At 42.6% G+C, this 72,089-nt stretch overlaps 1 protein-coding gene across 1 annotated transcript; it reads right to left on the minus strand.

Annotated features, from left to right (window-relative positions):
- Window positions 1-3,508: 3,508 nt before the first annotated feature.
- On the minus strand, window positions 3,509-28,088 carry PXDC1 (PX domain containing 1; the record flags this gene model as incomplete). The annotated part of the gene is made up of 5 exons (XM_080340425.1): window positions 27,813-28,088; window positions 14,547-14,638; window positions 14,145-14,262; window positions 10,576-10,687; window positions 3,509-3,626 (listed from the first exon to the last, which is right to left on the minus strand). The coding sequence occupies exons 1-5, from the start codon at window positions 28,066-28,068 to the stop codon at window positions 3,509-3,511; spliced, it is 696 nt and encodes a 231-aa protein (XP_080196551.1). The 5' UTR covers window positions 28,069-28,088.
- Between the last annotated feature and the right edge of the window lie 44,001 nt (window positions 28,089-72,089).

Raw genomic sequence — 72,089 nt, forward strand, 5'->3', positions numbered from 1 at the left:
TGTGCTAGTTCAGCCCCACAGAATAATTCAGAGTATTATAAAATGTGAGCTGGAGAATCGCTGGCCCAGAAGAGAGACAATACCAGGGCATGGCAAGAGTGAACATTTCAGCTGGAGCCTTCCTTTTCTCAGCAGAATGAGAAATGCTCATACTAGCTCTCTGCTCCCCAAAAATTTTCCAAGAGGGCCAGGTCCACTGTCTCATCACTAACACAAAAGCTTAGAGCTATTTTATCTTGAATGAGTAATAGGTTACATCTTAGTACGCTATTCACAACTCATGCATTTGTTAGCCTTTTGATTGAGGAATATCTTTACTCTTCAGCACTGGCCTAACCAATGACATTTTTAACAATAAGTTTTACACCACTGCCTTATTCTGCCTTGACAGCAAAACATTCTTTTCTGACAGCAGATTTTTCAAAACTACCTACCTTTAAACTGCTACACGACAGGCCTATCCTCTGGATTCAACAACCATTCCACACCTAAAGTGTTCGGAATTACTATATTAACCCATGTGCTGTTGTAAGCATTGGTGTCTTTATAACATTGCTACAACATGCTACCAAACAGAATGGAAACTGAAGCACAGTTGGAAAAGTTGAGCATTCTGCTACATCAAAAGGTGAAACTTAACAGAATGATATCTGGATGATGAGTTTAGACTATCTTCTTGCAAGATGTCATTAGTCTATAATTAAAGCTGTTTCAAAAGAAAAAAAAATCTCTGTGTTCCTTTTCAGTCATGTTAAAACTAGGATTTTTTTTTTGATCAACAGTAAGGTATCTGTACATATGAGTCGGCCATATGCATAATTCATATTCTGAATCTTTTCCAGTTGTAGGGACCTGATCCACATGAGAAAGTTGCAGTGATTTAACCAAATAAGGTTGTTTTCTTTTTTTTTAATTGGGACTATAGACAAAGGAATATACATGATCATTTGCATTACTTTGGTTCATCAAATAAACATATTTCAGCTAAGAGAAATAGATCACATGACATCATCCCTGAAAAATACTTGATCAAAATGGCTTTTGAAAAATCCAAGTTAAATGAGTGTAACTTCTGTTTGCAGATCAGTTCCTCTGGATTATACCTTCATTCCCTGAAGACTTTGCTGTGCATGCAGCTTAGCTGGTTTTCATATGAGGCATATGGTTATACATTTTAAAAATTAACAATACTTCTCCGTTGTTTGTTTTTGTTTGTTCGTTTGTTTGTTTTTAATACAGATATTTTAAAGTGCTTTATAAAAGATAAGTAGTTATCATGTGGTTAAAAATTCATAGGAAAATTCAAATGAAATAGGGCACAATATTGCATCAAAAGCCAATGACTCTTGATGCTTTTCAAAGTATTACTCAAGAAAAACTCAGGGATAGGGAGATGAAGTGGAATTACTCGAAGCAACATGGTAGACTGACAGAAGGGCCAGGAATTGAAATCAAACATCCCAACTCCTAATCCAATACACATACTTACTAGATGTTATTTCTACCCCATAATGGTAAACTGAAAGCACTGACAGAAGAGTTAGAACTAATGAGAGTAAAACAAATAAACAAAAATCCCTCCTAGTTGTAATTCAAGAGGCTTCTCAGAAAGCCTTTGCATGAGTGAGAACATATCGCTTTCTGTTCCAGAAATGTAACATATAAGAATCTGCTTTATCTTCAAAAATAATAACTGCCAGATTTGATTTCACTTATGATCCTGAAAATGCAGAATTCCTCCAATAAACTCAGTGGTATTAAACCACATAGAGCTAGACACAAGATCAGAAGTTAGATGATGAGGTTTCACACGGGTGGACACCATAGCTACAGTAGGGGCAATGCATGGAGCACAGAAAGAATTTCCAAAACTCAGCATGTTTCCAAAACTACTAGAAAAAGAAAGAGGAAAGTGCCCACAAAATTAAAAAAAAAAAAAAAAAAGGAAAAGGAAGCCACTATTTTAAGCTGCAGAATTATACTGAAGTTGAGTTATATTTTATTTCATTAAAATATATTTTAAAAACATACCATGTAAAAGAATCAGGATTCTCAATAATTTATTATTTACATTAGCAAATTCTGTTTGACAGTTATTCTATAGTTATAAATCAAAAGTCTGCAGAAGGGGATTGTGTCAACTTCTTCAGGACCAAGCAAGCCCTTTTACCAAGAAACCAGTCCAAAATGCATTCCTTCCCATTTTGATCCCTTCAAACCCATGTTTGCAATCAGATGACAAAAACCTCAACAAAAGTTCGTGTTATTGACTGTTGAGCCCTCCCAGTGAGAGCCGAGATTTCAGGACGCTCCACAAGAGAGACCCCAAGGAGATTTTCACGTGTCACTCCTCAGTAGTCAGGAGGCTGCAGGGTCCAACCCCGCTCTTGCTCCCACTGTCCTACCTCTGCTGAAATCCATGGCATTACAGGACAAGAAAGCCTGTACCCGGCCCCGCAGACAGATCTTGGAAAGCCAGACAGACTCCTTGAGCCAGGCTGGCAGGGGAGAGAGCTTTTTTCCTGCCACTGTAGACATACTGTAGCTTATCGTTCTTTTTCCAGTCCAAACACAGTGACGTAAATCTCATTGTCTTCCTCCCCATCCTCTGGGGAGAAATATGCATAGGGAATTATTTCTCTGATGTAAACAACTGTAAGCACCATTCACATTGGCTGGTCCACATGAAAAAAAAATCATATCCAAGTGCTTGTCATAACCTTGATCGTTCTTAGCAGGGGGCCTCTCAGCTTTCCCATCAGCTTTCCAGATCTCTGAAATCACATGGGTACCCAAACATCATGCAGAGTCCACTGCAATGCCAGCTGCTGTCTGCTTTACTCTTCCAGGAAAAAGTAGTTGCCTCTTCTGTGAATATATAAAACCCCATGATTAAAAGAAGTAAAGCAGTCAGCTCATGTGCTCTGTTTCCTGGAGGCACTCAATGGTGTTTCTGACATCTCGTGTAAGGCACGAGTCGTCTGGTAGCTGCGTAAAAAGTGACCCACGAGACCTCAATTAAGCAACCATGGAGGGAACTGACAAAATTCAGCTGGTTTGCTTGCCTTGTCGCTTATGTAGCATAAAAAGTGTGGTCACGCCATCTGGGGAAGTTTCTGGTGGTATTCTAAAAGAGGAAGCCTCAACCAAGCCAAGGAGCATGGGTGAGAGCGCAGTACAGCACAAGTTTCCCATGGCTGTGTCAAAGTGGCAGCTCCCACAGACGTCGCAGAGATTTCCTTGAGCCCCAAGAGTCCTCTGCTGCCTTGCTTTCACAGAAAATGAGTTTGTTGTCAACAGTGAAGCAGTTATCTCCTTACAAGATGTCTCCACAAGACACAACGGGAGGGCCAGACTACAAAACCAGCTTTGTGGCGTACTTGCTGCAACTTCTCTGCTGTTGGTCTTGCCTGCACAGCCTCATTCACAGAGATGCAACGCCAGAGATAGCAGAGCCTGTGGACGAAGAGATCGGCTGGATAACGGCTGACTGAGTCACGGAGCAGCCTCAGTCCAGAATATCAGTCTCAAATGGGACCAGGTGGTAGTATGTCAAATTGGTGACATAAGCTGTTGGATCATCACTGTCTTCTAGCTCTGAAGTAAAGTCACTAACACTTTCAAACCTAAGGAGAAAAAACAAACAAAATCAAACAAAAAGAATAACAACAACAAAAGGCATTAAGTCAGTCATGTTCTTTTAGAAAATCAAAGTCGAAGGAATTGAAAGTACTGAGGGAGAGGGAAAAGGCTAGGATATCTGAAGACTGACACCTGCAAATTTTGAGAAAAGACATTTGTGAGGGGACTACTTGGAAAAAGGGCTTCAGGTAAGAATGCTTCTGCTGGCACTGCAAGTTAAATTTCTGAGTAAATGTAACTTGTGGACTTGAGCAGTGTTGCAGAAGAAGTATTTCTAATGCTGGTTTGCAGCTTCAGGTTTGTGAAGCTTGGTTTGAAAGACAAAGATCTAGAGTTCCAATGCTTTCTTCCAAAGCTTGAGTATCTCACCCCCTCTCCTGGTAGCCTGAAACTTGAATTAATACTAGAAGTTGTCAAGGAAGGTCCATGCAGATCAACTATGAATCATGAAGCTATAGCTTCTCTGGCATCAGTCTACGTGTCATTATGCTAGTGTAATCTACTGGAGGCATCAGCAATGGCATCTACTGTCACTTTCGTAAAACAAGATTCAACGCTTCCTAGAGAGAGATGAGTAGTAAATGGAAACCACCACTCTCCATGTCCTTAAATAAACTGAAAGCCTGCTTCTTTATAACCTATGGAAATCAATGGACTGAAGAATTTGCTCTCAGTAAAATAGGATGGCTCTCTCCCTTTAAAACTGTACTGGCACACAGCTGTGCAGCAGACAAGGAGAGCAAGCTCTCATCGCTCTAGATAGTCTTCAGTAAAAGGGATTTCTATGGCTTCTCTCTAGTATGACTCTGACTCTTCACAGCACTTGTCATTGTAATACCTGAACTCCATATCCCACAACACCTGGTTATCACATTGCATTTAAGGTGAGATGGGTCAAAAACATTAATTTGTTTTCATGTCCCAGGGTTCCCCTCCTGTGAAGGAATGAATAATGTCCTGGGACATATAATTTCTTGTCAGGCAATTCTGGATACATCTATGATGTGATTTTTATGAGTCTAGAAGAGCTTTCATTGTGGTGTGGAAAAATTTTCACAAAAGTACTCAGACCTGATCCCATGTACACCCCCACCTTCCCACACCCATGTGTATTTGAATAAACCATAGGTCAATGAGAACCATGGTGCATGCAAGCAAATCATCTTGTCACCCCTGACTTTCAAAGCTACTAGTGAGGAAGGAAGGAAGCAGCAAGTGAGCTCTGGAAGAGTGAATCATGTAGCTGAGATCTACATCCTTCCATTTTGTTCTCACAGCATGTGGCAGAGACATAAAATGCCTCAGTTCCCACACAAGAATGGAAAGGAAACTGCCTTTGTTTCCCATCTGAACTTGGACTCTCACCCTTTCACTTCACAAGTACCTTCTCTGGGTTTGGTTTTTATATGAGGCCAAATCTCTAACACAAATAGGAAACAATGACTACAGTGTCCTTCCTCCAGATGCCTGCTGTCCTCCCCATGGCACGAGACTTAGGCTTTGACAAGAAGAGAACATCCAAGTATACAGAGATTCCCAAATTTAGTTTCACTGATTGGTATTTTCCTTTCCACTTCTTGACTCCTGTGTTAAAACCTGAACTTCCGCAAGGATTACCCACTGTCTCACACCTGCTCTCAGAGTCAGAAGGCATCAGCTCATTAAAACCCACACTTTACTCAGTCACACATGTTCCCATTCCAAGGAGGCTTGAATTTATGCAGTAAGAAAACATTTTGCTTCTTCCAGACAACCTAGAAGTTAAAGGCAGTCACTGCAGGCCAAGGATTAAATCTCATCTCTGTTTAAGCAAAGGACTTGCAGAACCGTCAGGTTTCTTTTTCTCATACACTCTCTTTAATATTTTGAAAGAACTTGCATTCATTCTGATAGAGTGAGAAAAAAAAAGAAATAGAAACTGAAAAATTACACAAGATGGAAAAAGAAATCCTAACCTAGTTCTGACTACAGGACAAATCTCTAACACCTTTTCAGGCTGGCATACTTCAGCTCTCTGAATAGCAGATAAACAGCTGAAGTTTTGAGTTAAAACTGCATCTCACCTACACATGAACCAGTTGGACTAACGAGGCTACTGCAGACATCACTCTAACCTCACCCTAAAGAGCCCAAAGAATCAGGCATTTCACAGGACCTAAAGAAGAGTGGGAGGGTAAACAAGCAGATAAATCTCCCACTCCCATCGCTCCCCAAAACTTCCTCTAGAAGCACCACAGGTTATTGGATAGCATGGTCTATACATCCTGCAATGTATGGACACTGTTCTGTCTTTTCCACACTCCTATGTGGTCCTTCTCACCTCTTCATCAATGATGAGGACCATAATTCTTTTGAACAGAAACTCGTGGATTTTCTCCTGCAGTGCTGTTGCTATGCTCTTTACTTAGAATGAAACCAAAATGAGACTGAACTTTGAATGTTTATTACCCTCGTTCCCCTACTCCCTCTGGGCTGTTTTCTTGTCTGTATGTGTGGGAACATGTGCAGAAGGGAGTTGACTTGGTATCTTGCGAACACTTCGCAGATCACGTTGTGCTGTCTTACGGACTGTTAGTGATCCAGAAACAACAGATTATGAAATACCAGTGGGACAGACAGAATGAACAAAGCAGAAGAGGAATCAAAGAGGTTATCCAGATTCTGCTCTCCTTCTCTTGTCAATTGTATTAAACTAGATTACTACAAGTGGAAGGCCCCACAGATGTTGTGGTTCTTCACTCTCACTAATAGGCTACTACAAGCAGTATGTGACTAGTGGGATTCATATGCTGTGGTTATGCAGAAAGCTTTCCTGGCCACCAAAAAGGAAGTGTGGGCACAGGTTTGCAAAGCATGGCTCTAGAATGCTCATATGAAACCAAACCAAATAAACCAGGACTGTTTAACTACAGCTAGCAGCTGTATAGGACACCCAACAGCTAAAATGCTCTTGTGCTGTTACCAACAGGCCTTTTTCCCCAAATAAACTCTTCAAGCTACTATGGACATGCAGATGCCTAAACGCCCAAACTGCTGCCCTTGCTATTTTTTCCCCAAAGTACATTGACAGACACATGGCTCTTCACAAAGTCCTACTTCTTGTGCTGTAAGACAATCTTCTTGACCATTTTAGCCTCAGTTAATGCATTAAAGTTGCTACTAACATTCTCCAGGAAGAAAAAGAATCAAGGTACATAGAAGTTAATGGCTTGGATGGGTGTACTCTTCACTAGGTAAAAAAAATGGCTGGATTGCTGGGCCCAGAGGGTTGTGGTCAATGGAGTTAAATCCATCTGGCAGCCAGTCAGAAGTGGTGTTCCCCAGGGCTCAGTATTGGGGCGAGTTCTGTTTAATCTCTTTATCAATGATCTGGATGAGAGGATTGAGTGTACCTGCAACAAGTTTGCAGACGACACCAAGTTGGACAGGAGCCTTGATCTGCTGGAGGGTAAGGAAGTCTTTGCAGAGGGATCTGGACCAGCTGGATTGATGGCCTGAGGCCAATGGTATGAGGTTCAACAAGGCCAAGTGCCAGGTCCTGCACTTGGGTCGCAACAACCCCAGGCAGCGCTACAGGCTTGGGGAAGAGTCGCTGGAAAGCTGCCTGGTGGAAGAGGACCTGAGGGTGTTGGTTGACAGCCAACTGAACATGAGCCAGCAGTGTGCCTAGGTGGCCAAAAAGGCCAACAGCATCCTGGCTTGTATCAGCAATAGTGTGGCCAGCAGGACTAGGGAAGTGATCGTTCCCCTGTACTCGGCGCTGGTGAGGCCACACCTTGAATCCTGTGTTCAGTTTTGGACCCCTCAAGACAAGAAAGACATTGAGGTGCTGGAGAGAGTGCAGAGAAGGGCAACAAAGCTGGTGAGAGGTCTGGAGTACAAGTCTGATGAGGAGCAGCTGAGGGAACTGGGGCTGTTTAGCCTGGAGAAAAGGAGGCTGAGGGGAGACCCAATTGCTCTCTACAACTACCTGAAAGGAGGTTGTAGCATGGAGGGTGTTGGTCTCTTCTCTCAAGTAGCAAATGATAGGATGAGAGGAAATGGCCTCAGGTTGTCCCAGGGGAGTTTTAGATTGGATATTAGGAAAAATTTCTTAATGTAAATGGTTGTCAGGCATTGGAACAGGCTGCCCAGGGAAGTGGTTGAGTCACCAACCCCGGAGGTGATTAAAAGATGTGTAGACGTGGCTCTTAGTGACATGGTTTAGTGGTAGACTTAGCAGCATTAGGTTTACTTGATGTTAGGTTGGACTCAATGATCTTAAGGGTCTTTTCCAACCTTAATGATTCTATGAGTCTATGATGCTTCTCATTAACTCACAGGAGTAACCTCAATGTAAACATGGTGTGAGACAACAGTCTAGCTCTTCTCATCACCTTATGTACAAACAGTACCTGAACAGATCTCTGACTATCTAAGAGTAAAAAGCACAGGGGAAGTATTTGTTTTTCCTGTCAAGAGTAGGATTTCATTTTCTCAGAAAAATTCTGTATCTAATTTCACTATCTCTGTGCTGCTTTTGCATCACCACACATGAAAGTCTGTTCCATTGGCTGCAAGATGCTTCTGACAGTAGTAGCACCATCCTGAAAAATGCACATCTAGTACTGGAGTGAATGTGCCAAAAGGGCAGCATATCCAATGCCTAGCCTCTGCTGCCAGCCTAAAATACAGAAGTGCAAAAAGTCCTGGCAGGGACAAGCCCTTCTGTAACAAAAACAAAGCATAATTTTGAGTGCATTTATTGACAAACTTTCCTTTCAAAAGGACTGCAGTGTATTCCAAGATCCATGCATAAAAGGACTATGCCACCGGCTTCATCACATTTTGCAAAAGTATGGTGTACTGCCAAATAAATTATGGAGAAAACAAAGGAAGAAGCAAGCAACTACTTCAGAACAACAGAGTAAGCAAGTCCAACTCGAAAAAATGCTGTAGTTTCTTCTGAAACAAGTGTGCGACACTTCAGCTGGTGGATCGCTGGGTAGGTAACACTGCTGGCTATAACAGCTAACCAGTGCAGCAGGACCTCGGGGAATGAATGTTACCTGCTGAAGCTCCAAGTGCTTCTCTCCAAAAAGTACAGATTTGCTTTGCAAAATGTCTGATTCAAGTACATCAGCAGCCAAAACACAGAAGTCATATAGACTTTAATGTCGCTAAAAGAAAAAACGTCCAATCAAAGATATAAAAGTCCACAAGGAATTAATTCTGATTTCAGAACAGAAAACACAAATCCCAAAACACAAGTCCAATTTTACAGAGACCAAAAAGGAACTGCAAGGGCTTTTGAAAGATTTGAAACCTTCCTTTCTGGGCTACTAACCTGCATTTGAAGCAACAGTATAGAAAACTTCTGCTTTTAAAAAAAGTTCAATTCTTACAAAACAGTTGTGCTACACAAGTGCTATTATCTCATAGCTATTACTTCTCAGCTATAGAATACAGCTACAGGATGGGCAAATTTAGGGCACCATGTAAAATAGGCATTTAAAATGTATTAACTTTTTGACTCTTGATTTAACTTCCTCCAGGGAAGTTAAAATACAAATGCACAAAGCCAGGCTGTTATCCTGGATTTGTTTATTCCACAACAGTTCCTGGGAAATGATGCATATCATACAGTTTATATTATCTTTGTATTTTCAGGCCTTAATAGTCTCCAACTTCAATGAGATGACAAATGATGACAGTTTCTGATCCCAGATCAGTAAGTTTTGCTTGGGCTGCAGCAGATTTTTAAAATCAAAACTATATATATATTTTTTAAATCAACATTTTTTTTAAAATCATCAAAATAAGGCAGGAAAAGGCTTTCTTTGGTTATTTGCTCCTATTATTTGTCACTCCGGCTACTGAAGAGTGATATACTATGACTATGAGCACCCTAATTTCCAGACATTTGCCTTACAGAATTACCTCCAGTGTGTCTCTTTACTCTCATTAATACAATCTTATAAGCCTAAATGCTGTTAGCAAGGTCAAGGTTCAAAACACTAAGTGATAAGTGAATAGAAAGACGTCAAGAAATCAGATGAGAGCCAGAGATACACTCCAACACCTGACAAAAGTCTTGTCAGCCTCTAAACCATTCCACTGACTGGCAATGATCACATTTCAGATGTGGCAAGACAGCGCTGCATTCAAATATAAAGCCTCCATAAGGCTTTTTGTATTCTGTTTCCATCATCTTCATTGCTTTAATGAAAAAGTAGGTCAATGTATCTCATTAAAAATATTTAAATGCTTCACTACCTGAAGCTCATTGAGAAATCAATCACCTGCTATGACATAAATCTGTAGGAAAAGATTTCTGTCAACACCCATCTATCAATACAGTTACTGGCCTAAGACCTGCATGAAAGCTCTTCTGGTTACAGGTCTCTGACCCCGAATCTTACATGCATTAGGAGGTAGAATTTATAAATAACACTAGTCTAACTTCCCTCTCCCCTAATGAAATCCATGTGCTTCACCAAGTCCCAGCATGCTGCAGCACCAGAGGGATGTGTTCCTCTCCTCTGGGGATGGTGTTTTGCTTCTCAAATAAAGCATACCCTTCCTAGCAGGATATTCCATTTGTAAGGATGTTTGGGTTTCCAAGTTTGGGCTCTAATCAGCTCTCATCACTGTCATGAGAGAAAGAAAACTCCTCTATTCTCAGCTGGCAGGACCCCATGACAACTACAGCTTTTTTTCATACACAGGGGGCTAAGCTCCTTGGGGTCAATCATTCTCACTGACAGCCATTTTATCCATTTTAATAGAAAGAGCTGTGAAGCGTTTGAAATCACACTCAGTAATGTTTAACCAGTCAGAATGACAACTGTATCAGCCTTGCTCCTAGGCAGAGGATAACATTTTGGTAAGGGGAAAAAGAAGCTACAGTTTATCCAAAGCTGACAGCATTACTCCTGCACAAAGTGCACTTACAAGTGTTCTGCTGAATCTACATCCAGGTGCTTCTCTTTTCCGTTGGGTATACTGTGGTCAATGACTATTGTTTCGGTGTTGGCTAAACAAAATCCATTTGATCGCATGATTTCTGTCAGGAAAAGAAAGAAAAACAAGATGAAAACACACACACACAAAAAAATCTGGAAAACAACTGCATATCATATGGAATTGATATAGTTACGAACTGGGATGTGTGTGTGACATTGAAAATCTGTCCAAGAAAGAAGGAATGAAGAGTTGGTTTCGCAGCTTCTTACCTCTGCAAACCGCCAGTGGTTAAACACTTTTATTCACATAATCTGTTCATGATATGCAGTGTGTGAGGTAAGGCCCAATTTCAGCCCGGTTATTACCAGTGGTAAAATCCTTGTCACCCTTAAGCAGAACGGCAGCACATCTATCTGTTGCAACCTACCACTACCAAAACATAACTGTATTTTGCCTAGATAATCCCAGTCTTAAGCAAGTTAAGCAAAACCCAAAAAGACAAGAAAAAGGAAATTAAAAGTGACCTTATAAGTTAATTCAACTAACATCTTTAAGGAGAGTAAAACAATACCATCTTCTGCGCTGCCCTCAGCTCTCCAGAGACAAGAGAAAGAAGAGGGGGAATTTTATGATGTGTACATTTACATGTTCCTACATTAAGGAAAAGCCAAACCTCAGATATTTTTTATTGAAAAAGTAATCTTTGACTTTCAGACTATATTTTACTGTAACAGACTTTAGCAGAATTTGTTTAGGGGTGTTAAAAACACTGAATCCCTGCAGAATCACACTTCACTCATGACTTACCTTGAACCAACATGGTACTGCAGAATAAGATTTACATCATAAATTCAAATTTGATTTTCATCTAAGAGGGCAGCCCTTTGTTTCTTCCCTATCACCTACCACTCTGGACAGGACCACATGGGGACAGTTTGCTTTTTTTCATAGAATACAAACCACTTTTGCCTGCTTTTCTAAGTCTGCAAGCCATGTAGAAACCTGCATTATGACTGACTTGAATGCCGCAGAGTTCTCCCAGTGTCCTTGACATGACCAAAGAGTTACAGCATCTCACTGCCGTGTGAACTGCTTTAAATGTTAGCCTTTACTGCCACCTACTGACAATACTGCCAGACACTGAAACCAGTTCCAGTGTGCAACATTCTGATGAGGCAAATATCAATTATAATCAAATCTCCACCTATGTTCTTAGACTCTTTGCAGCAATCAATTAAATGATAAATCTAATTACCACAAGATGCTTTCTAATAGCTGCACAGGTAGGAAAAACCTTTTTCCAATTAATTAAGTATTACTCATCTCTACCACAATTAATTTTGAATTAAAACCAAACTTTATTCAGCTAACACGGTTTCCACAGCTCCTTTACAGAGAGGCTGGCAGGAGGGTTCCCTTTGCTGCTGGCCTCTGCCCATCAGCCAGGCATTCCTGCTCTGAATTTAGATTCATCCTGATCATCTTCTTCTCTCTGTTGTACCCACCATGTGACACACTGAGTCACGCACACACAGAGTAAGTGTGTCCTAAGGGGGTACACACCCTCATAAAAATTATATGAAACCCTTCCAAACAGCAAAAAGCCCCAACCTAAAGCAATGCTACAGTTTCTAACCAATGCAATTCCAAATGCATTTATTCTTGATATTTGCCTTTTTGCAAAAAGAACAAGCTATCACTGACAGCAGCCACCCTTTGAAACATTTTCACAGCACATACTTTGGGGATCCTTCACTTCATAATGAGCAGGTGCTAGGACCCATTTTGCAGCTTAGTCCCACGGAGTAGCAACATATTTCAGAAAAAAACAGGGAATATGTTCTCAAAGGTCAATGCTGAGAATATGTCTTAGTGTTCAGGAGCAAAGCAAGTAACCACATTCGGTCTTTGAAAGATGACTAATGTTGGGAACATAAACATGAGGAATTTCACCTGAGGCCTCCACATTGACTCAAGACATCATCCAAACCTTCCTGGCCACAGAGGGGGCATAGCACACACAAGTTGGCTCCTGTCTCTGGCTCCCAGAAAGCCAGATCTGTGTTACCCCACTTTGCAGCATGACCTTGGGGACTCTGCAGTCCCCATGCCACACTGCAGCCTGGGCTGGGGGCTCCACAAGGCACCAACCCAGACAGGCTGGCAAGACCATGCTTCTCACTGAGGTTCTGTATGATGCTGCACTTGTCTAAAGAGTTATTGGTGGACTCGTAAACCATTTACCACTTAATTAATAGAATATTTATCTAACAGAGGACTAGTTCACTTAGAATCAATTACAAAAGGTCTACCTTGTGTATAAGATCAATCCTTAAGACACACTGTTTACACCTTTAGCATGTTGACATGCTGAGTGGCCATTAACTGATATACTGCTAGTACCTAAGAAAACCGATACCAGTTTAATGCTAAACACTTCGTGTAACTTGATGGACTATGTAGTATTTTACTTCATTTCACTATCTGAAATAAACTCTCCTGGTAGCACAAAAGCAGCAATTGCCATTAGGCTCCAACAAAATGTTTCAGTATGGATATATAAAACTAGGCATATCAAAAGTTCACAAACTTTTTAACAATGGTCAGTAGCAGATGAAGAGGGGAAAGGCTGAAAGAATAGACAAGGATAGAGTGATATGCTCTCAATTTTACACACCAGCATCTGTGCTTTAGAAGCTTCCTACGTCTCCACTTGTGATAGGTCTCAATGTGCTTTTCCTCCCCTTGCTTGTCTAATTCCTTTTTGAAGTCATTTATACTTTCAGTTCTACCATATTCTATGACAATAAATTCCACTGCATAACTGTTCTCCGTATGGAAACAAAACAATATCATAATCTTTCTTTTGTTTGTTTAAAGCCTGTTTTCTGTTAACATTACTGGAAAACCTATAGTTCTCATTTCAATAGAAATACAGGGTAATTGACCTCCTTCTATTCACAGCTTTGTAGACTTCTACCATATCGCCACTCTGTCATCTGTTCTCAAAGCTGAAGTGTCCTTCTTAATTCAACCTTTTTCTTAGAGAAGCTATTCAACAATTTGAATCCTTGTCCTTTATTTGTATGGTTATATCCTTTCTAAGATAGAGAGACCAGAATTGCACACACTGTATTCAAGATAGGATTGTGCTCCTTTCTTCTGTTCTCCTCTCCTTTCCTAATAATATTTAATATTCTCACCGCTGGTTTTGCTCACCACTTGGCACTGAGCTTACGGTTTCACAAAACTGTATAAATAGCCTCAAAAACTCCTTCCTAAGTGGTAACAGCACTATCATATGTGATGATAGCGACGACTGCATTTTCCTCACATCCACTTCTTTGTATCTATCAGCTTTCAGTTTCACCTGTCACTTTATTGCCTGCATGCATATTGCATAGTATGTCGAGGCTAATTATATGTCTTTATTATAAAGCGGACGATGGAGAACTATCTTTTGAATTGCTGAGGGAGAAAGAATAAGGGGAACAGCAAATAATGTCATTTTCATTCTGTAATTCTTCTGTCAACTGTAGGAAGCTAACCACTCTTACCTGATATTTTAACTGGACTTTGAAAGCTTGGCTGAATTTTATGGACATTGTCATTTTTTAGAACTTGGTCCAAAGGAGATCTCTCAAAGAATGTGAGGACAACTTCAGATCTTGAATACTTAAAAAGAGAAGAAGAAACAGACATCTGTTTTTTACCAGTAGTTTGCTTTGCCCCTTTCCCCTTTCCACCCCTTCATAGTACAACAGAAAGACTTATTACAAGCAGCAGCTTGGAGATATCATTACACAGTTATGGCACTCAGCACTTCTCCAAGATAACAAAAAAAATTGCCGTTTCTTTGAGAGTTTGGCAAAGCCCATCGCTTTCTAATCTGCATGACAGTGCATGTCACCATGAAGGAGGAGTCAAGCTGGGCTAAATGTGAAATTTGGCTTACTTACTTTCCAGGGCATGTTTATAATAGTCTTCAGGAGCTTTTCCACTTCATTAAGTCTGGCTTCTATATCATTGGCTTCTTTTATTGTGATGAGCCCTAGAAACAAAGTAAACAGATCGTGAGCATAGACAAAAGCATGCCTTCATGTGTACATATGCTTCAGCAGCCAAAAGCAGCCGCTCCAGAAGATGAGGAACAACCTTAAACATCATGCCTCCCAGAAATGTCTTCTAAGCCACACTGATCATAAAACTGAGGTGAGTGTAGTTACCAGCAGAGTTACAAGTCTGACACAAAATCAGCTGTTTATGATCATATTTAGGAGTTGCAAGACAAGCAGAAGCAGAACCACCTACTCCTTCACCCACAGTTTCACTACACAGCATTCCCAGCAGTGATAATCAGCCTGTTTTCTGCTTCCAAGAACCATGATTCATCCTTTTTTTTGACAACAAAAAGCAAAAGAAAACTCAAAAAACAAAACCCACAACCCACAGATAAGAGGAAAAAACTAAACACAAGCTAAACAAAAGGCTTTGAGGCCAGTCTTGTATTTCTCTGAATGTAAGCTCCTGTGAGCAGTCCAAAGGAAGACTTCTCAGTATCATGTTCTTCAAGTGTAAGACAAATCTTTGATTTTTTTTTTTTTTTAAATAATCACTGAATTATCACAGTTCTGCAGAAGGGATTAAAATGGAAATCTTGCTGTCCAGTGTCCAGAATGATGCATTACAATGCTTCTAATTTTGAATTGCTCAGTATGGGGATCTTCAACTGTAACACCATATTTCATATATATAACATGCAAGGCATGTGTAAATACCCCCTCCTCTAGCAGACTTAGGGAAATATAGCACAGGTTATATGCATGTACAGGGAATATGAGAAGTAAACCCTAAAATCTTGCATCCCTCTAGCAGTCCTTTTATTTCTGATCTTTGTAACATACTTTTTCTAACCCAATAATTGTTTTGGCCCTATAGTTGTGTGTTTTTTTCGAAGGAGCACTACATACACATGAACATGAATTAACTGAGATAATTAAATATAACAAGCTCTGCTGATAAAAACAAACAAACAAAAAAGCCACAAAGCTGGAGCAGAAAAAGACCCAATAAATAAAAACTATCAAAACTAAAACTCTGTAAAGCAGTCTGTGAGAAAACACTTCAATATATTAAAATTGTGATAAATTAAGCACATCTCCATCTCCCTATTCAAAATGTAGAAAAAATGGCCATCAAACATGAACAGCACGGGGACAACATCCACAGTTTCAATCTGCATCAGACCTTGTTATTTGTTACCAATGAGATCTGATCCCATACAAACTTTCCAGACAAAAGTATGACTTTGAAGCTGTCAGCTCTCCTCCAATTACAGTTCTAAATGAAGCAGAGATTGTCTCTGGTGCAACCAGGTTTACTAGAAGGTTGTCCCACAAAAGCAACCTGGTTGCATAAGCCTTTCTATTGCTCGACTGTCCCTCATCTTGCCTGTTTTGTCTGCATCGCTACCACCTCACCCCAGAGCAGAGCACACCAGGCATAGAAGGCAGCAGCATATCCTGCTTTGACTGACATATGCTACAGTCGGGTAGCTTTGCATGGAATTTCGCTAAAAGGCTATAAAGGTGAATTAACTCATCTGCATGGGTCCGCAGACTGCGTGTTAGCTGGGTTGTGCTTGACGTTACAGACCTGAATGGCAGAACAGCACCCTTCATCTTGCTAACTACTGGATGTGAGCAGGCCTGGGTGGATCTGCTTTGCCCCTCCACAAATATGTTCCCATCCCACATCTGAACCAAGCTCAAACCTTTCGAAATAAAGGGTTTTCATCTTCCCTAAAAAAACCCGCTGCCAATGGCCCCACAGCTCAGACACCCCAATCTGTGATGTTAGAAACACGCTGTTGCCCTGCTGTAGCCCACATCAGAGAAAACCAAGGTAGCCACCATGGTGCTGGCTACCATGGGGTGCCTCCACTTCTCCTGCTGGTCTTGTTCCTGTCTACGTAAATACTGACACATTCAGAGCAGAGATGGCCTGACTGCAGCTCCCACCTCGTAGGCAAACACCTCATTGCTGAGCCACTGAATGTGGCATCCAGCTGCTCTCTCTCAAATCTGCCACCAACCTCAGACCCTTTCCCAAGTAAGCATTCACTGTCAAAATTAGTATTTTCCCAGGAAAAGGGATACTTTCAAATAAAGACATTCAGGCCAGAGGAAAAACAAACAAACAAAAAAATATCACCTCATCAGCAACACTGAGCATTTGTTCTGTGAGGAAAATCAGTCGAATAGTTAGGATTTTCCCTCATTAGTAATCAGGGAAAGCATCTGCAATCCTACACGGCCTTTTTATGCTTCAGCAAGAGAAGTCAGATACAGCCATCAGCCTGTCACACTGTCACAGATCACCCAGTGGGAGGTTTTACAGCTTCTTGCATCTACCAGGAATTTCCAGCCCGGGTATATTCGTCCTTCCAGCTCTTGGAAAGGCACCAGCCACGCAAACCCACGCTCCAACTTGGAAACTGGCACAGATGACTTGTGACATCTGACATTATAAAAGCTGTTCCTTACTGAAGCTTTTAGTAATATTAAAACCAAAAGGCAGACAGCGTAGGAAGGAAAGTAAGTGACACATCTGCCTGGACAGCTTCCTATATATGTGCTTAATGGTTACAGATGCACAGCTTTGGGGTGTAAAGCTGCTGACCTTACATGAATCCTCCACACAGGAAATACAGTTTGGCTGGGCTAAAGCCTTCCTTTCCATATGCCTACTGCCCAAATACATAGAAATTACTTGACTGGCTATATATATTGAACCCTGCAATTTCTTCTGCAACAGCCACAAAGTTTGTAAGGCCCTCATTTATCTTAACTCTACAAGTCTGTTTTTAGGAGTTACCAGATGCCCTCCTGGTTTTCTTGTTCATCACAGCCTCTGATCCCACAACCTGAGGGACTGCTTACAACCCCACAGCCATGCGACGTGGAGCGAGGCACTGCCTGCCAAGCAGCCGGGAGCAACGGGGGCCCCATTCCCTCCTTTGCTCCCTTTCATCACTTGCTAACTGGCTGCTGTCATCAACTACAGCACATTCGTTCATGAGAAACGCTGCGGTTTCGTGAGGTGAAGCCTCCACTGGTGGCAACATTGGTTTAAGGTGCTCTCACTCTCCCCTGTAACTCATTTCCTCTCCCACGCCGCAATACAGGGCTGCCTCTGCTTCGTCAGCACAATTAGGTGAGCGGCAGGGAACACCTCGCTCTTGTCAAAAGCTTCACCTCAGGAAACCCCAGCCTTCACAGAAGAAGCAAGAGGCTGCAGGCTGGGATGCCACATGCAAGCTCCTTTCTCACCCAGACACTATACTGAGTTTGAGCAGGAATCAGGACTTGTAGAAAGAAAGGTCACAGAACTGCACCCAAATTTTCCACCTCTATTTTTCATTTTGTGGGTGTTTCTCACCCATTTGTCTTCTTTTTCTTTTTTTTTTTTTTTTTTTTGTTCCGAAGCTTTGGTGAAGCAAATCAAAAAAAAAAAGGTAGAGGGACAGAAGGACAGACTGGTGTAGAATCTCCAGATGCTGGAAACGCCTGAGTAAACAGAGAGACACACACGCCAGCTGACTCTGCAGACAGAGCTCAGCACTTACACCATTCATTAACCCTGACACAAACGCATCACAAGCTGGATGCAGCTGGAGTGCACGGGACTCACTGGCCACGTATGCAGCATCCATACTGCAGCTACAGCCTGCCCTGAGGCTGTTGTCTCTCTGCCCACAGACCATAAATACATGCCTGTCTTTCCATCTGGGACTTCTAGACCCCAAGAATCCTTATTCAGACAGTTTGCTATAAAATAAAAATAAGACACCAGTAAAGCAACCAGTAGCCTGGAAACAGTTGTGTCTTCTTTCACTTGTTCAGTCATGCAACAGAGCGGAGCTCAGAGCTGGGAAATCTCTTAGTGAGGTCATGGTGAAAAGCTGTTCTCATGCCTTTTCCTTTGCCCTGGCCCCTGCCTGACTGCTAATGGAAAACATGTGCAAACTCTTCACAGGAAAACTTTGCTCTCTGTCTTGTTACCCGAACTGTGCTTAGACAATTAACTATCATTTCAAGTGATTTAAATGCTATGAACACCTATGTTTATAGGGCTGGAGGTAAACTGGAACTCCACTGGCTCCTTGTTTACCACGAACCCTGTTGCCAAATACCACAAACCTCTAAGGTTTCTTCACCCTGCACACAGGGGAGCTCACATGCTGGGTGACAGGAGGGACGATACAGGCACACCTCCTAACCCAGGGTGGCACTCGCCTGCACCTGGGATATGTGCTTTTAGCAGGGTTTTTCTGTGTGCACAGCCCCCATGGTCAGCGATCTCCTTTTAAGAAAGGAGGAGGCAACCCCTTTGACATCTTTTCTGCCCCTTCCCAGACCAAAAGCCCCAAGCAGACTCCTTAAGACTGGATGAAAAGGATTTGCCTGCAGTTTGAGACCATGGGTACATAGCAACTTTACGCATAGCAACACATCTTTGGAAAGAAACAGGGCCAAACAGCACCTGGGGTCTGCAGCATCTTGCCTGCCCTAGGACCCGGTGCCGGAGCAGCTGCAGGAGGTTGAGTGAGCAGGCCAGCAGCTTTGTACCCAGCACGCTGGCTCACGGCGTGGGAGGGGGCCCAGGGCTGCAAAGCAGCAGGAAACGAGCTCAGCAGAGGAGGAGAAGGAGCAGGAAGCCAATTCCTGATGTCAACACGCAAGCCTTGGTAGGCCTGTCCTATTACTGCCACATGAGTCACCAAATCTGAGACTAACAATATTTTGACAACCACAGATAACACGCTGCATGATTCTACCAAACAAAGTGGGACAGGAATTGCAGCATGTGCTCCAGGGGTCATAATGGAATCACTACGTAGTCCTGACTATTGGTGTCCACAATGAGCACATTGTCTCACCAATTCTCCACTGCCTTTCAAGGAAGAGTGAGTTCATGCCTAAGTCAAGTGTGTCTCATTCCATCTCTCAATGATGACACAGAGAAGTCTGTTTTTCTGGAGATGTGTTGCTATGTACAACTCACTATGTGTACCTGATCTCAAACTGTGGGCAAGCCCTGTTTCTTCAATTTGAAGGACTCCACTTCAGGCTTGTGGTCAGGAGAGGAATAAAGAATGTCCAAGAGATCTCCTGTTTTCTCAAAATCAGTTCCATACGTAAAGGAGGTTGAGCAAGAGCAGAAGCCAAAGTGTACTTTCTGACAACATGTGCAAGACGGAATGGCAATACTCCTAAATGCTGTGTATTTTAGTAGGTACATGAAGATTAAAATATTGCATTGAGCCCTCCTCACCTAATCTTCTCTCCATCCCCTATAGGAAGACTGCAGAGTAGATATCAATGTGAAAAAAAGAAGCAGCAAATAAATCCAAGGAGAAATCTTACGGTGTTCTGTTAACCCACGCTACAAGAAAGATTTAAGGCCTATAGATTCAGATCTTGAGCCCATCCTTATCTCTTTGGACAAGCCCATGAGCAGCAGCTAGGGATTTCAGATATTTAGCGAAGACACATGAGCTGTCTTGTACAGAAGACTGCTACTCTGCTCTCTCTCCTGACCAGTCTGTATGGCTTCAACAGTTACAGTATTAATTAACATGTAGTGCTCAATCTTTTTTATCTTTTCCTCTCATTTTTCCTTCTTTCCCTCAGATATGTTCTAACCCATGAGCACACATACAACTCAGGATGCAGATGGGGCAATAGTAGGAGGGCCACAGTCACAAGAGAAGGTGTACAAAAGCACAGAATAATATCCAGTGAAGAGATTTCAGACAGTCATTTGGTTCATCCAAAGAAAGACCAAGTCCAAAGTCAGACCAGGCTGCTAATCTGTCCTGTCACCATGTCAAGGTGACTTCTGAATATCCCTGAGGACTGATATTCAACAGAATCATGCAGGAACTGAAGCTACTCAGCTGTGATGTGGACCAGGGCTGAGAGGTGGCAACTCAGCCCAATGATTTCTGCTGTTTTCCTCCTTTGCACTGCTTCCCATTTTCTCTCTCTGTTGGACTCAATACCACTTAAGCTGGCATCTTCCATGCTTCACAGTCATGTTGCCTCTTCCCCATCAGCAGCTGCCCTGGTAACATTCCTCCTCCTTGCAGACACACATTCCCTGAGCCTCACTGCCTGGGAACCATGGCATTATCCATCTTAGACTGGACTTTGAGGAGGCCAAACGAGCTCCCACTTACAGCTGTCTCCTCTCTGATAGAGGAGAATAGGATATAAGGTTGTTAGAAGGACAAAGGAATACTTAGTGGTATGTAAGGGCAGGAATTTTTTTTTAAAAAAAGCAGATGGGAAAGCTTGTTAAACACAATATTTCTTCAATAACTCTGTAGAAATAACACCGTAGGAATGTTTTAAGTCCAAAGACTTGATAAGATCCAGAGAAGGGGAGATAGTTACAGGCAATTAGTGATATCATATCTCCAATTATTAGAGACCAGGACTGTCACTTTTCTGTTCTCTGCCAGTTATTTATGCTGTCTTCTGCAGCATCTGGTTCTCATCACTAGGGACAGAATCCCAGAGCTGGCTACAGCACTGCTCTGGCTTAGGCTGGCAGCTCTGGCAACCCGTCTTTGATGCCTCTTGCCTAACTCTACAACACCCCTCTCTTGGGGCAGACACGCTTACCCCTTCCCCTCATGGGGAAATTCATCCATCTCAGATTATAAGAGTATTTAAAGCCTTTACAAAAGGTTTATTATTTATGCAATATCACTGATGTGATCCATCTTGGTGTTATTACTCGGGGAGCAGCTAAAAGGATATGATGGAGTTGAAAAGAGGAGTGCAGGGGGTGGATTTTTAAAATGTGTTACATGTTATGCTGCCCTTATTAAACCTGACATTGAGGAACAAAATAGGGACAGGTTTTTTAAGGGGTGTGAGTACACAAAGGGCATGTAACTCACTCCGTACTTTTAGAAGTCCCACCAGGTAACAAAGAGCATATTGAAAATACAGATGCAGAAAGACAGAAAGCTTCCAAAACCCTGCCTGCACTGCACACAGCTAGCTCTGACACAGGCTATTTCTTCTTTTGCAGCTCATATGCAGATGTAAAAATGTGGTCAAAGTTCTATCCAAACAACTATCCAAATGAACTCCCCCAGAGCAGGGCTTGTGACTGTGACCCTGGCACACTCAAATAGCCACACAAAGCAAGGAGGCAAGTTAAAAGCTGACAAGTCCAGATCCTCCAGCTGATGGATTTTCCACACATGTATTATTAGTTATGGGATCTCCCAGGACCTCTGAAGGGAAGACGGTACGTCCTGGTGACAGAACTCAGCAGACCAGCTTTCCCCACAGAGCTCCCTGTCTTGATGCCTGATGAGCCACAAGAAACAAAAAGATGTCAAAGAAGCACGAGATAAAAGCGAGCAAACCAGTCAAAGTGTGATGAAAAATGCAAGCTCCTACAACCGTTTTTAGCACTGGTTTCTTATCAGGTGAGAACTGTCATGAAAAAACAACCTCATTTCCATTCCATGCCACCAAAAGCCTCTCAGACACATTGCCTCCATCCATCACAAAATAAGCAACTTGTGCCTAGCTTTATAATGACACAGCAAGCTTCCGTTATCTCCATCATTACCGATGAACCGTGAAATTCAGCTAATAGAAAACAAACCCAGAAGCCCCAAACTTAATTTTGGTTATACAGAGCTGCTAGAGCCTGATAACTAAGAGCTGCATCCTTTGTCTGCAAGACAGAAGCTCTGAGAAAGCTTCCCTAATGAAGTGTTGACAATGTCAACAATGAACAGAGCACAATAGATGCAGTGTATTTATCTGCATTGTCACAGCACTGAACAGCTGCTGTCTGTGGAAACCACTATGCTGCTTCTGTAGAACTCCCTCTTCCCATAAATCACACTCCCAGATGGTCTCGTAAACAACAACACCACTATCATGCAGTATACAGAAAATGGTAAGTTGCGAATGCAACATTTGCAAGCAAACATGATGCTCCTGGGCCAGCTCTTCAGGAATCGCTTTCTGCTTTGTGCAAGTCTTTCCAAGGGCAGCCCTGGAGGAGCTTCCCACGTGTTTCCTGGTGCACAGACACTCGGACATGGAAAACAGCCCATCACCTGCATCCTGCATGAGGAAGCCATGCCAGGGGTGAGCACAAGCCTCAGAGCTAGACCTAAGCGTTAGTCATTTGGGAGGGACTGCTCAGGCTCTGCTGCAGGTGAAGTGACTACCTCTATGCTACAAGGCAAGCTACAGATGCAAAGTTTCTACAGGAAATCTCCACCACTACTGGAGACCTTGTGTGGATGGACAGAGGCTGAGTACCAGAAAGGCAGAAGGGAAAAGTTCTGGAGAGCCACAGATAATCACAGAGGGCAGCAAGCCGGTGAGGGAAATCTGGGGGCAATGAAAAGGAACAGAAAGCAGCTCAGGGGAAGAAACTTGAAGAAGCAGAGAGAAAATAACAGAAAGGAGAGCAAGGGAAAAAAAAAGGCCATGACAGAGCAGAATGAGTCAGAGGAGGCATGGAAAAGAAGGAAGGGTAAGGAAAATGAACACTTTGGGAAGAGATGTCCCATCTAGTAAAAAACAAAACAAAACAAAACAAAACTGTAAGACTGAATAGAGTTTCTGACTTGACAGCTCAGAGTGACAGAGCAGGACCAGGCACGACACATAGGTGTGATACAGTGACATGAGAAGAGCATCTGAGCCCCTGTTCTGATGACAAAGGTGACAAAACAGTGGCAGAGAAGGATCGCCAGAAACCACCCTGCCACTGCAAGGGCAAAACAAATCCCAGCTTTGAAAGGCTGCTAACACATTCTTCTGGCACCCTGGTCCAGCACTTCAGGGGCTGATCCTGCCCACACTGAAGTCAGAGGCAGGTGTCTGACTGCTGACTGCACTGAAGATGGGTCGAGTTCTGGGACAAATCTTAGATTAAAACCTCTCAGAAGTAATACTTAGAGAAAAGGGGGGCAGGGGGAGGTGGGGGAAAGAGAAGAGTACTTTTCTAGGTTTATACTTCACTTCCAGTGTCTATTGGGTCTCTTGCAGCTATTTCTAAATCATCAGTTTTAAGTCAGTTTCTAAGTCCATAGTGCAGTCTTTCTCATGAAAACTGATTTAAATACAAAAGCTGTTTAGTTTGCATATAGAAATAGACAGTTTAGTGACATTAGGCCATTTTCTGGCTCTCTTATGTGTGGACTAGCCCATGTTTTTCTGTGATCCTCTTTTGTGCACTTGCCTAGAGCAAGGGATGGGCACATCTCAGACACAAATAAAATACTAGCAAGTTACTGGTAACATCACAGTGAATCATATTTAGTCATCCTGCAGGCATGCACATATCTAACCCTGTTTACTAGCTTACCAGTAAGATGCCTTTTGTTGTTGAATGTCCTTGGCCCTTAACATCATAGCACACTCCAGATGCTTATTAAGAATGCACTTTGCCACATGTGCATATTAGTTATCAAAGACAAGACCAGATTGTGTGAATGCCATACTCCCCCCTGGGACCTCCCCTCTTCTCATATCGAATAAAGGGTGAGATGAACAGCCATGGTGGAAAACCATACCTCACATCCTCTCCTCTGTCGTCTCAAAGCACTCAGCAGCTCCAACACATACAGAGAGGGAAAGCATTGTGGAAGTCAGTCCAAGGGGATGAGAGGTGAAGAAAGGGAGAGGATGGTTTGCTGTTGCTGAGCAAGAAAAGGGGCACACTCCTCCTCAGCATGAGCTGTTTGCTGAAATCAGCAATAATGGTAACAACCAACTCTTTCTAGTATTGCTGATGTTTAAAAAAAAAAATAAATCTTCTTTTAAAAAGTTAATAACATCAAATAGCTCGAGCTCAACTATATCCCTTAAAAGTAACGTTCTGCAGCTTGACTGAGCTGTAGGATAATGTTAGTCCTTTTAATGCTACTTAGGCAAATCTGTAGGGACTTTGGAGTCCTTCAATGAAACACAGATTTGGTTTGCAATACTTTACCACTTCCTCCAGATAAAAGGCACAGCTAATATTCACCTTAATTCAGAAAGGCTAAGATAAACACACACACATATACAGACCCACATGCATATGCATATACATTTGTTTGTCTATAAAAATACTCACACACAAATGTATATGACTAGCACACACAAGAGTGTGTTTTTTCAGGTGTTTTTGTTGGGTTTAATATGTTGAGTTTCACTGTAGGCAGCAATGCCTACAGTGCCTTTAAACAGGACATTAAGAAACCATGCTCACCCCCAGAGTTTTATAAAGACCAGACATGTCCCATGCAATCTGTTCTTACATCCAAAGATTTGCATCAGTGTCACTTAGTTAAGAGAGATTTTTATGTTTCAGTTTTGTGAAGTTACACAAGCTTGTGGGCAGTCACTTTAAAATGCTGGTATGATGAAGTGTTCTCTATGCAGAGAGGCATGCTCTGCAAAGTAATTTTCTTTAGAGCAGGAGCAGCATAATTTTAAACAGAGTATTACTGAAATTGTGAAGTGCACTGTGATTGCTTAGAAACTATTCCTCATTTTTATTCTGTCTCTGTTGCAAAGTAAACCCACACTCACTCACCAAGCTGAAAAGATCATGGTCTGCTTATATTGGGTTTCGATTTTTTAAATCCTGGCCTGATGCTTTGCTCATTCCCAATTCTACTGCAGTCAGTATGCCTTTTCCTGAGATAAGGGTAAGTGAAGGTTGCTGGCTCCAGGTCTTAGGCAGGAATTGAGTGTTGCAGGCTGAGGATGCTTACTCTTTCTCAGCTGTTCATGCATTAACAGGGTATGTTACCTAGGACTGTCAAGTAAAGCCAGTGCATGGGACTATAATCCCATCTGGCTCCAAGTGCACAAGTGATGCTTCAGAGAGATGTGAAAACAGTTTAATATTTTGCAAAAGCTCTGGCAGGTCTTCAGACAGAAGAGGAACCACCCTCACTTGAGAGAGGCATTGAAGAATGAGAGTGGCTTTAGAACATGCAGGAGATCCTGTCCCTGAAGTGAGGGAGGGAGCACACTGTGATGGGCAAAAGGCCAGGGCCAGCATGGATCGAGTCTGTCTGTGGCGAGGGCCAGCACACATCCCAGTCCAGCTCACAAGGACTCTTCAGAGCCCCACAAAGCCAACAAGTACAAGGACTACCAGCACCCTGAGAAGTCAAATTTTAGTCACAATGACTCTGGGAGGCGCTGTGCCCTACAGGCCACAGGCAGGCTTGCTACCTGGCATCCTCAAAAGCTGGGGCCCAGGTGCCATATACACTTATAGGCCGTGTTACTTAGAATTTACTGCCGTTCAGCACTGCTAAAAATCACCCTCAACGGATAATACATGTTCACAATATTTTAGATCCTTGATCAGCAACCTAATCATGTAAGACACTGTATAAGCACACTGTGTCAGGCACACAGCAGGGCTGAAAGGTGGGGGTGTAGCGATCTGCAGCAACAGCCAGAGGACTCCCCCGTTCCCAGCCCGCACCCAAGCTGGGGGGACAGCCGCCCTCCGGCACCCAGCTCCCGCAAGCATCTCCCAGCCCGCAGCCCGGAGCAGACAGCAAGGGGCTGCCGGGGCTGCGCTCATACCCGCCGTCTGCAGAGGGCACTCGGGGCCTGCGAGTGGCGGCGGAGCTGCCCCGGCGCCGGCGGGACCGAGCGGCCACCTCCCGGCAGCGGGAAGGCGAAGAGCCCGGAGCCGGGGGACATTGGCCGGGGAGCGGGCTCTGGTTCCCGCTGCCGAGGGGGAAAGAAGAAGAGGGAAAGATATAAGCATTTTTAAAGGAGGCACAACCCCACCACCAGAGGTTAGGGATCAGGCAGGGCAGTAGAAAAAGCAGTGTCTCACTTTAAACACCCGTCAGAAAACATCCTTGGTGAGTCAGCCCGGGAAGGACCTGCTGTCGCTGCCTCCCCTCCATGGGAAGAGAGCCCGCTGTCACACAGGTAGGGCGGAGAAATAAATGCGGTGGATTTACACTGGTATGCAGGGTGGAGAACCAGACCCCACAATGGCAAAACGTAGACCCTCTGCAAGGGGGGGTCACATTAGCAAGGTGTGAGGCAAACCAAGAGCAGGAGAGAGCTTCATTGAATCATTTCAGTTGAAAGAGACCCTCAGGATCATCGAGTCCTTCCCTATCCTCTCACAGAGGAAAACATACACAAAATATCGGCTTCCTCCCATTTCTGTTCAATCAAATAATCTATGTGGTTACTCAAACAACTGGGGAGACTGGAAGTTCTCCAGACACGTCCATTTTCAGATGAGCAGTCTGGCCTGCACAACTCTGCACACTTGAAATATTTTCGAGTAAACACATAACTGTATCTAAAAAACACCTACCAAAAGTTAAACAAATTAAAAACAACTCCCAAGAGAGCTTAACACGTACATGCAGCTTCTGTACAGAGAGGCCTGACATGGGTAACATCTCTCAAATTGGGCTAATCCACTTCAGAAACGAAAAGAGAAAACCCAGCCCTAACCACTGATGCAATTCCCCTGTTTTGCAGAAGTTATGCAAGGAATTATGCCAACTCCCAGACTCGCTCGGTCCACTGGCAAGTGCTGCAGCCTCCTATTTTTTTCCGCTCTCCTTGTGGCAAACAACATACCAACATGCGGAGATTTCTCAGCTACAGCCCTTCTCCTGCCAACAACCCTCCCATCCCTCCCTCGGGAAGCCTCGGGGAGGCCGGAGGCAGCGGTGAAGGGCAGAGTGAACAGGGACCCCCTTGCCGCCCAGACCAGATCAGCCCGGAGCCCCTGTCCCCACGGAGCTGCGGACAGCGGCGGGGCTGGGACCTCCCTCCTGCAGGAGCCCAGAGTCCGCGGCTCTCGCCCCAGCTCGGGCTGCGGGACAGCCCTTCACCCCCACCGTGTATTTACAAAAAAAAAAAACCAACAAACAAACAAAAACCAAAACCGACAGAGATCAACAGCCCGGGCGGAGTTTCCGACCGCAAAACGCCTCCGCAGCTTCCCAGCCCCCCCGCCCCGTCCGGTCGCATAGCGGCTCGGGCTCCTCACCCCTTCCCTCCGCCCGGGGGAACCGCCCGCCCCGCCACCGCCACCGCCACCGCCATCCCGCGGGAAGCGGCAGCGGCTGAACGCCCGCCCGCCTGCCGCCCAGCGAGCGCCGCGCCCGCGGAGGCTGCTCAGACCTTGGAGCAAGGGGGAGCGGGACAGTTCGGGCCGGTCCTCGGGGAAGGAGTCAAGGAGCCGCTTGAAGAGGCGGCCGAGGTCGGAGTAGCTGCGGTGCAGGTAGAGGATGTTGCGGTCCGACCACTCGGTGCGAATCTCGTAAAACTCCTCTTCGTCGCCCCGCCGGCTGATGATGAGCCGACGGATCCCGTTCACCCAGCAGCCCCGCACGTACATGTTCACCAGCGAGGTGCCCTCAAACACGGCCGAGGCCATCCCGCCACCGCATCCCCCGCCGCCGGCGGAGGGCGAAGCGCAGCGCTTCGCGCCGCCACGGCCAAGTTATGAGGAGGAGGAAGAGGAGGAGGAAGAAGAGAGAAGGGGGGTGCCACCCGCCTCACGGCCCCCCCTCTGGTCCGGCCCTTCCTTGCCCTGCCCGCCGGGGCTGAGCCGCCTCCCGGCGCTGGAGGGAGGGCTCGCCGGCGCCTCATAGACGGTGGCCCGCAGCGAGAGGCCAGCCCAGGCACCCCAGCCTCTGCTCCGCTCAGCCCCCGGCACCGAGCAGGGCGGCTCTCACCCCCTCCCGGGGCGGAGAGCGGAGTGGCTCGGCCCCTTCTTCCCCGGCGCTGCAGGAAGGCAGAGCCCCTCCCGTCCACGGCGGGAGGGAGTGAGGCTGCCCGCGGCTGCTGTGACGCCCCCGGTCCCGCAGCCAGCGCCAACTCCCTCCCCTAAACACCCGCGGTCCCCACGGCGGGATCCTCCTCTTCCTTCTCGGGACGATTACGCAGACGCCACAGATATTACGAGGAAATTTCTTCCCCTCTCAGTGACCCCAGAAGTTTTTTGATGTGAGGGGGTTGTTTTGTGTTTGTTTTTTTTTTTTTTTAAAAAAAGCCAAAACTTCCAGCCCAGCCAGCTGAGGGAGGAATAGGGAGAATTGCTTACACCGTCTCCAGCTGCGGCATGCGAGATTGCCAGCCCCTAGCAGCACACACGGTGGCAAAGCGACCGTCTATGCCCTGGGCAGCCTAAAGGGAGACTCCGGCAGCCGTGCCGGCATCTCCAGGGAGACGGAGGTCGATTACTGAGAGGACAAGCAGGAGAAAGGGTGTAGACAGCTGGTGTCTGGAAGTCCTTCGGCCTTTTCTTAATAGTCTGGTGCGGTGTCACCCCTGAGAGAGCCTCCAGCAGCATTTCTCACAGGAGGGAGATGGGGACACCTGCGCTTGCAAATACAGCCTCTCCTTCCTACCAGGGACCTCAAGCACTGTCTTGAGGCACAAGAGAGCAGGGGGCACTGGGAGAGCTGGCGGGGGCTGGAACAGTCAGATACAGTCATCTGTCTAAACTAGAGATGCACTGTAAAGCAAGGAAGTGTGTGGGAGACACCTGGATGTCTGAAAATGCCTAGAAGCTGCAGGGTTAAGATATACATGCTGAAGGTGAAGCGAATGACAGCACGGTGATGTGAGATTCAACATCTGGGATGGGCCTCTGCTTGAAGGCAGTGGCCTCCGGCACCGGCTTTCTGCTGCTGAGGGAGGCATTGGGTGAATTCCGGGGGTCATGCCATGGCCTGCGGCAGGAGAGACCCTTCCTGTTTGTATAATTTGGGGAGGCTGGAGGTCGTTGCACTCATACTATGAATTATCAAATATAAGCCAGTTTCTGCTAGTGTGACATCTGTGGTTCAGGAGGTCAGGAATTCACACAGTAATGATCCTTGTGCTGTTCAACTGCTCAGAAAAATTAGCAAAACCCAGAGACAAGATCACTGCTATGGGTATCAGCCAAAAAGTGGTGCTAGGAGAACATTGCAGCTGGATCAGCTTGGGGCAGTGCAAATAAGAATAGTGGTGGGGAGTGGACAGGAGGGTCACAGAGGTGAAAGATGATTAATAGTTTTCTGTTAAGTGCATAATTAAGTAACTAAATCACACTCTTTGATAGATAACATGTTGCTAGTAACTGCCGAAATCATTCAGGTGCCATATGCCTTTATGGTAAACCAACTCCAAACTGACAAAAGCAATGATGTCCCAATCTCCCTATTCAAATATCTAATTGTATATTTTCTTGGTTTAACCTTTACATAACAAAACTGGTTCTAGTTCACTCCAAAGCACAGTTATATCTAACTAACGCAAATGACTGAGCCCCATTTCTCCAAACAGAAAAGCTCGTGCTTGTTTACTTCAGTCTCGTGTCACAGCACCTGCAGACATTTCTTTAGAGAAATCTGTGTTTCTCAAAACAGGACGAGTGATGCTAAAGATCTTGGAATGGATCCTGAGATGCTCAGCACTGATTCCTACCAAACTGACTTTATTGAGAACAGCACTGGGCCCGTATCTGCGATCCAAAACCGAACAAAGCAAACAACCTGAAGGCACACACTTTCTGAGGAGAGCTGTGTACCCCTGCCCGGAACAAAGCGTGCGGCAGAGGCCCACTTGCTTCACCTTGGATCACCATGAAAAACATTTTCACATCACTGTCAGGCTAGACATCTCTCCTGAGTGCCCCATATTAGCTGTTCAGAGTATTCAGTGTGGCTTCACAGGAAAGGAATTGTTGTGAACCTTTGTACTGTAGGAAGACCTCCACACAGCTCCTTTTGTTCAGGGCAGGCTTTTGTAATCCCTCCTCTTGTTCCAGTACATGGTGGTCTTCCCAGTTCTTCCGTGTAAGAACAAAACAAGAAAATAAAATGCCTTCTTTTCTGACAGTTGCTGTGGTAACCCAAAAGAACCACATATCCTAAGGAAGCGAAACTTCTAGGAAGAGAACTGTGAGAGTAACCCCCCCTTTTTTTTTGAAGATGTCAGCCTTGTGTTGCTTCTAACTATTTAGGCAAGGGAAGTGCTTGACATTTTCTGATTCCTGCTGGTATTTTCTGCCTTTGCAATAGAATTATGTTTGCCATTGTCGACCTGCCCACAAACTGCATGTCACTCATTAGACCTCTAAGGCTCTCAGCACCTTGTCAGAGCGCTGGCTTCAGCTGGATTCTGCAAGGTCTTGGTTGGGAGTCCTCAGCTTCTGCTGGGCTAAGGCTGGCATGCACCATCCTGTAGGCTTGGGTATTAAATGTTTGGTTCTATTTTGCTCTTTCAGTCTGGCTGGTGCCACACTTCCAACTTAATTAAAATATTCAAAGCACACAAAACCCTATGTGCCTGTTACTGCCTGCTCATGGAAAATGAGCCTATGCTGAAAACTCTACATCTAAAGGGCTTGAAGCTGACATTCTGACGCCAGATCCTGCAGTTTAGGAGTACTCCTATGCCTAATGCTGCACATGCAGGATCAGTTCATTATTGCCCCATGAGTATGAGCCTGTTACAGAAAAAGCAATCTTAATCCAGTAAGTACAGAAGTACAACATCCTCTTTTTGGAGTGAAAAGTAAAAATGTGGCACAGCTTAAAATCCTGCCACTGAGCACTTCTGGTATGGCCACTCATTGCCTGTGGGCAAATCAGTAGCCCACCTGTCCTGGTTTTGTTAAAAACAAGTTTCTCTTTTAGTGAATTTGCCTGTCAGCTAAAGCCTTCATATTAGCTGCATTTTCCTGGAGAACCAGACACATGTTTTGGTAAAACCTAGCAATGGAATGCAAACTTATTGATAAGCATGGCTGGACATCTCGCGAGAGGGGCGACGAGAAACAAGTGACCAAGAAACTCACCAACTGTGTATAACATTCCATTCAAGTGAATACTTCATATAAAAGTGGGAGATCCCAAGGATCTTGGCCCTTTCCCTTTTCCCTTTTCCTTATGGCCGACATTAGGAGAGGACCCTGTTAGTCGTCCCTGCGAACTGAGGCCTAGTGAGAGACTGAATCCAGCTCCATTTGGCTGCAGAGTCTAATCCAGGACTTTGATTGCCGGCTCTGCAGTTGCTGAGACTTTCAAGATTGGTTTTGTATATTTTGTATCATTTTCTCTATTCTTATTAGTAGCATTAGTAAAACATTGTTAATTTTTTCAACTCTCTTCTCTCTGTCCTTCCTTTCCTCCCGATCGCCTGTCCTGAGTGGGAAGGGGTGAGAGGGAGGAGCAAAAGGGGGAAGTGGGGGGGAGAGGAGGTTAACAATACATCTGCCAGGGTTTTATTGTCACCCCGCAATCTTAACCCTCGACAGCACTGCAATTTAATCTTGTTCTCAGCCTAGTTTGCAGGATGTTTGTATACGTGCCCTCTCACCACCCGGGTATGCTCCTGAGCATCCCTATTACAGTAGGGTAATGCCAGTCAGCCATTAAATTTGGGCACAACTGCTGTTCATGGAAGTTGGGTTAGTAATAGTCATCTGTTACTGTGTGGCTCCAGAAAGGTTTTGCCAGATAATGCTCGTGCACAGATAGTAAATGTTTGCATTAGCTAGTGGTGTGCCAAGGAGGATGGCAGGAATTGCAAGATTATGTGCAGCATGGAATGTAAAATGGATGTGCAGGAAGGACAGATAGTCCCAAAGGACACAGACAACTTCCAGATGGAAGTATCTTTTATTATCAGCACCTTTTATTGTTGCTCTACAAATTGTCATGCACTTTTAAAAGTACATAGAAAGGGGGGTATCTGCATTCAACAAGTTTTTCATGTGTACGCAGCATAGGCAGAGGCAATGCACAGCAACTGCTCTTCAGCAGAGAATGCAAAACATGTATTTGCCTTCCTTTAAAGAAAGGCTTTTATTGAAACACTTTTTATTCCTTCTTGTGTGACATGTAGGGTTACTATTTTCTGCATTTAAGTTTTGAGACAAAAGTAACTATTGGCAATTGTACCTTAGAGAATAAAGATGTTGGCTGAGTATGTATTTTATCCCCTTGCATTTTTGTGATCTTACTGTCTCATTGGAGTCATAAAATACTCCAGGAATGCATGCATTTTCTTGGCCACCTTTTAGTTTTATTTCTACCTAACCATTTTCCAGTCTCGCATTTTACTTTCACAAATTGGTAATCAATTGTGTGGCTCCAGATCATATGCAGAGTACCTATCACATACTGTTAATCAGCTTGCTGAAAGGACCTCAGCCTTGTGATGGCTACTCTGGCCGAAAATTCACTCTCAAGCCTTCAACTGAAGGAAATGCAACCAAAGTGATGTAGCAAAATTTCCTGAATTTGACAATAGGCCAGAGCCAAATCACAGAGTTTAAGAAGCCCAAGGGCAGGTAACTCTGGCCTCTCACACTTGCAATGTGAACCATGGCTAGAAACACAAATGAAGATGAATGAGTCTGTGTTTTTAACCTTGTGCTGCGTCATGACACCTGTCAGGCCTGTTATTTCTGGTTTCTTCATTTGTGTAGTAGAAATGACAGGGATACTTACCTCCTGTCACATACCAGCAGGCTATGAAGACTTCTGAAAACTATTTCCATACTATCTACATTTTCTCTATGTGTCCTACACTCTCCAGTCCACTGCAGCAGCTTCTCTTTTCTGTGCCAGTCATAGTCCTTAATAATTATAATCTCCCAGACTGCATCTGCATTTGGGAGGAACTTCTAAACAGCTGTGGAGATCTCTCACTGTTATTGTTTGAAAGTCATTTTAGGGCTCCTTTTTGCCATTTTGCCTTCAACTCCCTTAGCAGAGAGGCACAATTACTCACTCTTTTTCTGCTTGCATCCATGTACTATATGCTTTGCAAGACAAGGAAGAGGCTTCTGTACTATATTCATAGTTAAAGTCCCCATTTTTGGCAGTAGGCTTTACAGTAAATAATAAGGAGTATCTGCTATGGCAAATAAGGGATACAGAAAATAGTTTTCATCTTAAGGAATAAACACATTATATCTTTTTGAGTGTGACCAGTGAAACTGGCAGGTTTCACTACTTCAGTTTAGATCATTAACCTTTGTAAAGAAAATGGATTATTGAAATAGAAACAGCCACTAACCAACCAACATGCATCCCCAGCTGAAACAGAGGTAAGAGGTGTTGCGGAGCCTCTCTGGGGCAGGCACATGTAAAGGTGATGGTTCTGATGGAAGAGCCAAGTTGGAGCTGGAGGATAGAGGCAGGATGTGATCTGAAGGAGGTCAGGTTTTCTGCACCACTGTGACTGCCACTGTACAGGAGCTTCCAGGTGTTCTGGGCAAAAAACACAGTCTTGTGGCATAAAGCAGGAAGAAGCAGCCGGGTGTAGCAAGGAAAGGTATTTCCTTTAGCTGATACTGCCACAAAACTCAAGTGTTGGAAAACGCTGATCTGAGGAAGGAGCCTGAATAGCTTTGGTACATCACCCTGGAAAGGGTCTGAGAGGTGCAGGAGGGGGATAAATGCCTGTCCTGAGGGAAGAGGCTCTCTGCTTGTTCAAGTTTCTTTTGCTCGAGGAATCTGACTTTCTATATTCTTGTATATAAGCAAAAATTGCATCTATTAATAATTTCTGAACTGGAACAAGTGTTAGAGATTCAAAGACTGCAGCAAGCCACTTAACAAGTCAAAAAGCAGTCACAGCTCCCAAGCCCGGAGTCACCAAAGACCTCTTGCCAGATGACTTTAAAAAAATCATTCCTGCAGTGAAAACATGGACCACCAGCACTCCACACTGAAGGACAGATTCACGTTTCCAGCCTCAGCAAGCAGATTTGTCAAATGTGGGTGCAGAGCCCTTGCAAAGACACTCAGTTAGCTCATTCTTCGCTGTTGCCAGTGTGGTGCTGGAATAAACAAAATGGTCACCTATTGCTCAACAGTACCAAAAGTAATTTGGAAAGCAAGAGGGATTGAAGCTTTATCCACTTACACAAACAGTGAAAGGAAGATAGATAACAACTTTTAAAAAGCAGCCCACACCTCTGTGACACCTGCAAACAACATGGAGTGGGTACTTTTTCTGTTCTCCCATGACGTGCACCTTTCTGTTAAAAGGGTTTTTTTGAATGTGCAATCCAAAGGCAAAGCAGCTCCTCGTGTTTTAGTCTTTAGTTCATATGACAAGATCACCCCTTCTGAACACCTCTGGTGAGAGGGAGCCCTTGATTAGATGAGCCACTGACTGAAAAACATTCTTTCATGCTCCTGTGGGGCGGTTTGACTGCAAAAGGTTTGCATGCACAGTCAGAGCACTGCTGGGACTATGTATTACCACTTTGTTCTCCTCCTCTCTCCCCCAGGCTGATTCTGTGATGTACTGAGCCCTCCTGGAGCCAGTGCAAGTTTAAAAAGTGTTCTATATCCTTCCAGCTTTGGCTACCTCATAATATAGCCATTAATGTATGCACAGCCTATTTTTAGAATCTGTAATGTGTTTTGGGGGTAAAAAAACTGCTTGAAAGACCCCTTCTACTCCCTTAGAGTTGACATTGAATTTGATTTAATAGAAGAGCCTGAAATTCTTTCCATTAAAAAGTGTGTTATGAATGCTCAAAGAGCTGTAACTGCAGTTGAAAGCTAGGTATATTCCTGCCAAAGGGTAAACTAGCTTCATCTAATAGGAGAGTATTTCTAGTGGAACAATTTACCCTTTATAAGCCTTTTTCCTAGAGACAACATAGAAAGTTCATCTTCACTATGTTTCCAGCAGATCAAAATAAATTAATTATACCTGTAGGTTACTAAAATAATTTTTTAAAAAAAGGCATAAAAATATGCAAGACAAAATTTATTTGCATTTTCAGACTCTTAGCCTAACCAACCAGTTGGGCAACAAAAGGTCCACAGTACTGGCCTTCAGTATGGTTTGTAATGATCCCTTGTATGGTTTAAAACTGCAAATTTGCACTGCACATTGAAAGAGAAAGCCCTGAAGTATTCAAATACAAGCATTATTATTCTGAGTCTGCAGAAGGGGAGTCAGAGCCACAGAGTAGAGAAGGCAGCTTGCCTAGGATTGCAGAAAGAGGTTGTCCTAAAGGTTGAAATATTTGTGGCACCTGGCACAAGGACTTGTATACAACCATTAGAGAACACACTATTTTGGAGAAGAAAAAAAAATCACATTGCATATGTCCACTAGATCCATAAATGCACAACAGAACCATCTGCACATGCTAAGAAATCTTTTTCCTTTCCTTTCCTTTCCTTTCCTTTCCTTTCCTTTCCTTTCCTTTCCTTTCCTTTCCTTTCCTTTCCTTTCCTTTCCTTTCCTTTCCTTTCCTTTCCTTTCCTTTCCTTTCCTTTCCTCTCCTCTCCTCTCCTCTCCTCTCCTCTCCTCTCCTCTCCTCTCCTCTCCTCTCCTCTCCTCTCCTCTCCTCTCCTCGATGAAGCTTCTCTAACGTTATTTTTTTTTCTCATTATTGTGAAGAAAAATCGTCCAGTTCAAAAATGGTAGGCTGAGGATAATAACTTCAACTTGGTAATCTTTTTCGCTACTGTTGCTAGTAATTGGAACTAATTTTTCCTTTGCTTTCCCTGCACTACCCCATGATAAGCAGCTGGCCTTGTTTTAGATGCTGAAAACTCTGGCTGTATCCTCATCAGTGGTAACCCTCCCTTAAAACATACAAGCAGTCCAGCTGGCCTACAGTAGACTACTCTTGCACTTAAAATTAAGGGCACAGCAAGTGCTTAGCTTTGTGAAAGGCTCCTTTCAACATCTGCTCAAGGCAAGGAGAAGTGCTCAGTGAGAGAAACACATCAGGAAGTCACAGCAACAGGAATGCCGAATATGAAAGACATGCAGGATTGGACCCTGAGCCTGATGAACAAGTATTACCGAATAGCATTCACTCGCGTAGCAGCACCCATAAGATACAGCTCATCAGTGTTTGTTGCTTCAAATACTTCAAGTCAAAACAAGCGTGAGTGATTTGATGTGTCTACATGGCATAATTAGAGATGTAAACAATGACTGCCATTGCAGAAACTAGAGCAGTATGCTAACTAATTACCTGAGATATTTCAGTCTGGCTACATTCTGCATCATTAGTATAATTATGGGAATTAAATTCGAGCCCATCATACCTTTGGTAGTTCAGTTTGTGCACAACCACCTCATCGTCAATTTTTATGACATTTCCTTGATCACCAGGGTGGCCCATGCTCTTCCCCATTTTTTGTTATCTGAGCCACAAAGGAAAGACCCATTAACGAAAACAAGGTTAATTATTCTTTCATCAGAATGGCTTCAGAAGGGATTCCTTCTGAGAAACAGCGGAGTGGGGAGTCCATTCGTTCTGTTCCCTTCCTTCTTAAAGCATAAAGTAAAACCACACAATGAATGTCTCTATTTACATTTCAGAGTTCTTTTCATGCCTAATATGCCTGTGTGAATGTACCAAATACGAGTGAAGCGTGAATAATATGTGACTATGTTTCTTTTTTTTCTATATTGCTCAGCACTCTATTTTTCTACCTCTTCCTAAGAGCAAGAAAGAAACCACTTCCCTGCCCCCTTCCTCTTTGTTTCTTTTTCTTCTTATTCAGGACAGGGCCTGTAGTGAATCTGTTAGGATTATTGTGCTATATTCATCAGTTCTACTTGGTGCAGCTCATGTGTGAATTGAGGCTCTTTTCTCGATGAGAAAAGATATTTCTCTTTATAATGTTCTAAGTCAATTACTGTGTTTGCCTTACGTATTTTTTCCCTTCCAGTCAGACATATGACAAGTATTTTCCCTAAAGCCCTTTTTATTATTTGTCATATTATAGGGACCAGAGTACCTTATATATAAATATGGTTTGGTTCATGTATACTTAGCACACACTGCAAAAGGTCATGAAAGGTAACATAGAACCTTCTCCTTATAAATAAAGGACCAGATCTGATGGACAACACTTATCACTCTCAATATGAGTGGGTTAACAAAGAATCTCCAAAATGTTTTTGTTTGCATAGGACAAATAAGGTCAGTTACCTCAACCAACAGTTGACTGTCAACTCAACACACTGTGAAGCCTCAGAGGAACATGAAGAATGAAGAAAAAGACCTACAGTGGTTTTAGCACAGATTGCTGGAAAAGCAGCCTCTACACATGTTAAAAACCTTTGGGCTTGATTGCAAAGATGCTCCAAGCACAAAAATCCATTGGGTTTCAGCATTAATGATTTTTTTTTTTTTGCTTTATTTGGGAGAAAATGGGATGCAAAGCCATGTTAATGTTATGAGAAAGCAACTGAAATGCAAAGAAAATAGATCTTCACAAGATCATTAATATATATATATATGTATATATATATATATAATTTTTTGCTTTCTCGTAGCATTTGTGATCAAAAACCCATGCTGCTGGTTGTGCAGTGAACCTTCTGAACAAAAAGGTCTGGAATTAAAAGCACAGTTAACATTATAAGGATACTGTTTGCTCACAGGGTCCCAAATGCAAAGCAAGAGATTTCTAATAATTCACCTTGTAGGACTGGATGGGAATAGAGGGGGAAGAGTCTTCGTGAGGGCTGAAGACAATGGGAGATGCCTTGTCCCTCGGCTCAAAAGATATTCCCCATAAGAACTGGAAGATTTTCTGTGTCTGAACATTTTGGAGTGATGTAACTACACAAACATATCTTAATCAGTGCAAATCACTAGGAGCTCTGAGTGCTCCCATGTACAACTATGTGTCACCACAATTAAACACAGATGCCAATTAAGCCCATGTAGAATTAATTACAGAATTGGAGCTGCATAGCAAATGTTTCAATGGGACCAGGATTTCAGTTTTATTTTCTAGAGAAGACAGGGGCATCTGCATGGATGAAAAAGAGGTGGGGAATCTTGAGAAGACCTACAGGGAATAAGAAAACCAACAGCATAAAACTTCAAAAACACAGCAGCTTTCTTGTCTTTTTAACTGCACAGAAAAATCAATGTTAGGGCCCTATGTCCTCTTGTCCTGAAAGGAAACAAGAAACACAAAGGCAAAAGAGCATAAATATCAGCCATCTGCTGAGAGGAGCTGCCAGTTGCATGGTTTCCAAGAGGTGATGGACAGATGCAAACCTGTCCCTCTGGCAGGTGGGGCAGCAACAAGAGTTTTTTCCTGACTTTTCTCAGCTCACAAATGCCACTTTCTTTTGAGCAAGATGTTGAGCAACTTCTCTCTTCAGAGTGGTTTGATTCCACCACATGCCAGAAAAAAACCTCTGTCTCCAAAGTAGTTAAGAATATAACTACTTTTTATATAGCCAGCCCCTTGCGCAGCAGATGAGTAGAATGAGGGAAACTCTACTTCCTCTTCTCCACAGTTTTCATTTTTTAAAAGCGTGTATGGGGTGAAGGAGAGAGATTCAACTGCCCCCTCATTGTTCCCCAGCCTCACATCAAAAAGGTCTGGACCTAAATCCCAGGAAGCTTCTCACTCCTCTCTGAGGCAGGGAGAGCAAAAGCTGGCTGCAATCAATGGTGCTGCAGCAGAGACTTGTTAAAATCCATGTTTGCATTGCTGTCTTCTCCTGAGAAGTGCCAGTACATAATAGCAGCACATAACCATGACAGCAGAAAAGTATCAGTAATTCTAAGTGCTGAAAATCACCAACTAATTTATCTTTTCGTTTCTCTGATGATTGCTAGCAAGAATTATCTCCCTTTAAAAAGAAAACCAAATGAATGGAATAAAAAGGTCTACAAAGAAATTTACTACAGTGCAACCCAAAACCCTGGCACAGTGTGGTTTAAAAGAGCTCATTTTTCCTCAGTGCCATAATTTTTCATCTTGATTTCAGTTCCAAGGGTTGGTGATGCCGTAACACCTGAGCTCATGAAACAGGGTGGCCCTAGAGTCATTATTCTTCATATCTTCATATCCTTCTCAATGCTATATCACAACCTTCAAATCTGATATGCAATTTCTTACAGTAGAAGCCCAAAAGCTATTTATATCATAGAAGTTTTCCAGAGCCATATTTGTTACTCAGATGAGTTGGCCTAATTTTCCCATAAAAAGCAATTCTTTTTTTCCTGCTAGAGCAATGACAGAGTTAGTCAGAATGGAAGACAGTTCCTAAGGAGCTAGCCCTTCATGTGGTTGCCACTACCAGACAAGAGATCCCAGCACATGACTGAGGGAAATAAATATCAAAATAAATAACAGGCTACGTCCTTCTATAGAGTTGCTATTGTCTCCATCCTATTTCCCACCATTGTCAGGGTAAAACTATTGATTATACATAATGCTTTTCAGGTTGCTTCAATACCCATGATAAGATCTCTCCTATAAATGTCTTCCTCTTCAAATCCTGCTCCAATTTCCTCTGATAGCAGAAGACATAAAAAAAAATAAAAGAAAAGTAGTAGATTTGAGGCTGACTTGTTTGAGAAGGTGAAGTGTCATCTTTTATTTTTCTCTCACATTACTGACACTCAGCTGAGTCTCCCATTCAGCACTGGAAACATTCAAGGTATCAGCAGTTCCCACTGATTCAGAAACTTGAAAAATCAGTTCTGAAAACAGAGAATGGGACAGGAGCCCCAAATCCCATTTGTCTGGCTTTAAGGCACAACTGCACATTCAATCAGTCCTTTTTTCTGCTAGAAAGCAAGAAGCGTAGATGTGGTTATGTAACCATCAGCATGTTACTCGGGGAGATCCAGTCAGACCACAGTGCATCAGATAAATTAAGAAGCCAAGCAGAGCACAACATCCTCTGTGCTGTTGAGAACTGGGAGGTTTGATGATCAAACTCTCTCAAAACCAGACTGCTTACTAGAGGCATCTCTGCATATGAATGTCTGGTGCCTACCCACAGGCGGTCAAGCTTGACCAAGTCACACAGTCTAAAAATGTCAAGATCACCAAGGAAATTCTGTGAAAAAAAGGAATAAAACCCTCATTGTCCTATCATTACAAGGCTTGCTTTCTTCCTTTGTTAAAGTAATTCATTTTGTACAGACTTAACAAGCTAAATCTTAAAGTCCTTCCTAAAACAGATTTGGACCCAAGCTGACCTGCATAGTGGCTGGCATAACTGAGGTCGGTATTCAGACTTTCATTCTTCTTTATTCCCCTACAGGAAGCCTCCCCCTCACTTCAAATGAAAGTGTAGATGCCAGTTACAGAATTGAGTTTATCTATAGGTCAGTTAATAGAAGGGGTCTTTTTCCAGTATTTTTTGCCTTATAAATAGCAACATGGTATTTCTGAAAAGAAACAGTTGCTGTGACAGCTAATGACCATAGAAGCAACAGTTCGCTTTGCTTTCTCTAATAGGATTCAAGAAGCACAGTGTGCAATAGAAACCCCTGTTGTGCATCTCAGTTTCACACAGTGATCATTACTTGCTCACACGTGTTCAACAGAAGTGTCATCACCACCTTTCTGTTTCCAAGGAGAGGAAAGACTGCTGCAAGGAATTCATCACAGTTATTAGGTCACAGGTTTCTTGTGCTCAGAAAAGGTCACAGAGCTCTTAACTCCTTAAAGAAATGGTCTACAGAAAGCTCAAGGGCTTGTTTCTGTGCCAGGGAGGGATACTCTGATACTCTCAGCAGCAGCGCTGCTGAGAACGACCTGGGGGTGGTGGTGAGCAGTAACCTGGGCACCAACCACAGCCTGCCTGGCAGCCAGGAAGGCCACCCGTATCCCAGGCTGTGCCAACAGTGTCATGGGCAGCAGATTGAGGGCACTCAAGATTTGGCACTCTTGAGACTTCGCCTAGAATGCAGCATCCACTCCTGGCCCCCAGGGCGAGAACAAGAACTGTAATGTAGGACAAGTCCAGGGGAGGTCCAGGGGCTGGTACACAGGTCTATGAGGAGAGGCTGAGGGACCAGGGCTTCTTCAGCCTCAAGAAGAGATGACCGCAGGGACCTGATAGCAGACATTCAGCTGCTTTGAGAAGAGATAAGGAGGGAGGTACACAGTGGAGAGACAATGGCCACAAATTGAAACAGAGATAGAAGAGGGACAGTCAGGCAGTAGCTCAGGTTACCCAGAGACATTGTGCAACCTCCATCCTTGGAGGATTTCAGGACCGGACTGGATAAAGCCCTGAGCAACGTGGTCTGATCTCCTCACTAATCCTACTCTGGGCAGGAGGTTGGGCTTGAGTCCCTCTGAGGTCCCTTCTAACCTAAATGGTTTTATAAAAAATGACAAAGCAATAAAAGTTGCAAGATATCTATGCAAAAAAAAAAAAAAAGGAAAAAAATCACCCCTTGTCCCCATAGAACTGCAAAATTTTAGAAAACAGGATTTTTCAGATGCAATGTACAAAACCAAAACCAAACACCTCCCTACTTCCTCAACAACATGTAATATTGAGCCATTATACTGAAATGTACTCCACATAACATTATCTGACACTTAGACTTTGTTGTGACCAGTCAATTCAGAGATGAATGCATTTGGGATTTGGATAAAAGAAATCCTTTCTTCTGGCAGGTATTTATAGCAAAGCAAAGAAGGGAGTGTATTATTAAAGCTTAACTGCTGTTGAAGCTTTTGAAATAGGACTTTTGCCTGTTTCTTCCAAGAAAATCCCTGTTCCCCTGCTCTACAAACATAAAACCAGACTAAATCTACTGGTGTCATCCAGGGAGATTTTTATCCTGTTTACACTGGCCTGAGTCTGAACTGCTCCCCAAGAAAGAAATCCCTCCTGATCTACAGCATGGGGACTGAGAAATGCACACTCTGCTGAATCTCAGCATTTATGATTGTACAGAGGAAAAAATCAATCAAGCTAGGTATTGCTTAAGAAGAATGAAAAGGCACCAAAAGAAAGCAGTTGGTACATATCTTTCTCTGTTTGCACAGGTAGGAAGCTGCATAACACTCCCAGCTCCTACATCTACGTGCCACCTAAGCTGGCCAAAGGGGCTTGCAGGACCTGAGCAGGAAAGGCTGCCCCCCACCATCTGCACCAGGACTTCTAAAGTCCTCTCAGCTGTACAGGGATAGGCATGAAATATCCAGAGTTGTTATTGTACATCCCACTAAAGGGCCAGACAGAGTACCACCTTCTCACAGAAATGAAAGGAGCTGGAAACCACTTGCAGCTCATACTGCTGCATTAGTTCTTTTAACGTCGAAAACCGTGGGCCTGGCTTAATTCTTCATAATGACGTAGACTGGCGATGACCAACTTGAGAAAGATGTACAGGATCAGTTTGCACATGAAGAAGAATTATTAACTAGCTCCTAGGTGTATTATAGGTTTTTGATCTGGAAAGACCATCTATATGGCAACTTAAAGGGTGAGGAGTAAGCTCTATGTTGAAAATATACCTCATTCTATGCCTCGAAATGCTACATTCTGTTTTCAAATTAACTCCCATTCCTGCTTGGGTAATACAAATTTAAATACTCCTTCATATACGTCTGTTTTTTAATAAGCATTCCAGATTGAACTCCCTCCACCCTGCAAGAAAAATGCTTTTGGGAATTTATAGGAGGACTAGAGCTTTAAAAACAACATGCAAAATAAAATATTAAAATTATATAATGCCTTTTCAGAAACCAGCTTTTCAAAAAGTGGCATTTTCTTTGGAAGTTCTGTGGTAGAAAGCCCTGCCCATGAATCTTCTCTGCTTTGAAGTTCTAGCACTTTTGCAAAATAGGAAAAAATGGATCTGGAGCATAGGGACTGTAATTATACCCCATCATTCAAAATAAGGGGGAATAAAAAGCACATGCTTCTTTGAGTCTTAAAGCTGTAATGGTCATGACCATGAAGGAGACAGTAAAGCCTCAGGAAAAAAATTCCACTTTTGCTGAAGTTGAGAAGGGCTCTACCATAAGATTTCACCCTTAGGATTTCACTGCAAGAGCCTGCACCTGGTCTTGTGCTGGTGTAGGTCTTGTTTTAAAGGTGGACTGCAATGAAGCACAACTCCCACATTTCAAAGGGAAAAATCCTGGGTACAAAATTCTTCTTTTCCTTCACCTCACGCACACAAAAATTTCCACTCTAGGTAATATATTTAGAAACCTGTAATTACAAGTATTTTCTTGCAAAACACAAGGGATAATTGAACTTTCTTCTTCAAAGCAAATATGATATAATTCACTATAACCAAAGTAACAAATTTTGTTATGACTGCATTTTTTGTCAGGAGGAAGATGCATGTTTCCAACATACTCCTCTACTTAGGGAAAGATGTCCCAGAAACCAATCAAGTGTTTATTAGATGAGGAAGAAGACAAATGGTCACAAAATAACATGTAAAATAAGTATTAAAAATAGTATTTTTACATGGCACACACATGCTAGCAAATATAAGAAGGAACCGTTAGCACTCAGGGAGTTTAATTCTTCCATTTCTTGTGATTATTCCAGTGTGAATTTTTGGTGTTCCTGCTAACAATCAGTGTCAGCAAGAAAAATAAAGAGCAACTTTTTTAAAAGGGAAATCCCATTGCTTGGTTTTGCTTGTCTGCAAGAAATGTATTGCAAGCAAAGGAAGACAAAGGAAGTCGAAAGAGAAGGCAACAGTTTCTCTTGTGGTGGGAAGCAGAAGGAAACCTTTGGTGTGTTTGCTGGCAAGCCCTTGCACACTGTCCTGAAGCATGATAATAGCAGCTCTTAGCTGCATTTAGGAGCAGTTTCACCATCACTCCACTGATTCATGGTGGGTGAAAGCTTTGATAAACAGTGTCTCATTACAACATAGTGTCATGCCTGTGCAGCAGCATGTGTCATGTTGTACAGGCAAGCATAGTGATACACTAAAGATCAATGATCCAGGTCAGACATGGTAAATATTTACCTCTTGGTTCAAAAGGAAGTGCATTTTAACAGCTATCTAGTCTTATCACATATATTTTATTAAGCATTCATAACTTGCTTGCAAATTATGTTTTGCATCATGCCCATGACCCTGTAAATCTGGTTGGATCAGATCATCTGCCACAGATTGTTACCAAAACCTGCCCAGAAGCCACACAGTTTTGTGAAAGCTGTTTTAGAAGTCTCTTAGGTCATTCCTTCTTATGTCTCATTACTTCTGGCATAGGACTACAGCTAGAACCCAAGAACACTTATTGGCAAATGCTGTATTGTTAATACAGTACGTTGCAGTTGGCATGTAGCTTACCCACCGTTTTGCAACAGGAAATATTACATTGTTGTTATATTCTATTGTGCTTTGAGTACATCTCAGCAAGATACAACAAATGTTTCAATTTTAGATTTATTCCCCAAGACGTTCTCCTTGGGTAGTTCTCAAGCCCCATAATTTACCTTCATTTTAATCTGCTTTCAAGGATTAAGCCTCAAATGTCCTTGATGTACCCAAAGAAAATTAAATGTACAGGAAATGCTAAAGCCTGTAATATCATCATCTTCTCTTCTGCATGTTTATGGTCATTCCTCGTCCTGTGATACATGGTGGAGTCATTCCCCTGAAAGCCAAGCTGGGACAGTATAGAAGGAAACACGTTCTGTTGAACTACTGCCATGCTTTAAATGATGCATAACTCTCATGGTCATTGACTGTGAGTAACAAAGTAGTCATTAAAGTGGCAGTAAGTCCTATTTATAGACTATGTTAACTCTTCTGGGGTCATTTGGACTAATAAATGAAGTAAGATCTTTCCCTGACATCTATTCTCTTAAAAAAAAAATAATAATAAAAAAAAAGATAAAATTATTTTAGAGAAGCACATTATAATATTATTACAGCATGTTGCACTGGATCACCTAATTCTTCCAATACTCATGCTGATCTGTCCTGTTGCTGTTCCAGTCTCCTTAGGAGGGACCAAAAAGCTTAGATGCATGATATTCCACTATGTAGAATGTATCCACATAGTCTTAAAGCTCATATTGGACAAAGTGTCAGAATTCAAAAACATCGATAATCTACTGTAGTTCAAAATCAAATTGTCCTTATACCATGTGGCAGCAGAAAAATGTGGTCCAAAAAAAGGTAGGGAAGAACAGTATCTACTGCATGCTCCATGTTTTCATTTTTATTAATATCATGAGGATTTATTATTTGTCTTACTGTATGTTTAGAGATTCTAGGAAAAAAAAATAGTAATAAAAACATCAGGGCCTAAAGTAAAAAAGAAAAACAAAGTTGTGATTTGGTGTCCCTATTTAAAGATAAATAATCAAAACCCCTGCTTACACATAGTCTTTCCTCATCGTTTTGACATCCCTGGACTTTGGCTTATGTGCTTTTAAAATCCTGCTTGAAGAAAACACTTCCCTAATTGGGGACTAAATAACTCAGAAGGCAAAACTGAGGGCTAAAGCACAACAACAGGATTATCAGCATTTTGTAGTTAAGGAAACAAGAGAAAAGGAGAGGAGAGCAGCAAGGTTGAAGGTGCTCTGGAGCCCCAAAAACCTCTTGGTGTCACTTTGGACCTTCACTGTGGTGTGCCCCCTGCAAATACAACAAGGAACAGTGTTTTTAGATCATGGGAATAGCAGAGCTTTTCTTTACCCCAAGTATTGACTCTAGTCAGCTTATTTGTTCTTCCTAACTGAGTCATAAATGCTGGCATGGAAGATGACATCTGATCCACAGTAGCTGATGGTGATTTCATAAAAGCATCGTTACATTATTGATTCAGACAGAAGGAAATTGAAACACATAAATAATAGTTAATAATTACACATATACCAATGATAATCATGCTATATACTTGTAAAACCATTCAAGGAATTAGAAGACATCAGTTTAAATACGATGGAAGATACACGGGAAGCATATGTAATAATGTAGTTTAGCAGTGGTAAGTGTTCCTACCCACTAAGTAGTTCAAGTATAACACAGACACTCCAAAAGTTTAATTCAGATTAAAACACTGAACTAGGATCAAGGAGATCCACCCCCAATTCTCTTGCACAACAGAAGTTTCTCCTGAAGATTTTAAATAGTCTCTTCTAATAAGCATTATCTGTGAAATTATTGTCTCTAGTCTAAGAAACTCCAGAATTTCAGTAATTTTCCATGGTTTTTTGCCAGTGCCATAGGCTCTTCACTCATTAGAGGTCAAACCTGAATGCCTTGATACGGATCAAGAATTTGAATGTGATCTTCTAAACTTCAGGACATTTGGGGGGGTGTAAATGACCAGGTTAGCTACAGGACTTGGCCTTTGCCAGTGCTCTTCCTTAGTCAAAATTCTCATCCCACTAACAGATTTCCACTTCCAACATTTCAGAAGCATGGATAGTCAGAAATCACTCTTCAGTTCAATTTCTCCAGCCAGATGCAGGCAACATTTCCCTTGATGCCTTTACAATCCACAACACCATGAAGTATGCATTCAGCTTTGCTAAGGCAAAACACTCCAGATAACAGCATATTCAGGACATCACGAATACAGGTCCCTTCAGCTGCCTGCAGAGCAGAGCCCAGTTTTATACACTATGGTCCTGTCTTGCTCCCACACAGCAGTTCATTAACCTATAGGTCATCCTGATGAGACTCCTTGTGAGACCAATCCAGACTGCAGACTGGACCAGATAAAAGAAGAAAGCCTTAGATTTGTAAAAGAAAAGGTGGTTTCACCTTTCTGGTTGCATAGCATGGCTCCATGAGCAATTGCTCTGGCTCCTGTTTGGAAGAGGACGGCAGCAGAAACTAACCACACTCTAATTTAGCTAGTCCTGTATTCTAATTTCATTTTAGTCAGCAGCAAATCTCACATTTACTTTATCAGATCTTCAGTTTATACATGTTTGCTTCTATTTGTCACTTCAAAAGCTCAGTTTGTCATAACTGGTTCCTGCTCTGAGTTTCCCCTTAAGCACTTCAAATGCTCTCTGTCTAGACACTACTTGTATATATCAGGTCAAAATTATTTTCTCAGTTGTGTTCAGCTCTGGATAATAACTCCCTTCTGTGTGGTAAATGCTACAAAGACCTTCCCCTTCAAAAACTGAAAGGCGGATAAAAGTGAGTATTTTCCCCACATAGAAGTAGCCCTCCCTTTGCTTTGTAGACCCAAAGGAAAATGTCGAAAAATGAGTTTTCACTGAAACTCTTCCCACTTTCATTTGCCTACATTTTCATTTTGAAATGTGTCTAAGAAGAAAAAGAAAAGCAGAAAAACAAGTTTCTCTATTTGGTTGGTTGTTTTGAAATCCATCGAGATTTTGCTCCTCAATGTCATATCCAAAATGTTTTCCAGGAAAAAAGATCAGAAAAAGTAATAGAAAACAATACCAGCTTCTCTTCTCTTCATCAGGAATTTAAAAAAAAAAAAAAAAATTAAAAAAATAAATGTATGGTCTCTTTATACACTGATTCTTTTATCTTCTCCTTTAGAAATTTAGGACATTTAAGAGCATTTTATTGCCCTATTCACTTCTCTTCATGATTTTATTCACACTTGCAGAAAATGAAGTCTATTTTCAGTCAGCACTCTGTAAGACCATGAGCATTTTAAGAGTTCCTTCAGCAGAACACCTTATCAGAAGTCGCTCCCATGCAGGGGAGTCAGACACAGCATTCCCAGGCACAGTGTGACTCCGCTCCGTAGGCAGCTCCATAATGAAAGAGAGAATCAACTTTGCCCATTGCTTCTTTCTTCAGTAAAATTGACTGAAGGGCTGAAATTTCCAGGGTTGGTATGTGTTCAGCCATGACTGGTAGGTGACTTCTGTCTTCAGCAGCAAGGAGGTATCTCCACCCTCGCCAAGTGTGATAGTTGCTGACATCAGAAAGGAGCCTGGGACACCTTCAAAGGTGCAGCCTTTAACTCACGGATGCAAATCCAAAGGAATGCCATTTATCCCTGGAATCACATTAACATTCCATGCTGGATGGCAGGATTTAGTCCGCATACATCAATAAAACTATTCCCAGGTTGAATCTTGGTTACTGCGGACAAGAGAGGTATTTGGGTACATCAGGAATCTGGTATGGAACCAGCCTGGGTGCAATGAGACATCACGAATGCCTCTGTGGGGGGGAGAGCAAAAGGAAATTCTTCACACATATACAAACAAGATTTTTATCATTTGAAAAGGGTTCTTCTAAGGACACTCCACAAGGACAGGTTTGGGAGGTTTTTTTTGATAGCTGCTATGTCACTTCCTTCTTGTCTAGTAAAAGAAGAATTGATGCTTTTTGACAAACTCATACTCACAACTGGGATAATTCCTATCCAGCCATCACATACCATACAATTTAAAACAGCATAAAAATAAAATGAGTTTGGAGTTTTTAAGAACAACCTTTTACAATTTCAGCTCAAACTTGCTGCCACCAAAGACAGTTGGTGCTCTGGGGCTTGCAACAGTGGCAGACTTAGCTTTCAGCTCTGGACACTTGATTCAAAAAGAGCTTATTTTCAGGTCAGTTCTTCTGAAGTCTGACTCTAATGGTAGAGGACACTACTGCTATACCATCATGTAAAGACCATTTGTTGTTATAATCTTTAGCTTTTTTTTAATAGGAAATACTGCACAATCCTGTGCACTGGGGTTGCTGGTGTATACATTTGGGAACCAGAACAAGGAAGATAGATAAGAAAGATCTTTTTATACTGCTGGATATTGGCCTACTGCTTTTGGGCAGCTCTGCAAGCCACAGGACTGCAAATCCCACCAATTGCAAACCTGGCCTTGGTGAACTTAATAAAGCAAAGCAGCATCAGAGCTTACAACGTAGGAAAGAGAAGACTCCTAGAACACAAGACACAGAAGGTTATTGCAAGCCAATGAAAAGGCATTTTTGGTACTTGAACACTGACCTACACTTTTGTTGCAAGCATAAATGGGACAGTTTAGTTGCAGGATACAAGAGGAAGACCATAGAAATGCCTTCCCTGAAAACTTTACTAACAGCAAAACATTTATTTGAATACATTCAGCACGTCCTTTTGAGATCTATGACCCATATGCATTGCATTCTTATTGCTGCTTTAAAACCAAAACGGTCTCCGTGAAGGCCCTGGATACCTTAAATAATAGAGACTAAGCGATACTGAGGCAGAAGGACCCACAGAAACAATCTTCTCATGTTCAAGCTGATGTCCTTGGGCACCCTGTAACTTCCTTTACTGATGAATGTGATCAGCCTGAACACTGTAAGGAAAGCTGGAGACATCTGTGACCAGAAACCTATCAGTTTGAGTTGGAATGGGTTTAAGGTTCCTTCCCAACAAGATGGTCAGATGAAGAATGGCTAGTTCCTTGTTGGCAGCCCGAGCCACAACTTCAGTTCTGCAGGTCACGCAGTGACAAACACTAACACTCCAGTTTGCCACGGCTCCCACCCTTACCTTAGCTCTGCTTGTCTCCCAGCATGTTTTAAAAGGTGACACCCTGCAAGGCCAGATGGCATGGGGAGAATTGGGAAGTTTGGGGGTCATCAGAAAACCCTGGCAGGATGGAGCAGGGAAGTGGGGAAATGAACAGTGAGAGACACAAACATTCCCCTCCATGAGAGCAGAGAGGAGCCTGCTGTACAGCAAAGGGCAGCACTCACAGCCCCTGCCAGGCAGCTGCAGGACACATACACTGAGAAGGAGGATGGTAAGATACATAGAAACTTTGTAGTCTACAATGCAAAAATCCTCCCAAGTGCCATGAAATACAGCCTAGAGGAGCCACAAAATGTATAACCTTGTAGTTCAAATACAAAACCAAGTTATGCCAGTTCTTAGTAGGCAACCTCTTAGATGTACATACGCATGCATAACAAGATGAGACAGTTGTGTGGAAAGGAAGAACCAGCATCAGTGATCAGATATAAAATGACAAGTCTTTTTGAAATAAGGCGTTTGTTTCAGATAAGGTTTAGATTAACAAGCTTTTAGGGTGCAGTCCACCTAATCTTATAAAGGCCACAGAGCTGAAGAGCTGGAAACCAAGGATTAAACCTGAATGTGGTTCTAGATCAGTTTTGACAAAAACTTCCAGAAAACTCTTCTGAGGTGGCAATACCACAATAGCCACTGTGCAAAGACTTCTAGGGCTGTGTCAAGGCTCCTCTCAGGTCAGATGGAATCTCCAAGAGAAAGTGGACCATCTTCACAGAGTTTGAGATCCTACCTAGAAACACCATCTGCACCTGGGGACTGACATCTGGAAAATACATGCATATATGCAACAGGGGAGAAGCATGATATGCAACTTCAATTTCTCTCCAGGGGAAAAGAAAATAACAAGTGTCAAGAAAAATAAAGAGATGTAATGAGCAAAATTCGATGCATAACAGAAAAAGTCAGAGAGGTTAATTGCCAAGAAGGAAAACACCAGATGTGAAGCACCAGCTCACAAAATCATGTGAGTTTTGCCACTGATTTCAGTGCAGTCAAGCCTTTGCTGCAGGTTTCTTTATGGCAAGATATGGTAATTTCCTTGAGCTGCAAAGGAAAGTGCTGAATTTCCTCTCTTTCCCTCCCTTGAGACATTTTCAAGTTTACTGAATAAAACACAATGGGGACTTTGCATATGCCAGGGTAAATCACAGGTTTTATGTAACTTCCCCTGCACCTGCTGGAACAGTATTCACACCAGGGTTAACTTTGGCCTAATAACCTCAGTGGATGTCTCGCTTGTGTTGGCAGTCCCTCATGGAGTTTGCTCCTGCTGCAATGTATTACCTGGAAACCTCAGTCTCTGTTAAAGATTGATTTCCAAACACCTCCTATGTCAAATTCTCTATGCTGCACTGGAGTCTGGGACAGAAGACAAAGACAGCACATTTCATTAGAACAATTAAATGTTACAGAATACAGCACAGGTACTAATATCAAGGACAGGTGCTCTCCCAAACCCATGCCAAATCTACATTTACACGATCTGGAAACCCTCAAAACAGAGCCAAATAGATGCTACAAAAATAAATGTGTTCATTTCAAGCCTCAACTCTATGCAACTAGAATATGCAGCTCTCTTTCTGTTACTGCAAACTAAAGGAACCTTGTAGGAAAGGAAGCAAGATCCATTGGTATAGTCCCACTGCCCTCCTGAAACCCTCTTTGGCACTATGCCTCTTCACCCACATGCTTACTGTCTTTTGACAAAGCCACTATTTTCTGTCTTTATCTCTCCAACCCAAAAGGTCTGCCTTTCAAGACAACCTGCAAAGTTCACAAGAAGCCTTCCCTTTGTCTCTGGGCTCAATTCCACTCAGGTCCTTCATGGTCTAAAATAGCCTTTCAGCCTTCCTCAGGCAACATCATCTCTTTAATAAGCCTCCATCAGAAAAAAACATTTATTGCATAGCTCCCCTGGAGCTTTCCTGCACTGAGACAGAAAAGGAAAGAGAAGCTTCCAGGTTTCACTTGAGATCCTAGTTTGAAGCCTCTGAAATAGCACTGGTGGCTGCACCAGCATTTGTCTTTGTTGTAATAGCTTTTCCTCTTTGCAGGTTTTACATCGCCGCGGGTTTCTTTCCCTTCTCCTCCTCCTCTGGCCTCCAGCCAGCTCACTTTGGTAATTTCACTATTATTATCCCTTGGGTCCGAAGCTTCAACATGTCTCTCCAGCAAGTTCCAGAGAGAAAGCCAAGAGAAATATGCATTGCAGTGTCTTGCAACCAGCAGCCTCTGATCAGGCAGTCAAGATTATACCATTCTCAAATTCTTTGCTTTGGGCTTGCTGAGGTAGTTCCTGTCTTGTGGACTCCCCACAAGAGCCAGATACCAGCCTGTTGACATCCTCATGATTAATTCATAAGCACATTCAAATCAATACAGTTAACATTCAGGTAGTATGAGCTCGTGTAAAAAAGTTTACAGAATATTCAGATTTGTGATAAAACAAAATTGAGAAACAGATATCTGAGAAGTAAACTCTGGAGAAACCTCAATTTTATTATTTGTTCCTCTCCTGAGTTCTTCTCTGCTTTCTCCCCTGTTCTGCATAGTTTCAAAATTCTTATTTCATAGAAATATTTTCACCCTTGACTCCTGCCCTCCAACCTCATGGGTTGTCCTGTTTTGAAGTGCCAGCATGGGCCAGGGGAGGTAGGCACTGCCTCTGGCTGCCAAGGGACCAGTGTATTTTCAGTAGTGACTCAGCCCAAAGTGAACCCCACAGGGTAGGGCTGGCAGTGGCAGCCTTTGTAGTCATGGTGCTGTACAGCCATGATGGTTTTGAGCTGTCCTCTCCATAGTGAAAGATCTGCATGGGGCAAAAGTGGGGGTCTCGCAGCCCCCAATTTTATTGTTTCTCCTCTTTTAACATCTTTAACTTTTGAGGACACTTTCCCTGATACTCCAGATTTAAGCTCCAAATCCCATGCTTACTTCACAGGAAAACCAACAACTATTCCTTGGTCTTGAATAGCTTGCAAGAGCCTGAACATTGCTTTTCCAAAACAGATCAATCAATATTTCCACAGAGGAGGAAAATAATGGTCTGTATTAACACTTAATACTCAAAGATACCAAGCAACAATTAGCATTCAAATTTTTTCTAGTTAAAAATGAAATCTAACAGAAATCTCCCATTTTGCCACCCACAGCTTCTTAGCCCAGGCACACTAGCAAAGGCACAGAACTAGAAAGAACTACTATGTCCACAATATGAACTGTTATCTCATTTACAAAACCTGTGATCAACTGTACTTTGCATCGTCTCAGAAGACCTGTGAATTGATTGTTTGAAATATAGCAAGGGAGAGTAAGTATTATGCTTGGGACCATTGGCTTGGTTGAACCTTTAAATGTGCTGATTTTTACTTCTTTAGTTAATTTGTTTGTTCAAAAACTCTAAGCTATAAGGAAAGGAGATTGCTGGCTACCATTATATTATTTAGCACAGTGTCTACAGAGCATCTTCTAATGTTGGTAAATGTAATGCTAGAATAGTCCAGCAATCCTGTAATTGAAAAAGTCACAAGGGATAACTGTAATAAAAACTGGCAGCACGTATCTCTGGATTAGCTAGGCTGAATTTCTTCAGCTTATAAGGACTTCAGAAAACACTGCAGAAAGAATTTTGAGATGTACTTGGTTTTAATTCCTTTACACTTTGCCCAGAAGTCAACTAAATCACTGCTAAGAGCTGCTGAAAAACCCACATGATGCACCATCAGGTTGGTTTTTTTTTAACCTGATAACTTCAAACCTCTGTGATTTTGTGGTCCTTGTTGTGTCTCTCATCTGGAGTTTGTAGAAGTTTCAAAGAATCCCAAACCTCACTTGAGGTTTGCAGGTGAATAGAAAATGTCATGACCATGCTGCTCCTCTTGGGAAAAGAGCTGTCAAATTAAGAAAAAAATACCTTCTGTTCTTAAATATTTTTCTTTGCCTGCTGTTTTCAACTGACATTAGTAACTCAGTGTCAAGTAATTAGTCTAGAAGGCTCATCAGGATGCAGCACCCACAGCATAATTTTTAGGGGAAAAATAATAGAAAAGACTGTCTCCAATGAGTATTACTGCTATGCAGTCAACAACTGGGAGTCCAAGTGTCTGCTTCTTACCTGGGGGCTGAGATAATTGTATAGTGTGATCTTCTTGGCATCTGCCAATTTGATGAAATAATAACCCAGAGCTGCTCCTGCACCCTTCCATGATCTCACGAGTTTAGCTGCCAAGCAAGCACTTGTTTCGACTCATGTGGAAGAGGATTAGTGCCAGTCCCCATCCTCTGCCCCAACTGCAAAGCAAAGGGAAAACAACAAAGTCTGAATGCATCACTCCTTTAAGACTACCAGGGTTTCCTGTCACTTGAAATTGCAATGCTTGGAGTTAATAAGTTTTATTGCTATCATGTCAACATGGGAAGCCTTCGGTCTGTGAAATCATTCATCCTCCCAGCATTTTTCCTCCTGGATTTATGGCCTTCAGCCGAGCCAAACTCCTGAGTATTTCACAATGCTACAGTTATCACTGACGTTTAGCATCAAAGCAAGCACAGAGTGAGGAAGCCTGTGTAGGTAACCACAGGAACGGCTCAGGAGAGGCAGGAGAGCCAAGTTTGGTGAGCAGTGCTGAGTGACATTACCTCCTGGAGGGGTTCAGCTGCCTTCCCAGCCTGTAGTAAACACATCTTCCCCTCTGGCAGAAAGGAGGAGTCATCAGTAAGTGTCACCTACTCCTGCTGCTATTTGTGAGCCTAATACAAACTTCAAGGTAGCTTCATAATTTACACAGAGAACTTAACTTCTAGTAGGTCAAATCACAGGAGCAAGGGCTGGGATCAAAATAGAGGAGAGCACCACAGCTTCAATTTTTAAAGGTAATCAGGTGGTATTTCCATGGCATTATGAGGCCTAAATGTCATTTTCAAGAGTAATTTAGTCTGTGGAGCAAAGTCTCAATGACATGCAAAGGCATTGCAGCTGAGTCACAGCCTGAGGTGAACTTTTGCTGTCTACCTCACATAGGCCATGCAAAAATTAGGACATGGAATAACCCATAAAATCTGAGCCTGGGCTCCCATTCATTGCCAGCACTATTAAACTTAGCAAGCTACATTTTATTTACTTTCTAAGGGATTTACCCCTTTACTCTTCCACAGTAGAGGGAGCAAATCACTGATTAAGTGATAAACCTGCTAAAGAGTGCAAGTAGTACTTCAGATACACTGTTGATAATTATCAGCTGATCTACCAGATGCAATTTGTTTCACAACACAATGGCAGAGTGGTCTTTTCAAATAGTATGCCAACTAGTAATAATACAATGTATTTACCTGGAGCTACAAGTATTTGAAAAGGAAACATGATTTATCTTCATCTATCCTTTAAATATCTTTAAATCTTCCTGTTGTCTCCAAAGACCTCTTGGAGACCATTTCTTTCTGTGTCTGGATCAAAGGAAAAAAGGGTGTATGAGAAATAATGCAGTCACACAGGTGATGAGATTACTCAACAGAACATGAAGTCCTTGGTAATATCACGAGAGCTCTGCAATATAAAGAAAGCATTTTAAAGAAAATGGTTGTAGTAAAAATAAATACTCCTAGGAACATCAAAATATGGCCAAAGCATGTGATTTGTACTAAAAGAATCTCTAAACTGTTTTGAGGAATCATCTCACTGAAAATCTCAGACTGCAGAAAATTTGCTACCCCTGTGAAGTTATTTGGTCCCAATTTTCAGAGGCATTGCTTTCATGAGAGTCGCAGTTTCATGACTCTTCTACTGTGGATCATACGTAAAAACTAAGAAGCAACATGAAAGGACCCCCTCAAGTTTCCTAATAATGCTGGGAAATGCTGGAGAACTGCCTATGGTTTGCCAGGGGAAGCCTAGACCCCCTGAAGGCCTTTTTTATGAAACCCCCACTAAAACAAAGCATAAAAATGCAGCCCTTGGAAAGGGTCACACCCTGCAAGATGCAGGCTGTTGCTGAAGAGGAGCAACCTCATCCAAGGGTGTGCAACAGGGTTTGGGATGGAGCCATATGCGGAGAAACACACGATGCAGGACTGCAGCGAAGTACAAGAAACAGGTAATACCGTATGGCTACATTTTCATATAAAGGCCCAGATCCTTTACAAAGCATCCTGTTACTTCAAGCACATGCCCAAAGTAATGAAAAAAGGCCATCTGAGGCAATGATGCAGATATTGGTAGTGGCAGTGACGTGAGGAAGAGGTACTATATGCCTTGGGAAAGAGTCATTTTATCAGAAAATAGACAGTAAAAGCAAAACAACACCCATGAAATCTGAAACTACCAGAATATAATTTATTTCCCTGGGAAAGAAACTTTTCATGAATACTTAGGAGGTTCCATGTATTTTCCCAGCCTCATAACAGCTATTTTCCATATGGCACACAGTCAATAATCAGTCACATAACTCTGCTCTGGTTCTGAACAAATCCTGGCAAAGTTAGTCTGGGTGTGGACTTTTCCATATAGGCTTTCCACATGCAGTTGGGTTTGTTCGTAGACCCCCAGATAAGACTGACTAACAGCCTAGATCCAGCTCCAAACACATCTGTAACTTGAGTCAAATGCATTTTCTCTTAACAATAGACTTCTGGCTACAGGGTGAAGGATACCAGTGACTGTGTGGACCAGTGCATGCAAGGGAATGTCACATCTGCAGTAGGAATTGTTGTGAGCAACCCACTGCTGGGCAAGAAGGGATGGAGCTAACCTAGGGTGGCTCTGCCCACGTGAAAGTTATTTCTACAGCTGACAAAAGGGCTCTAGGACAAACTTCTGAAAGACTAAGATGCCAAATTCCTCTTTTGCATAGAGCATCAAACTATCACTACCATCTTTCGAAGAAAAAGTACTTAAGCAGCTGCAAAGCACCTGATAACAGGTCAGTACTGTTATAATAGTTAAAGCTGCATTGGGAACACAGGTTTTGTAGGCTCAAGGGGCCTAAAGTGTCATTTTTATAGGAAGCACTGAATGTTTCGGTGCCCAGAGGCTAAGCAAGTTGTACTGAGCCAAGGAAAGTATGTGGAGTCAGGAGCTTTATTGAAATTTCCAGCTCATTGCCTTTCAGATCCCTCTTTTGTCAATTGTGGATGAAGTTTCTCTAGCTCCCGGAAGTGTTTTGAGAACCAGCTCACATTTATGAAATACTTTGAAAGTAGAATAGTTAGAGTATTATTTTATTGCATTCATCTTCTCACTTCCTGGGAATTGTTGTCCCATTACAAGATCTCAAATTAACAGCTGCTCCTTTACATCCACATATCTGTTCAAAATGGATGCATATGTGAATTCATGCTGGTCAAGAATCACAGAATGGTTGGGGTTGGAAGAGACCTCTGGAGATCATCTAGTCCAACCCACCTGCTAAAGCAGGTTCACCCAGAGCAGGTCACACAAGAATGTGTCCAGGTGGGCCTTGAATGTCTCCAGAGAAGGAGATTTCACAGCCTCTCTGGGCAGCCTATTCCAGAGCTCTGGCATCCTCAAAGTAAAGAAGTTCTTCCTCATGTTTAGATGGAACTTCCTGTGCTTCAGTCTGTGCCTGTTGCCTCTCATCCTATCATTGTGCACCACTGAAAATAGTCTTGTCTCATCCTCCTGACATCCACCCTTCAGATATTTGTAAGCATTGATGAGATCTCATCTCAGCCTTCTCTTCTCCAGGCTGAACAGACCCAGCTCTCTCAGTCTCTCCTCATAAGAAAGATGCTCCAGACCCCTCATAATCTTTGTAGCCCATCACTGGACTCCATCCAGTAATTCCTTGTCCTTTTTAAACTGGGGAGCCCAGAACTGGACACAGTACTCCAGATGCAGCCTCACCAGGGTAGAGTAGAGGGGGAGAAGAAACTCCCTCGATTTGTTGGTCACATTCTTAATGCACCTCAGGATACCATTGGCTTTCTTGGTCAAAGGGGCACATTGATGACTCATGGTCAACCAGAATTCCCAGGTCCTTCTCTGCAGTGCTGCTTTCCAGCAGGTCTGCCCCTAACCTGTACTGGTGCCTGGGGTTATTTCTTCCCAGGTGCAGGACCCTACACTTGCCCTTGCTAAACTTCATAAGGTTCTTCCCTGAGAAAGATGAAAGGCTGTATCCAGATCTTCATATAGACCATTAAATGGTCACTATTTCAGGCAAAGATCTTGAGGTACCCATGTTCCTCTATTATTTTAATACATGGCCTGGATTATGCCTGCTGACAGCATTACAGAATGAGCACACAAGACAGTAGAACTGCCCTCCGAGTGTTCCCAGGAAAACGATGCAGAAGCAGCATGAATCACTGAAACAAACAACAAAGGAAAAGACATCTGAGCAACTGCCCACAGAAGACTTCCCCAGGTTCTCATGTAGGCATTCTCATTAGAGAGAAGAACTGTAGGGCTGGTGTATCTTAGTTGTCCACCCTCCATGTTCAAACAGATGTCACATATCACCCTCAGGAAGTAAAAATAGACTTTCTAGGAATATAGAGGGCATCTAAAGGAGCTGTTGGAATGAAACCGAAGCTACCAATAGCTAACAAAAGATCAATAAGGCATTTACAAAATAAAAACTCAGAGCGGAGGAAATACATTACAGCCACCTACTGCTGTCTGAGAGAAAGGGGCAAAACTCACACATCTAACTTAAGGGCCATGTAGCTAATGCTGTTTGAATTCTTGCTGCCGGACAATTCACCTAAATAGAAGATTTTTTCCTCTCCCACATACATAGCGAATTAAAAATAGTAATGGTGTAATTGTAATTGGTCTTGTGTGGAATCTCTGTATTCCACTGGTAATTACAATTATTCTCTCATCGCTATCAACTTCAGCTTCACTAAATTAGCCATTTATTTTCTCAGCTGTCAGGGATCTGGCTGAAAACACAGGAACTATTCACCTTCCATCTTCCTCTTTCATACTGTAGTATATGAGAGATATCTACATATTCTTTGGTTTTCATAAGATATTTTATTCCTTTAACTTGGAGCAGATTTCCTCCAATAATAAACACATTCATGGCAAAGTCCAGTTCCTTTTGGATGGCAGCCTTCAAATGCAAAATAACTCTTTGCTTCTTTTTTTCTCTTTCCAGATAGTTATGTCTCTCCCTTCAAAGTGTTGTTAGAGAAAACTCCAAGACATAACACGTAACACCACTGACAATGTCCAGATCCTACAACAAGTCATACTCTTAAACACAGGTTGGACCTTCACTCCACGTAAGAACTAGGCAGTTTCACATGAGTTTCACAAGAACAATAATTGGCATTACTTTGCTTTTTAGGGCCTCCCTTTGAAACAGATTTTGCAGACTTCTCCAAATCTGGCGTCAGTGCAAGCCCACAGAGTTCATAAGAAGTGTCCTTATTTACTATGCCTCATGGAGAAGAAAAAAGGCCAGGGACTCTTTGGAAATCAAGTCGCTTGTAGGCAAAGTGTCGAATTTTTCAAGCAAAGAAGCAAAACAGTTTTTCCCAGGAATTTTAGACTGGATGGTTTTGGTCAAGACAATTTATACGTGGAGGCATGTATAGGAACTTGAATTCATGTTCAGGAAAGGGTGACTAAAGCAGAGGAATGACAAAGCTGCTTGTTCACACCTGATCTGGACACACTTTGGGGCTAAAATAGCCAAATTATATTGACATATATAGTATGTTATATAAAACTTCACTGAAAAATGAATTTTGTGAAAGGGGGAAGTGAACTACAAATTTGGAATAAGACTATAGAACAGTTTTAAGCTAAAAGAATGGGTGAAAAATTAGGATGGCCAAAACAGTTATTTTGACATCCTCAAGTAATTTTTTTTCTGTTTTGAAAATTGACTGGATATAATTTTAAAAGGGAATCAAATGAGGTTTGAACAAATCTAAATGTCTCAAAAAACTTGGATGCTGTCAAAATATTTTATCATCAAGACAGATTTGTTTTGTTTTGTTTTGATTGTTTTCAGAAGAAAAACTGAAACAGAGAATTAATTGCCTTTACTTGTGCTTTCTGCATATGAAAATAAGCAATTTGCAGCAAATGCTAGAGTCACCAGTCAATGCCACATCTTGTGACTTGATGTGATTAACCCACATAAGGTCTAGTGGTTTTTGACTGGCTGAGGCTGCAGTGGGAGTGCTGGCTAGTCCCCAGTGCAAACACCCTGAACTCTCAAGGGAAATCTGACTTTGCTCCCACACACAAATCTGTCCACTGCTGCAGTATTTCCCTCTTCAGTCTTATGCTACCAGAACTGCTGTAATATGAACGTGTGCCTTCAGCGACAAAATAGAAGGCTTTAATTAAGCTGGTTTTAAACACTCATCATTCCTGAGATTTCCTCCCAGTGAATCATGAGTTTATTTTCATGCTCCTGTGCCAGGCGTGTCAGAGCTGCGAGCAGGGAAGGGATTCGCTAGAACGGTCACCTCTCCTCCAAAGCAGATGATATTTGTCACCCTCATTGTGTCACCATTTTCCTCTTGCCAAACCACCTCTTAAAGGCGAAAGAAACAGGGTGTCTGGGGCTGCTCGCAGGCACCTGCAGGCACAGCTATGAGTATGGCACAAGCACCACTGACCTGGTGAGGAGCTGCTCGAAAAACCAGTGCCAGTTGGTGACGGTACTGTGGGAGGCAAAGGGATAAAATGCAGTGACTTCTCCATTGGGGTTTCCTTGTGCAAGAGCATCTGTCACCACAGAGGGTCCTGGGCACCAAACAGCTTCCTAAAGCACCTTTCACAGCAGGGCCAGAAACATCCCCTGGCCAAAATAAACACACTTCTGAGCATCCTAACTTGCCACAGCAGGCAATGATGACCAGAGCCCTGCTGCCAGCCACGGCTTCCAGGAAAGCTTACTTCAGCAAACCACATCCACTGCACGCCATCGACAAGCTGTCACAGCCTAACCCCAAAGACTGAGGCACCAAGCTGGGATGCTTGCTCCTTCTTGCTGCTGAGCTATATTCTTTTTAACCTGTGCTATGTTTAGCACTGCCTGCTTCCACCCTTTTGCCTTCCTCCTGATTTGGTCTCCATGGGACTGCCAGTCACATCGTGAACTGACCTGCTCAGCCCCACCGCTGTGGCCAGTTCCATTCCAGCAGCTTCAGCGACTGCTTCACTTTGCACATCATAGAACCATAGAATCATAGAATGTCCTGAGTTGGAAGGATCCACAAGGATCATTGAATCCCACTCCTGTCCCTGCACAGGACAACCCCACAGTTCACACCACGTGTCTGAGGGAGTTGTCCAGTCTCTTCTTGAACACTGTCAGGCTTGGGGCCGTGACACCTCCCTGGGGAGCCTGTTCCAGTGCTCCACCACCCTCTGGGGAAGAACCTTTTCCTCATGTCCAACCTAAACCTCCCCTGGCACATCTTCCTGACATTCCCTTGGGTTCTGTCGTTGGTCACCAGAGAGAAGATTTCAGTGCCTGCCCCTCCTCCTCCCTTTGTGAGGAAGCTGTAGCCCCATGAGGTCTCCCCTCAGTCTCCTCTTCTCCAGGCTGAACAAACCAAGTGACTTTAGCTGCTCCTCATACAGCTTCCTCTTCAAACCCTTCACCAACCTCATAGCCTCCAGTAGCTTTATATCCTTTTTATACTGTGGCACCCACAAGAGGCTTATGCCTACTGCAGTAGGCTTGTCCCTATTGGAAATGAGCATGGTTAGGGAGGCATCACATGCCAGAGAGGCAGTCTAACTGGCTACACCTCCTTTTTTTATACCTTTTCCTACACTTCACTCCCCCGGTGCAATATAGAGAGCCTGGAAGAGTGGCAAGCATTGCAGCAGAAGTGGCTGCAGCAGCCCCAGGAGTGCGCACACCCCTGCCCTGCATCGGCATGGTGTCCGTGCTTCAGCTTCACTGTCTCTAGAGCAGAACTGAACACCTGGGTCACGCTGCAGAGGCTAAAGCTGGGCTTTTTCGGTCCTTTCAGCATGAAGGTCATAACAAGAAACATAAACCATGTGATTTTGTAAAAGATTTTCTGTGCTTTGAGTCTATTGATTTAGAATTTGTTTTCACTAGCTTGCCACAAGGTGTGACTTTTGAGATCACTATACTATGTCAGTAAAATTTAATTACTAGCATTAAGTATGTACATCCCTTAAAAACAGGAGACACTGGATGGGAATAAAAGTACTGATACCCATAAATTTATACAAATCAAGATGAAAAAGCAATTTTGAAATCAGCACATACTTGATTTTGTTCCTCGTCCATGTACCTCTGTCACTTTTACATCAGGACATGCTTCTTGCCAGGCACTGCCACTGATTTTTATTCTATTATTGTGTTGTAGCAGCTGCAGAGACAACCATTGTCCTAGCCACTGTCTGCTGAGCTACAGCAATGGGCTGGATTTCAGAGAGTCTTATCAGCTCTGCCACTGAGTGGTCCTTAAGCCAAAGTCCCACTTTGAAAGGAAAGTATGTCAATGCAAACATGCTGCCTTAGCATCTCAAGATTTTTCAGCTTATCTCTTATGAGGTACCAGCAGCACAGTCTCGAGAACCCAGGGATAAAGTATATCAGGCTGTGATGAGTGCCTGGTGACTTCCTTTTCATTATTGTACAAAACAGATAAATTCTTTGCTAACTTGGTGCTTTTGAGTTCACAGGAATTGTCACCTAGGTATAATTCCTATTCTTAAGAAGGAAAAAAAAAAAAAAAGAAGAAAATCCAGCCAAGCAAACCTGCATTAGAAGATTAGACACTCCTTACAGTTTCTGTACTTTTTTACATATGTTTATTCACCTGTTTGGAAGGAATTTTTCTTCAATGCTTTCATCTGTTCTCCTTGCTACAACTTACGCACCCATATCTCCCACTTAACATGTCATTACTGATAAACCTTACAAGACTATGTCTCATGCCATTTTGCAGGATGGCCAAGACATCAAACTGCTTCTGCCTCTGAGCATCACTCCGCAATTCTTCTCACAGCAAGGGCTGCATTTTCTAAGGCCTGGGACGGGATGCCGAAGCACTGATGTAATTTGCTGAACTGCCAGGCCCTTCTTTTCCTGTTTCTCTTCGCACAACAAACTCCTGAATCATTCCAGCTCCACCATGTGACTCACACACAGCTTGTTCCATAAATAATTGGAAGTAGGAGGTAGCTCAGAGCAATAAAAACAGAACCTGAAAATGCTGGAATAAGACTGGTTGCCTTGGTGTTGACTTTTTTGTTGTTTTTTTTTTTATTTCCCATAAGGAAATCTGGTCTTTAAATAGGAAAAAAAAAGAAAAGTCATCTGTTTTTTTTAGCAGGAGTTAGCAATGTGTGCTTTGTTCCCTGTAACAGGCCAAGCTGATGTCACCAGCAGCAGCTGGCTGATAAATATTTTTCAGTACAGCTTCATATATTCCTCAAACCCTTATTCTGAAGTTGGGATGAGAGGATTCCAAGCTGATATGCCTGAATGCAAGCCAGAGAAATTAAGTTCCTCTAGTGGCTTCTATTTTGTGCTGTTGTAGGTATGCATTAGGCCCTAAATACCTTACTTGGAATAGTGATAAAATCTTGTAATCGCCTAGTATCTTTTAACTAATACTTAGCAAATATTAATTACATGAACCTTCCAACACTCCTGTAAAGTAAAATAGAATCTTTGTCTATCTATCTTATCTCTATTTTAAACAGAAGACAAGATAAGGGCAAGAATAGATATTTATGCCAACACAGCAAATAAGTCTGAACTAAAAACGTGAGTGGAACAAAAGGACTACCTCTTCATATGATGTATATTCAACTGATAAGGTTAGGTGGATTGCATGAACTATACATAAAACTGTTTCCTAAGTATCAGGAGCAAGGAGAGGTATCACAGAGTTTTGACATACTATAAAAAGTGTGGGAGTGATATTGCACAGAATCAAACAAGCAAGGAAACAAACTGTATTTAGGGCCAAATTTCTCACTAATCATTTAACATGGAGGGCACCATGTGAACCATTTAGACCCGTGAACCATTCACCAAAGTGAACCATTTAGACCTGTGAGAGAGATTCAGCTTGTCTATTTTCCACTCTTTGTGACTGAACTACACAGCAGATATTAGTGCAGAGGTGAGGTTACTACACATTTGGGGCAGGGTGGGAGCTCTGAGATGCCACATGCCACAAACAACTTCTAACTCATTTACAATGTGAAGGTTTTATTGAATATACATTGATGTTGCATGCATACCCCAAATGGGCCAATACTGGTTCTTTGGGGCACTCCTGATTTGTTGGTCACCATTTCTTCTGGACAATTCACATCGGAATGTATCACATAACCCATTCTGAATCTCTGTTCTCTTACTAATAATTTCTGTGTTGCCAAATTGGATTAGCTGGCCCATGGTGCATTTACAATAGGTGCACCTGTGAAAACAGTTTCAAGTCTGGCAGGACTGCATCTCTACAGCAGAATTGTCACTGTGGGAGCATGCTGTGCAAAACAGCTGTGCTTGTGGACAGCTGCACCTGAGGTGTCCATTTCTTTTTGAACACCTCCAAATCAAACCCAAGATTATTTACTCACCCATGACTGAAGCTCTGTTGCCCATTGCTACAGGCTCTGGAACAAAATAGGAATCAATGTCACAGTGTCTCTAATAAACGTCTGGTAGGAAAGAGCTGTCCTTGAAGTGCTTAAAAGAATTAAAAAAAAAAAAAACAACAAATCAAATAATCATGGAGGAAGGAAAAAAAATAGTAAACATTCTCTACAATTTGGATTTAATTGTCACAGAGGGCCATTCTTCAGTTATTTTGCCACTGAGACTTTCAAGGCATTTCTTTCCCCTCCAGCCCCACACCGTTCAGGGCATCTGTCATACAGGTTTCTAGTGCCTCAGCTGCTGGTATCTTGGTCATTACTCATGAGTTAGACCAGCTCCATTCTCCACAGAAAGGCACAACCCTTTTCATCTTCTAAGTCCGTTTTTCTGCCAAACTGTAGCACTGACACCCTCTGGGTGTGATTCAGCCAATTTTCTCATCCACTTCAATGAGCCTTGACTCTGCGTTAAGAGGATAATTTCTTCTCACAGCTTCTGGGAAAATCAAATGAAATTGGACTGTCACTTACTGGGTCCCATTTGTCTTGTTTTTAGGGCAACCTAAGTCTCCAGTGTACTGGATCTGCTTTCTTTTCATTTCTTTCAGCTTGTGTCAACCTACCCTTTTACCTCTGTTTTTCTTCTGCAACAGAAAATAATCATCCTTGCCCTGGTATATGGCTGGAAATTCACCAGCATGGCTCAATCTGCAGGGGAAAAGGTCATCCCAAATTTCCCTTGTGTAGAAATCTTCAGGCATGCAGAATTGCTGCTCTCACGAGGAAAACTCTAGAAATTCTGCTTGTGAAAACCCATCAGGAAAATATCAGCACGAGATCAGGTGGGAATATCTGTTCAAATATCCAGAAATATCCATTCACAGTGTATTCTATGGCAGGTTTCTTCACACCAGATTCAGTTCTTCTTTACAATTGTACCCACCACCCTTGCAGAGCAGACTCTCTGCTTCTGCAAGGCCATTGCAAACAAGATGCACTAAAAAAGTTTTGGGGCTTTCTCTCCCACAAAAATCTTTAAGAGATCCAGGTCCTGGATCTGACTTCATCGGGATGTCTGAGGTGGGCCAGGACCAAAAGAGCCTTCCCAGCTTGTCTTTGCTGTCTGCAGCAGGTACATGCTGTCCTCAAAATGTATCAGGCCCATGTCTAGAAGTATTATGATTTTATTTTCCCTAAGGCACACATTCAAACCAGGAGATGTTGCAACCCATAGTAAAAGAGGATTTAAAACTAAGAAGAGAAGCTCCAGCTAAAGAAGGAAGAAATCTGCGGGATGTTGCTGTCATCACAGTATTACCTCCAAGACAGTTTTCCAGCACAGTAATGGCAGGAGGACAAAACCAGCAGGGTCATTCAGTCTAGCCTACCGCTAATATACACCCCCAAATCACCCTTTCCCATTCATAACCGCAGCAAGATCTGTCTTAAAAGCAGTCAGGAATCCCACTTGTGGAGATACTGTTCAAGTGCCTAGAAACCATTTTCTAATTTAAAGTTCAAATTTATTCCTGTTCATTTGTATTCTAAAGCATCTGTGGTGCCTCTTCTCTCTGGTATTCACCCGCTTGATGCATTTCCAGACAGCAAACATATCCCATTTTCCGCTTTTGTTCTGCAAGGTTAAACAAATGATCCCCTTCAGTTTCCTACTGTAAATCAGGATCCCTGTTCTGCTGATCTTTTTCACTGCATTTGATAGTTTCAATTCACCTTTCTGCAACGAGAGTGATCAGAACTACATATGGCATTGGAGTTAAAATTAACTACCTCAAAATGGGGAGAAAAAGTGTCACTTTTGAGACTAGCTTAAAATTTGTAAGAAAACCCCCCAAAAGAACACAACATCATTTATAGCATATGTTAGAACTAGACTCGCTCCTTTTATCTGTGGAAAAAAGACTTGAAGAACAGCACTATGTGGCTGTTCTGGCTAAGGATTAGATGGTCATTTGGTCAATGTATTATAATTTGATCCCAGACTCAAAAAGAGGTTGGTAGAAAATAAATCGTAAGGTTTATGGGGCATCCACTGTGTCATAGTAACATGGCTTCTGTTCCTGAATGTGAGGGCAAGGGCTTGAGGCAAGCATAGAGAACTCACGCGAAAGCCTATGCACTGATTTCAGCAAGCAGAAAAACAGTTCCAGAGGAGTGAATTTCAAATTTCTGCACCAATAGGATTTTGCAAGTCCATAGAATTTCCCTTCTTTAGGCCGGAGTAGAGTGTGGTGCCTGGCCTGCTAACTGCTGTAAGGCCCTGGACATCCTTGCAGCCCCAATGTTTGCCACCTACTGGGATGCATCCAGCACAAGCTCTGATGGAATCCCCTCATGACCAGCCCAAACTACTTTCTGTAGTCTTCTGACCATGAAGGGTTCCTTTGAGCAGAGTGCATGCATCCTTAGGAGTAACCTCAGACAGGCACAGAAGCTTTCAAACAAAGATTATGAAAGACCAGGGACACATTTTCTCAGGCCAGATGTAGAAATATCCTCATATTGAAAAGCAAAATGGCTCTACCTGCCAAACATTTCAGTGGCTTTGTTTCTGGAGTCCCAGGAATGATTCCTTTAGTTGTGAAGGCAGAAAAATGGAACCATAGCACGTACCATCAACTTGCAGCATTAGGAGTCCTTCCAGGGAAAAAGTATGTCACCTTCTGATATCACTCTGTCTTGCATGGATGTATTCTACCAGTGGGAAAAGGGAAGAGCCAAGAGATTCCCACTGCCAACTGGTTTCTGTCCTTTACACCTTGAAAATTTATTTTATAAAGAAAGAAAATAAATACATGCAGGCAGTGGAGCCCTAGTGCCAGCAACCTCCTCAGAGTGTTGGCCAGACCTTCTCTGTAGGCTGTTTTTGAAGCCATCATAAATAGAGAGATTTATTCTATACTTATAAGAGAAATAAGTTCAGAACAGAAATATACGTCATGGCTAACTCAAGCAATTGCTTCACTTCAGCATTTACTGTTGCACAGTTCTCAGGAATAGTTATTGCCCTTATTGGACCAGGTTAATTCCAACTGTACATTTTTTATAGATTAGATTTATGCAGACATAAGCTAGTACTCTATTCACATATAGCAGAAAGAAACAACACCCCCAGGTTTTAACTTTTCCAACTTTTGGCCTTTCTAAGGTCTGTAGTGCACACTTAGTTGGGTTTACATGGCAACAGGAACAAGAAATGTTTGTTTCTAGGTCTTTTTATTTGAAGATATTTGAAATACATGTATTTTTTGTAGAAAAAAAAATCAGACTATCAAATGTACATCAATGAAACACACTTTTGCCAGCATTGGTTGAAATCACAGTCTCAAAGAGGGTCGGTTGGGCAGACAAGCCCTGGCTCTCATATCTGCTCTATTTTCATGCAGGAGACTGTGTCTCTACACATATTTATTCATGGGAGAGAACTGCAACAGAAGCAGAAACTTAATTGAGTTTCAAATTTGCTTACTAACATTTTCTTGACCCAATGCCCACCATACCAGGAATCGCCAGATAGAAAAACATCAAGGTAACTGTAAATAAGAAAATTCTGGTGAAGAGATGAAAGCCAACTCAAAAGACTGAGCCCTTCCCCTAAGAAGTCTATAGCAGGCTAGTGCTGGGAGAGGATCTGGGACTCCTAACAACACTAATGTCTCAGGAACAGGTCCTTAGCCTGCATTCAGATCTCCTCTTCTCATCACAAGGACTTAATAGCTCATCTGCCTTGGACCATAAATCTCTACCTAGTAAATCTAAGCATGCCCACAATGTGCCTGTGCACTCCAACACTGTTACCTATGCTAATGAACTGTGAGAGAGTTCCCTGGCATGAACATAGCCTGCTCCAACTAGTGCTTTCCCAAGCAACTTCTGGACACGTTTTGGTCGGGGGAATGTGCCAGGAACCACACCTGAGCAGCAGTTTGCTGGCAACCACCTAGCACAGGCAAACCCAGCTCACCGGCATAGATACAGGCTGTTCCATGCCAGCTGGCATCAATGGCTGGGAACATTCCCATGCACCTTTAATATAGTAGTATAACCCTAGCCTAAGTCCTTTAACGAAATTACAAAGTCAAATCAAATTGTCACTGGAAAGCTGTTATACATATGGTTTTAACAGTGTACTATTTTGCAAGAGTCTGGCATTTTCTGGGCTTGCTACGCTGACAGTGTGCTCCAGTTATATACACTGACACAATTCCACAGCTAACAGTGGATGCAAAATTCCAAAAAGGTTGTGATGAACCAGCTCCTTCAGAATGACAAGACTAGAAGAATCTAAAAAAAAATACTTTCTAAGGTCAAGTTTGGCCATGACCTAAGTTGGTGTCATTGAACCTTTTCTGTATGTGACAACCCGATGATAATTTTCTGCTGTATCATCGCAATTGCCTCCCACAGCCAGGCACCATCTAAAACAATTCCAAGAAAGCAACTGCTCTCCTATTGTGAGAGTAAAATTGGAAACACGTATGTGATCGATTGGAGGTCTGGCCACCTCCAAACTCTATTTTTAACTCCAATCGCAGGATCTAGGGTGTCACATTAAATCACTGAAATAAACAAAATACCTTATTTCCTTCAAAACCAGCATGCAGTCATTTTGGCTGGAAGGGACCTCCAGAGGTCTCCAGTCCAACCTCCTGCTCAAAGCAGATGTAGTTAAAGCAGGTCGCTCAGGGACTTGTGCAGCTGTGTTTTGAAGATCCCCAAAGTCGGAGAGCTTACAGCTTCTCTAAGAACACATCCTAGTGTTTGACCATTTTCATGGCAAAAATATATGCAAAGTCGGAATTTCCCATGTTCCAGCATGTGTTTGGTTCTTCTTGTCCTGCCACAGTGTGCCCAAGAAGTCTGGCCCAAACTTCTCTGTATTGTCCTATTAGGTAGCTGTTGACAACAATAAGATATCTCCTCAGCTTTCTTTTCTTCAGATGGGACAGACCCAGCTCTCTCAGCCTCTATTCACACATCTTGTGCTCTGGGCCTCTCATAATTTTGGTGGTCCTCCACTGAACTTATTCTAGTATGTTGATGCTTTTATTGCACTGAGGAGCCCAAAACTGGACATAGTACTTCAGATGTTCTCTCAAAAGTTTCCGTGTTCTTCCCAGGGACTGAGGTGAATCTGAGCAGCCCGTAGCTAACTGGATCTAACTGGATCCTCCTTCTTATTCTTGAATGCAGGTGTCATGCCTTTTCCCAGTCATCAGGAACCTACCTCAGTCACTATAACCTTTCAAAAAGGCAAGAGAGCAGCCTCACTGTAACACTGGTTGACTCCCTTTGCGCCCTTGGGCGCATTCTTTGAGATTCCATGAACTTCCATGTGTCAGGTTGGCTTAGTACTCCCTACCATATCGGCAAAAAGTAACAAGATTTGCATTCCCATGGATGCTGTTAGAAGGCTCAGGGAAGCAGAAAGCCTGAAATTAAATGAGTTTGGTTTCTGTACCTTTTAGACACATATCTGGTTAGTCATGTGCACTAAAATTGCAAGAGTCAACAAAGACTTTATTCAACCCAAATGGGCCAAATTCAGATTGCACTGTGACTTCAATTCTTAGTCTTCTCAGTTTCCAAGGGCGAGACTTTAGCAATATTTTTTTCAATGCGGTATTTAATATGTTTTTTGTAATGCATAGTAGAATGCAAGATTGAATCTGAAAAGCTTGACAGCTAAAAGCCTACCCGTTACTCTGTCTCCCAAATTAGAGACAGATGAGCAAGGCCCAAACATGTTTTCCTCCTTGTGCTTATATCTATCTATAAGATGCCAGCTATGCAGATGAACACCAATAAACACTAATCAAAACATTCTTTATTCTTTATTCTTTACCAGAGGAACTTTTAGAGATATGATGTGGCCTTTAAAGCAATTGGTCCGGACCTTTCATAATGACAGCTGAGCTCAGTTCAGTTCACTATGATTGATTATAATTCTGATTGCTTCCATTAGCAGGCTTACTATACCATGAACAGTCAGGAAAAAACCCTCTACTGCCTTCATTAGGAGAACTTTTATACCATTTAATGAAAGACAGACCCATCAGACCTGTGTGTCACAAAAGCTACCTGGTCACTAAAGCGCTTTGTTGGGTCAGGCCAGGAGATAATGACGCCATTCACTGAGCATTTAGGCCAGTGTAGGTACATCCCATTGCATAATTAGCCCCTAAGAGAGACATTGAGGATTAATTACAGGTTCAAAGCCTTGTGGCAGAAGACACTCTGTGTCCTGACTACTACTGAATTCAGTCTTGCACAGACTGTCAATGAACTTTGTTGTTTGGTCTCCGTCTTTCACAGTGACTCATGTTGTGACACATTTGTCAGGGGAATACTCACATATACAGAAATACGCACATAGGGCAAACAGGCACAGTATTACAAAGGGAGGTCAAATTATGGTTCCATTAACCTTGAGAGCATCTTTTTACAAGCAGATGAAAAACAGAGCAACAAACATCCAAACCTAACCTCCAGCTAAAAATAGGAGCTCTTGAGCTGAGCTCTTTTGTACTGGAGCAAATATTTATAGATTGCTCAGAAATCCTGAATAATGGGGGGTTTAATGGATACTGGCATGTTCTTAACTAAAATAGTGCTAACGGGTACCACGATGACGCTTCTCTACCCTTTACTACAGGGGCCATTGTGCCGGCAGACAGTTCGCAGTCTCTACTACCATGGATAATCCATGTTACACAATTAACGCCTCCTCAGAGGAAAGTAAATGATCATTCCTGGAGCTTCACGGCAAAGTAAGTCAGTAAATCAACAAATAAAACCTACAGCTTTCAGATTTCTGTCACATCCATCAGGAAAATCTCAGAATAAAATGCAGAGAGAAAGATCTATTAAAGACAAAACACAAAAAAAACAACTGCTTGTTTTACACTGCCATCCATTTGCAACTGGAAGTGATTAAGGATTTGGGGCAAAGGGACAGTACACTCAGATTTTTAAAATTGCATGCTATTATTTAAGAATTTCCAGTGTTCATTTTTATACTTTATACCAGAAAATAAATATCTCATTGTAATGTCAAAAGCTGTCAAGAAATGAGCAAGAGACTCAAAAAGTTCTTTGTCCAGCCCTTGGAAGGGCTCTCTGGTGACAGCAAACAACTTAGAGTGTGTTCAAACACCTCAGATGGTAACTCCATGGAGAAATGGTGGGTTCCATTTGCTACTCTTAGCATTAATAAAAAATCTCCTTTCCTGTCCTCAAAACTCCATCTTGACTCTTTATCAGGGCACAGGTTTTACAGGAGCCAGTGGGGTAGTTTGGGTCTCAGTGTCAATCTAAAGGACTGAGGTAGTTCACTCTAGAGCTTGTATTTGGCTAACTGGAAAGATACAGGTAAGAGCAAAGGGACCAGAAACAATCCTAAACCTGGACATCTCTGGACTCAAGGTGCTCACAGTTTGCATCTGGAGCATCTGCTCACCTGCAGAGCAGGACTGGAGAAGCACTAGCAGTTACAAACATGCAAGATCTGGTATTAATCCCTATGACTTTTATGCCTCCTTTTCAGAGTGACTTTGTTTATGACTC

This window comes from Nesoenas mayeri, assembly GCF_963082525.1.
Source record: "Nesoenas mayeri genome assembly, chromosome: 2".
NCBI lineage: Eukaryota > Metazoa > Chordata > Aves > Columbiformes > Columbidae > Nesoenas > Nesoenas mayeri.